This window comes from Haemaphysalis longicornis, unplaced genomic scaffold, assembly GCF_048455015.1.
Source record: "Haemaphysalis longicornis isolate Haplotype H1 unplaced genomic scaffold, Haemaphysalis longicornis Haplotype H1 scaffold_6, whole genome shotgun sequence".
In the NCBI taxonomy this organism is placed as follows: domain Eukaryota; kingdom Metazoa; phylum Arthropoda; class Arachnida; order Ixodida; family Ixodidae; genus Haemaphysalis; species Haemaphysalis longicornis.
The window spans coordinates 103713566-103784962 of NW_027526407.1; the positions used below are offsets into that span (position 1 = coordinate 103713566).

The following is a 71397-nucleotide window of genomic DNA, read 5'->3' on the forward strand; positions in this document are numbered from 1 at the left end:
TTGTTTAAAGGAGCCATGAAGAGAAAATACAACTTCGTTTAATTTGAAAGAACGAGGATTCAGTATCTCACTCAGCTCCATTAAAGCCACAAAAGATGTTTTAACGAAAAAAAAGCAAGAAGTGTTTTAAAAAATTCAAATTTTGCGCCACTGTGACGTGTATGAGCAAGAATGACGTCATAAGGGACAACGATAAAACATCATTTTCAGTGCGTTAACTGCACGTTAGCATTCAAGTGATGCGGTCAAATCGAACTAGAGGCCCCATTACAGACGTTCAGTCATGTGTCGTCGCGACAGGTCAGTTAGGCGGCCGCCAATCACACAAACAAGGTTCTGTTACGTCATAGAAAAGTTGCGGGAAATTGGCTAGGGGGTCGCGACTGCTTCACACGTTTTCTTTCATATCTCCGTTATTTGTTCGAAGATTGCGATGATATTAGTATCTTTGTTATCGGGACTAAGCAGTCTTTCTAATAAATCCAACTTGTATTTTGTCTTCATGGCTCCTTTAAAACCTTATCCCCGGCTCTTCAAGAGGGGATAAGGTTTTGAATACTTCTTTTCGTCTTACGTACAGTCAAAGGTATGCTGCCTCATGGCTTACTGTCACGGTTGCCAACATTCCTTTTCGCAGGCCACGTATGGCTGGTAGGTCTAAAAATTCTGATTTCAAAAGTTCTAGGGCGCTATCAGTCAGCGAAACGGTTTCTAGGTAAGGCGTTTTAAGTGATGCCCTTTCATCTGCGATAAAGAAAATATACTCGACAAATATGTCTGTCCCTTTAACCCTGGAGACCGCTTCGCATCCGTAATAAATCACCAGCATAAAATTTAAAAAAATTAAACGCGAATTTATCCTCACAGGCTTATAGATATGAGAATTTCGCATGCGAGTTTGTTTTCTTTCTTTTTTAGCCATTTTGGAATCTTTTCCAGGATTATTATGCCGAGACGGTGCTTGTGGCTTCCGCATGATGAATTAGTGGGTGGGGGCCCGAAACCGGTTTGAGACTTTTCTATCAATTTATAGATCAGTACACCGAAACGCCGTGTACAACGTATGCAGGCTGCCGCTTTTGAGCGCTACTTACGTTCCGATGATCACGGAAGCTGTTGTTGGAACACCGATAACGCCATCAACAGCCGACTTTCGTACAACTAGCGGTATATACTGCTGTCGGTAACCAGCAGTGAATAAAGGCTCGCACCGGTGGTTCAACATTATAACTGGTAGTATCAGTAGCAACTATATCTACTGCTTTTACGCTTTCTTCAAAGGTACCACAACGGTCTAAATTCAACCTTTTGTAACACTTGAACATTTTCAGACGTCTACTTAACCAGCGCCCATATATTGCGGTTAAGGGAGCAGTGCCTCTGTAGTGTAGCCGTTGATACTTGCTGTATTGTATTGCATTATATTGCACTGTATTGTGTTAGAACATATTGTAATGTATTGTTTTTGCATTTTTGTCTGCCGTATAGTGTATGATCGTTTTTTTTTCGGTGGTTTATTGTTTTATTGCACCCTGTTCTTGCTTCCAAAAAACCGGTAACTGCTCCCACCGTATTGTTGATTTTTAAAAAGCTTTTCGAATTCGTTGCTATGTGCCGCCATTCCCACTGTTCATTAGCCTCAAATGAAGTGTTTGCTGATGACAATTAAATCGCTTTTATGACAAATTCATGTGGCTGGTAGCATTCGCACACGATAGGTACCCCTTCATCCCCTCAGCTCCTGCGGGAGAAAAAAAGTGGGCTTTTACACTGCTAAAATTTAGCCCTAAAAATCCGAAGGTATAGATTATCAGCTTTTTTTATATCCTTTTCTACAAGGGCATTTGTATGATGTCTAATTTTCCAAGATACGAGTTGAAAACTTGACCGATCGATTTACAGGGCACCGGTTCGATGCCACTGTTATGCTATATTGTCGAAGGAACAAGTTGCTTTGAAATGTTGGCGCCCTACGTACATTAAACATGACAAAGGCTATAGAACCGGGCGAAGGCTTTTTACCGGATGTTCGAGGACATTTGTAAGTCGTTTCCGTTTGTCCTGAAAATTCGTGCTGCACGGCTTTTGTGCGACAGGCGAATACACGTTACGTGGGAACACAGGGTCCCTGTATATCTGCCATGAACGACCAAAGAGGAATTTTTAAGCAAAATGCCGGACACACGCGTTTCAACAGCCTTGAGTCCCTCCCCATTGCCACCCCGACAAGTTCTTAACTCCCGACACCCAGCCGTCACTTTAATCATTCGTACAATACGTCTAACTCGTACAAGGCTCCTGGTTTTAGCATTGGGGAGTGAATAAAACAATTTTGTTATTTATGAAACACTGCAGTACATAAAACGCGCGTGTACGTATATCTGCGCTATAGACCCCTCGCAGGCTTTTTCATCACGTATATGTATATTCATGCAGGCGGGACGCAGGTACGAGCTACTTCGCCTGGTGCTCCATAAGCGATAAATGACGCTCTAACACGTACCGAACCAGCTTTCAGTACTTGCGCTGATTCACGTGAATTAAAAAGAAAAAAAAAGGCTCCAATCAACGCTGTGAAGGTGGTTGGAAAGCAAATCTGTGATGGACCCCCACAACATTTCCACATGCGACGTGACTTGAATTCACCCACGTGGCTCTAGAAAGAGTGAAACCAGTGATTCTGCCAGCCGTTACTTGGGATTCGCGGAGGCGCCGTCCCGAACGCAGCAGCGTCGAGCACGGCCGGGTTCGAGCGGCGAACGCCGCTGCCGTAGCCCGGCCGTGCGTCGGAAGAAAGAAAACGGAGAGGAGCGTCTTTCGAAGGGTGAGACAGCGGAACCTAGCCATCCTGATGTGCTAGCTCCGGGCTGCACCACCGCGCGACACAAGCGCATACCCCGAAACAATCCGGCATGTGAGCTTAGTGATTCCTATTTATACAGTTTAAACGAGTTAGTTTAGTCAGTTTGAAAATTTCGAGAAAGCTGACCGAGCTTTAATAATCACTATTTATCAGAACGAGTTGCTCCATTCGTCTTTTGTAATATTTGTTAAAACATCCCGCCGGGGCCGGGTTACCCAGAAGATGCCGTCGAACGAGTCAATCAAGCCGCGCGAAGTAAGCGCGCAATGGACGCGAAGCTGCTACAAACCAGGTCCAACACCGTCGCTAAACCAGACGACAAAGCCGGCGAAAGGGTCCCGCCGACGCGCCCGCCGGGTTGAGCACGGGGAACGCTGGGTAATATTGTTGTTGTTGTTGTAGAACTTTTATTGTGAGAAGAAAGGGGAAGGGGGCAGGGGTTAAAAGTTGAAAGGGAGTTCATGGGTGGGACCCAACGTCCAGGGCTCCAGATGCAACGGCTCCCACCTTGGCTCTCTGGATCAGACGTAGCTGATCTTCGAGAGATGAGCTGGTAAGGGCTGCCTCCCATGTCTCGATAGGATTAATCTGTATACTATTGTTTTCCTGGGGCCAGATGCGCGGGCACACCCAAGTTGCGTAAAATAGCGTGGCTATCTCTCCGCATTTGGTGCACGTTTCTTGGAAGGAATTGGGGAACATTTTTGCCAGTCGTGATTTATGTGGGTACGTGTTTGTTTGTATTTGCCTCAGGATTTGAGCTTCTGTAGCATTTAATTCCTTGTGTGGAGTAGGAAAGGTACTTCTAAGCGAGAGTCTTTCTCCATATTTTTCGGGGAGGGGGGTGTGATAAGCGGGATCGTCAAGTTTGCGGTGTGTGAGTTCACGCACTGCCTTGTCCGCTGCTTCATTACCCCTTCGTCTCCGGGACACCATGTGATATTGTATTTTTTCTTCAGTTCAAGTGGAAGAAGGTTTTTGAGGCGTTTTGGTATTCTTCCTGCGGCAAGATTCAATACTGCTCTCGTGGAGTCTGTTATTATGTTCAGTCTTCTGCTCGTCTTTTCGCCGAGTCGATTTGCCATGAGGATGGCACCAGTCTCCGCTTCTTTTGTGTTTGACGGTCTAATTGTCATGCAGTCTTGCAGAGCTCCGTTGAAATCTGTGACCACTAATGTGGCGTTGGTTTTGTCACATGTTCCAGCATCCGTATAGACCGTGTTTTCATGATCCTTGAATTTTTTCCTGAGGTATTTGACTCTCGTTTGCCTTCTGTTTTTGTGTACAGTGGGGTCCATGTTTTTCGGTAGAGGAAGCGTTTTGATGTGACTCCGCTGTTCAGGTTTCAAGTCCGTCATGGCGTCCAGTCATGTTCTTTCTGGGGGGCTACCTATCTTCCAAAGGATGGATCTCCCAGTTTTAGTGGTGGCAAGCCTTTCCTTCTGGGCGATTAGTAATGCTTCCTCGATCTCTTCGAAGGTGTTGTACACTCCTAATTGAAAGAATTTTTCCGTGGACGTGCACAGTGGTAGGCCCAGTGCTGCTTTATATGCCGTCCTGATGATAATGTTTATTCGTTCTTCCTCTTGTTTGTTTACGTTGTGATACGGTAAGCTGTACGCCAGCCTACTCGTGACGAGGGCTTGCATGATTCTTAATGTTTCCTCTTCCCTCAATCCGGCTCTTCCTTTAGTGGTTCGCTTCACAATTCGGGCTAGCTCGGTTGAAGATTTACTGATTTTTTTCAATAGTGAGATCGGCTCTTCCGTTTCTTTGTATTGTCATTCCCAGGACGCGAATGTGGTCTCTTTCTGGGATTACGAATTGGCCAATATTCACAGCTATCTTATCTTCCTTGTTACTGCTTCGGTGTGCGTGGATTCTTACTATCTCTGATTTTTCCGGGGCGCACTGGGGTCCATTTTCGCCTGCCAGCTTTACATAGCGCCCTGTCGCCGCGCCATCTACACTGTGCTCCGCGAGTGAAAGGCACCCTCCGCCTCCCGAGCCGCGTTGGGAGTTTCTTGTCCCGCACGCTACGAGAGAACCGTTGGCTGGTAGAGGTAGAAAGGATTGCTTTAAAACAATTAAACCCGATTCCAGCCAGTATCAAATCTGCTGAAACAGCGATGTTGGTTGCATTTACGAAGATTTCGTTATTCTTCGGCATCTTTCTTGTGCGTGATGCTATAGTCGTCTTAACGGCTAATTCTCATATAATTTTTTTCGGATAGTTCCGGTAAAAGCAGCTAGCTGTTTTCTGTTACCATACTCCGTAGCAAATAGTCATTCTGTAACGTTTACAACTTGACTGTGAACTAATCGTGACAAGTTAATCAAAACTCTACATATTGGTAGAGTCATCTTAGCGGCTAATTTCCATATAATTTGTTTCAATATACTTTCAATAACATGATACTTAGCGTAGCTTTCTGTAATAACACTCCCTGCGCAGGTGGCCACGCTTCACTGCGCAACAGGCATTGTGGAAAAACCAGCTAAGACCAAGCTTAAAACCATCTTTTAACCGGTGGCCTCGGCACAAATGCATTGTGGGGAGGACGTGTTTTCTGGAAGCCGTCTTATATCAAAATAGGAACGGCCTAGGACCTTTTTTCATTTTTATGATTTTTAAAACTCTGAACCGACCTACGATACCAGGACAAACTATCGTCAAGCCGAGCCGCCGAACATAATTTAACAGAGAAGCTGCAGCTCCTCTGCTAAAAAAAAAGAGAAAAAGCAATGTTCGTGATCGAGTAAAAACGATACTGCACGTATCCATCGATTCACCCGCGTTCTTCGTTCTTCGTGTTTGTTCTTGTTTCCATTTTATGGTGGTAGCTGCACAAAATGAACTCTCTGTTAACCAAAGTAAGCCCCAAGAGACATCTGAGTGCGCAGTACCACAAAGAAGGAAAAAAACTCCCCCCACCTCCCCGAACGGGATCGTGCGGAAATGCGAATGCATTGGGTGCACCGATGAGTGCGCTGCGGCAAGCAGTCACGGAGAGAGGCGCGCGCTCCACTGCATTTATATATATTTTTCCGAGCGCAGCGAGCGGAGAGAGGGTACGCGGAGAGGAGAGAGAGACCCGCGCAACACGCCCGCCCCGCGCGCGAGCTCTCTCCGCCGAGCTCCGCGATGCGAGCGCCCTCACACGCCGAGCGCGCTCCTCCTCTCCCCTTGCCCTCCGCTACTCCCGCCCGAGCTACCACCTGCTCCGGTTGCTAGGCGCGCCACAGCTGTTGCTAGGCGCACGCCGGCCAACGCACGACAACCCCCGACTAAGAAATGCATTCGCATTAAAAAAAATTACACCATCTTCACGCAAGGGGAACCATGGGGTAGATGCGACGCATCGGGGGTTGCCGTTGCGTTTTAACCGAGCTAACGCACAGCTGGCACGGCGACGGGAGCGAGCCAGAGCGAGCGGAGCCGAGCGCAAGCTGCGCGCTGACCGCGCTGACGCACAGATGGCGCTGTGGTGAGAGCGGCGGAGCGCGCAGCTGCCGCGGCGAGGAGAATAAGATAAGATAAAACTTTATTTCCGACAAGCGGGGGGCTCGGAAAAAAGTGAAATTAATTCACTTGACAAAGTCCGAGCCCCGGTTACAGACAGCAACGGGCATCACAAAAGTACATCTTTCCAGAGAAAACCGTTTTTGCGGCATCATTATACGAAGTTTTTAGAAATTATTCCGCTGTAACGAAAAATGGGGGAGGGATGCGGACTACGCCGCGACAACGTGCCGCAAGGCGACTTAAAGAGATGCGTTGCATCTAAAAAGTTTTATTATATATGGCAGTGCCTTCACAACTTCCCGCCATCAGTGGTCAGGCTCAACGATTTTGATCAATGCGCGCGAGACAAGCGCTTGATTTTGATCAAGCAGCCTAGCTAGCTCTATTCGCCGTAAATTACAAACGCGATGTGTTTTGAGTAAAAAAACTCGCGTTTGTAATTTACGGCGAATAGAGCTAGGCCGCTTGATGGTGTGTATGGTTTGAACCACACATACAGCCACTGTACCACACACACACTCAGCAGAACAAACTGCAAGCAAACAGCCCCGGCCAAACGCAGAAAAAAGCTTCCTGCTTTCATCTTTAGTACTCGGGATCGCCATGTAGCAGCCGAAAAAAAATTGCGTTCTCAGATTAAATTTTTCATCCAGTGGCACATGAGTGTCAGTAGCGTCAGCAAATATACCTAATGGTTTGCGTACGAGCAGTACATAAACAGAGTTAGCACAAAACATCGCGATGACTGGCGATGGCTACCGAAATCATGCCGAAATCAAAACGTTCAAAGCGTGACACAAGCCAGAGCCAGCCGCAGCCGAAGTCAAGAGTGCGCAGTGATCATGTGCAGCGTGTGATCGGCTGCGGTGGAATTTTCATCGCCTTCGTGCATTTCTGATCAGCTACACTTTTATGGTTTGACGACAATAACCCTGTGATTTGCTAGGCATGACAAAACGAGGAGGAATCAAGTATGGTGCAACTGGAGGCCTGGCAAACACGGCGCCTCGGGAGTACTCCGTTGAGGAGTGGGTGAGCAAGCTGCGCTTTGGTCTTTCACTGCTGCCTTTTTGTCTGCTCGTGATGAATGTCTGTTTGCCGTCCGGTGCGCTTGAACGTTTGAAAGCACTCAGACTGTTTGCGAACGGTCTATTCCGCGCTGATGGTGCTGTGAAGTCTTCGCCTGGAAAAGTCGTGCGCGCGCGCGCGCGCGAAGTTTAAAACACGAGAACTTCGCAGTAGCGATTGCAAGGCTCATAATTTTCAGTTTATATCTATGTTGTCATAGCTGCTCTCGAAGCGAAAAGCAGACACGGAGTTTGCTATCGCGATATGTATAATAGGCTTGTTTTTTTTTTTGTTTTTTTTTTTTCCCCGTTCACCTCAACGCATCGTTACGAACCACATGGTGGCGGAGTTCCTTGTTCGCAACAACCCAAGAGAAATTATATTCGTTGAAGTGGAGTGCCAGGGTTCCCCCTCCTATTTTTTTTAACGTTGTAATTATCTCCCTTTTGTTTCTAAGTTTTACCAGGGCCCTTTTTACTCGGCGTAATTAGAAACAATTGTCCACGTCGTATGAAATTTTTCGAAGCGTCATGAACTGAAGGTGATATGCCTTTTTCACATAATGGGGGCAAGGAATGTCGGGTGTTGTAAGGATTCGGAGAATAGATAGAAGCATCGTGTGCGTGATCAAGGTGTGCCTGTTCTCGTTGAGTGAACTTGCACTGTGCATGCACTGTACAAATGCACTGTAGATGCACAAAAGCACTGTACAAATGCACTGAACATGCATTGTACAAATAAATCTGTGTTATTCGTCCTGGCCAATCATGGGGCAACCCATATCGCTGACGCCGCGTTTCGTTGCATTTACACGCTCTAGTATTGCATTTGGGTGCGCTGTGCGGGCAGTATTTGTGTCGCATCTTTGTCGATACTTAAAAGCAACGCTTTTGTGAAGAACGCCTCTGGAAGGCAGCCGAAACTTTCCCTTTCACTTTATGAAGTTGAGGTAGCGTAATTACTTACTGTTCACTCACCGGATGGTGCAATTAGTCAAATCATTAATAAATCGCAGATTAAATATAGCCATAGCATCTGCTTTAATGAATGACGAGTCGAATTCTGAATTCTTCAAAAAAATTTCCTTGTAGCATTTGCCTGTTGAGAGCTTTGTGGGACCGTGTGCAGTTAAACCTGGATGTAACAAACCTGTATGTAACGAATTTCTGGATTTAACGAAATTATTTGATTCGCCATTTCCACCTTCATTGAAGCGCATGTGTTTGCGGCCTCTTTGTAACGAAGGAGTTGCGATGGTTAAATCGGATGTAACGAATTCGCTATGCTGGTGAGTCAAGGTTTCTTGCCATTTTTCTGAAAAATCGGCCGGCGAAATGCACTAACTTCGCGAATTTCGCCCGCACAGCAATCTCATGCGTTTCTACGTGTGAGTGCGGTGTCGGTGAGGTGCCAGGCGTGCCTGTCAGCCTTATAGTCGCGTGTGTCCCCTGATATCTGTGGTACGGGTTCATGGATGACTTCTGCTGCCTGAGCACCAAAAGATTTGTCTTTTCAAGACAAGCTCGCAATTTTAAATGCCGTTTCCGTCGGCGAGAAAGAAGAAAGTCGCCGCCCGGTACAGTGTCCCAGCTAACATCCCTTCAACAATTTTTACGGCAGAAAAGAGGATGAAGTTCACGAAATGGTGCCCTTTCGGCATTGGTTTGGTTCTTGAAACGCGTTAAGGCACCGAAAACTATCAAGACACAAAAGCGATACTTACGTTTGTGAATTCGGCGGCCGTGTAGTGGCAGCAAGAGCAAGCAAATCACACAGTTTTTCAGTGCGAAATATATCCTTGAACAAGGGTGAGTTCAGCATCACTGATTCATAGCATATTGGTTTTGGTTTGGCTTCATGCGAGCTTAAACTCGAAACCTGGATGTAAGGAAAAAATGTGAATTTTTGTCAACTTTGTTATATCCGGGTTTAATTGTAATTCGTGGAGTCATTTCTCGAGTGCTAAGAGGTGCTTTTTGCACCTCAACAGAGGACGCTGCTGGAGCTTCTCACATCGCCGTCCCCGCCACAGCTAGTTTCTTCGGACTGCAAGGAAGGTGAGTTGAAATCACCCATTGCCCAGATGGTCATTCTCTATTGCGAAAAAGAATTGCTTGCACGAAAATCACTCTACTTGAGAGAGCGTGCTTTAGAAGTTAGTCCTTGAGTTTGTATACGCTTCTGATGTTCCACTCTTGCTGTGTTCTTTCGTCAAGTGTATAGTGAAAAAAAAAAAAGTTGTGTGTTTATTCAGCTGCGTCCCATGGTATCTTTGGAAAATCGGTCCATCACTCTTGGTGGTGCCTGCTTGTTCTTCGTGAGCAACCTTGTGATAATTGGTAGCGCTGTGTGTGTAGGGGGACAGGGTTCCTCATGGACGGCTGAAGTATTTTGAAATGGAGTGTCTAGAGCGCAATCTGCCAGTGGTCATGCTTTTATACCTTTCTTGCAATCCTTAGTGCGGTCGGAACGTTGGTGTAGGGGTAATTTCATCAGTCGGGGGACTCTTACTTGTGAGTACTGTCTATCTGGACTGATGCAAGGCAGCAATACGCACCTCTTCATGAGATTGATCCCAAGTGCACCTTCAGAATGCCACCTGGACTTAGCAAGCGCGAGGAAGCCATTCTGCATAGGCTGCGCTTGAATGTGGCCTACACGGGACATTACCTGTACAAAATCCAGCAGGCATCCTCACCTCTTTGCTCAAAATGTGACTCACGAGAAGACATCCATCATGTTATATGCGTGTGTCCAAAGTACACCGTGCACAGACAGAAACTCGTATTATCTTTGTGCAGGCAGCTTGGTGTGGGACTTGAGCTGAGGGCTGTTTTCGGTCCATGGTCGGGTCCCAGTCAGGCTGCGCGTGTGATCAAAGCACTTTTGGAGTTTCTTCGGAGCACAGAACTGGACAGAGTTTTGTGATTGAAAATTTTGGCTGCATCAAATGACATCTTTTCGTTTTCACATATTTTTTTTTTCTCTTTTTTTTTTCTTTTTGTTTTTCTTCTCTCATCTAGCGTAGCAAGCCAGCCCGACGGCTCGGCTAACATTGCTGGTTCTCATTAAAGTTATTCTCTCTCTCTCTCTCGTGCACTTCTTTTTGTTCTCTGCCATCTAAAAAAATATTTCTGATGCCTTTTTGATTGGTTTCGTTTGTTAAGTCAGTTCTTTGGTTGGTGCACACATCGGTAATTGTGTTCAAAGACGTACCTGACACCACAAGTGTGGCTGCTGTAGTAGAGAGCTGTTGACTGGCGCTGTGGACACACCTTCCGTTTCCGAAAATCAGAGCCCTTTTCTTGAGGGAAAGATAGGTTAAAATGCGAATCTTTCTCCCTCGCAACCTGAGTCACAAATCAAAGTGCAGAATCCAAACTGCAGTTTCCACCGTGTTGGAAGGGTGCGATCAAAAAGACGTTGCCTTTACAAACTTGACGTGTCTTCGATTATCATCATCATCATTGTTTTGTGGAACCCCCTGCGCAGCGTTGGCTTTCCTGCTGTTCGTTTTGGCGAAACATAAAACACCATTAGTAAGGCATACAAAGCTTCACTTTAAAAACGTATGTCTGACATTTTCACAATTGTTTTCGTTTGTTAAGTCAGTTCTTTAGTTGGGGTGCACATCGAAGGTTGGGTTTGATCTTAGCACAAGACACGCCTGACACGACCAGTGTGGCTGGATGGCTTCTTGAATGGAGTGTTGTCGACTGAAACTGTGGAAACGCACAGCCTTTCCAAGAAAATTAAAGCCATTCCACTCAGTGTGAAAGCTGTCGGAAGTGCAGAGAAAGTGATTCGCCATAATGGGCTGTAGCGCCGTCATCCGCTCACTGCTACCACCCAGTGCAATTCAAATTTCCCGCCTTTGCAGTGCTGCGCCAGCGGGAGTTCTGTTCTTTTCGTGCTTGCGTTTCCTCCCGCACGTGTGCACGTTACACTGCCACTTTTTCCCGCCTACTGTCGTAAAAACCAACCCAGCGAGCATTCCTACCTAAATGAACGCGGCTGGTGGTGGTTAATTACGTATATTTTCCCTCAAATGTACCTACAGTTTTCTCTGCGCTAAATAACAGGGAGATGTAGGACAAGCGCCAGCGGTTCATGAGTTTAGAACACTTTAGGCTAAATAAACTGCTTGGCTTTCGAAGCCTCTGGGTTACACCGCGACAGCAGCTACGATGGAACTCTGTGGGGCTCTACTTGGGTCCGGCGAGCAAGCTACGATGACAAGGCGAGCCCCTAAAGTGCTCAGCACTTAAAACTGCTCTCTTGCCCTGTGCAGGGTCGGAGGGTTGGCGTCCTGTGAATCGTCGTGGCTGCCTGCTTGCGCGGCTGGTTCAGCGCCTGTGCGCCCAGTACCGGTGGAAGGAGGCCGCCCAGGCCCTGGAGGTGCTGCTCATCGGCCGCTATCCGGCCGACCAGCTGCTCTACAAGGTACGGAAAGGGTGCGGAGGGACCTTTAAGCCAGGCTACCATAATAAATTTCGTCACATCGTTGTGCCCTCAAGGAGCTCTCTGCAGAGGTGTTTTCGTGGATAATTTCCCCCTTTCTTCATAAGTTTTCCGGGAAGTCATTTTGGTCTCTCTCTGTGAACTTTGACAATGGTTACTCTTCACAACACCTGACTCGTTTCTGACAAGTTCGATCTGTCACGAGTAAATGGCCATGTCACCATTTATGAAATTGCTCATAATTATGCAGTTCAATTAGCTTTTTTCTGAGGAGGTAAAGTCATCAAGCTTAGTCTTCCACCGTGGTGTGAGAGACGGGGTTAGGGGGGGAGACGCAACAGTTTTGAATATTTTTAATTCTTCCAACAACCTAAGTGGGTCTGTCCAGTCACTGTTTCTGTATAAGTAACGGTGAGTGTTGGCTGCCTCCTTTTTTAAAGACGATAGTCTTTCATGGGCCACTTAAACCCAGAAATTTCGGTCTGTCTGTCTGTAACTCGATTCAGCCACCCGGCCTAAGTAAAATTGATATTGCGCAATAGTCTTATATACTCACAGCCAAATGTAAACGTCTAAGCCCGGTTTATATGCTCATACTTGTCAACTTTGTTGAACAAGAACAAGACATTACGCAAATATAAGACAGGAAATTAGTACACGAGGGATATTTACAGTGTTCCTTTATTAAAAAATTCATGGATGCTTGGTTTTTGGATAGCAAATGATATTCTACATCTACTGCAGAAAACCTGCGCCTCCTGGCAGCATATAAAAAATCACGCGGCAACAGCAAAGAAAGGTTCCACTAGCTAGGTTCCACGTTCTGCTTGGAACGCACGTGGAGCATGGCAACGTGGTTCTATGATGTTGAAGTCAGCCACCTCAATTCATGCGCGTCTCCGCCAAACTACAGTGCTGGCATCGAAAACCCCGGCCTGTAGCAGTGGAACGCGGCAAATTCAAATCGCCTTGTGCAAACCATTAGTGTGTATACCTTGGAATGAGCGCGACGGTACAGGAACAGCATGAGAGGTGAGCGAGAAAGCAAAGGGGGGCATTTCCTGGGCAAATGTCTACAAAGACTACTGTCTTTTGATGACGTTTGCAATGACAGGAACAGATACGCGGCCAATTTTTTTATTGCGATTGCTGGCTCGAGAATTCTTTTCTCTTTCTTGAAGGAAGGTTGGAAAACGTAGTGACCCTGTGAAATGACTTTTAATTTGTTGTTCACCCTTCCATGCTGCTATGCTGTTGTCGTCTACCCGTGAGTTTTCTGTGTGCAGGCTGGGATGCTGCTCCACGAAAACCTGGCCACACCAGAACGTACCAACTTTTTTATCAGGTGGGCGCCAACAAGTCTTCCTTATCTCCCCCCCCCCCTTAGGGCTTCTGAGACTTATCATGATGATGATGCCAGCCTGGCTTAGTGACACACCTTTGGGCATGATAGTCTGTATCGTCAAGCATTTTTTATTTTGACCGCAGGCAAGACAGATTTGGGACACATGAAAGGCTCGTGTTTCAAAATGCAGAGTACTTACACGGGTTGGGTCCTTACTTGAGCGAAATATGAATAAGGGCAGGTGGCTAGGTTTGTCTTATTCTGTTTCTCTCTACATGTCTCAGCAGCCAACAGGAAGTCGGTCACCAATGTGTAAAATAATGAGTGAGACTGGATTTTTAAGGGGGGGCAAAACAATGGAAATGCTCATCCGTACAATATTTCGGCAATATTTTAAATGTCAAGGTAGCCTAAATCTGTAGCTTTTCGAGCACCTTCCAGCCGAGATGTAACATCGGGGTGTTACACGCTAATTTTCTTGCAATTTTCCGTTTACCATAAATAAATCGCGCTGCACTTAACGTCTGTCGGGAAGTCCATGCTTTTAGATACCTTGAGGTGTTTTGGAAGTCTGAATCGCTGCTATGGTGGCAGTATTTTTGATGAATGGGAAACACAGACAACTTGTATTTATTAACGCATAAAAAGGCCTAGTCGACTCGAATCAATTTGCTAAACCACAGCTTCTCCCATTGCCACCACCAATTCATTTCTTTTTGTTTTGCTGCGAGCATTTTTTGTGAGAGAAGCGCGTAGTGCGGTCCTGTTGTGTGACCCCGAATGATAAGTGTCCAAAGTGTCGCACTTTGGGGTCACACTTCGGACCTAGAAGTGTGACCCCAAATATATGATCAACTTTGCGGGTAACTTATTTATTCCAAATTAGTCCAACACTTTCGACGGTTCTGTCAAAACTATTCAACTATACTCGGTGACAACTTAAGAATGGCACCTGAAGTTGCCACTGTGCCTTATCACCATAGCCGGATGTTTCTCTGTGCGGTGCAAGTAGGGCGTTACTGGGAATATTTTGAACATGGCGTGAGCCGTTTCCATGATTTTTTGGACTTAATATGCTTATAAATGACTCCAGTGACGACAAACAAACTGCGTGAGACAAGGCAGACGATATCACGCATTCATAGCAAACCCCTTTCAAAACACGCGCGCACTGACGTCACGGGTCCGGCGCTTTGGCGGAGTGATACACTACATGAGGTGGTGCCGTTCTTGAGTTGTAACCGAGTATAGTTTTTCACCTAAAAGTTCTTTCTGGCTCATTGCACAACTCATCAAATAGTTCTCCATCAATGGCTGCCAGACTCCATACAACGGAGCGGTTAACCCGCCGCTTTCCCAGGCACACCATCAGGAATGCCATTGTGGGCATTCACTCATGTGCACGGACACTTCCACCGCAGTGAGAGAGACGCTCCCGGATTCATCTCTTACGGCGGGATGAAGTTCGAAGACGTACCCGTCACCCTAGAATACCTACCTCCCACTGTGGAGACCCTGGTGATCCGCATCGGAACTGCGGACATAGCAGTAAGTGGATCGTCGTCATCCCTGCAGAAATCGAGGGGGATGATCGTCAAAGTTTGCCTCCATTGTCCGGCATGGTTGGTTGGAAACAGTGCGTTAAAACGGGATCACGAAGAAAAGAACCAGACAGGAAGTTCCTGCCCGGTTCTTTCCTTCGTAATCCCGCTTTAACGTGCTGTTTCAAACCAACCATGTCGCTTTACCAACTCGCCCAACTCTCCATCCTACTGCAGTCTATTGTCCGGCGTTGAGGAGAATGTCTCTGAGCCTGTCTCTTCCCCGAGCTCTGAACCAACCAGCACTGAAACGGGAGAGATTGGCGATTTGTTGCATTCTTCAACCGCGGGGCTTCTAATTTTGTGCGCGAAGTCCACCGCCTGTGTCACCGGAAAGAGTTGTGAGCCGACGTGCGATACACGGACCACGCGTTCCATGAACTACCTGTGAGGAGGGATTTCGCTGCTGACTCGTTGCTCGCAAGCTTTGAAGGTGTTGCCCTGTTGGTGGAAAACTTCTGCATTGTGATCTCCATCCGAGCGGTCGGCTGTCAGCAAAGGCCCTACAAACCACGAGGTGCGGAGAGTCCAGCACGAGGGGCCACACAGCAGGAATGCCAGCAAGCTCTTCCTTCTCCAGTGGTTTCACCCACCACAGCCGTGACACCACCAAGCCAGCAAAACAGGACACACTGGGCGCTTGCGCCGGTCGCCCAGGTGACCGGCGTAGGCGCCCACAGAGACTGACTCTGCCTGGTTAAAGGTACAGCCTGCAGAACATGACCCTGGTCTCGCACCTTTCTCTCTCTCTGCCAAACATTGATAAACGCATGTGCTGCAAATTGCACAGTGCTTCATTAGAATCCCATGTATTGGCGCGTCATATACCGAAAGGACTGCGGCTAAGTATGACCCCGGCAATGATTGCACTTATTTAAAATTAAGTGGAAAAGGCGCAGTGCAGCTTCTTGGCAGCTTTCTGGCTACAATGGATGTCTCATCGCTGTACACTAACATCCCCCATTCAGAGGGCATCAAGTATACCGTGGAAACATGTCGGAACGCTGATATGCCACAAGAGATCAATGAATGCTTTTACTGTGCTACTCAACTTGGTTTTTTTTTTTTGTTGTTACAATTATTTCGAAATAGAAAACAAACATTTCGTTCAAATTAGCGGCACAGCTATGGGCATGAAAATGGCACCATTATATGCAAACTTGTTCATGGCGTCGATCGAGGGACCCTTCTAGGACGCGCAACCCACTTGCCCGCTTATGTATAAGAGTTATCTAGGTGACACTTTTTTTTTTTGGCCGGATGACAAAGCAAGTTTTCACAAGTTCATTTTGTACTTGAGTGCAGTGCATCTGTCCAGATCATTCATGCACAACGTTTCAAAGACATCGGCAAATTTCCTGGATGTCGCCATTGAATTTTCACGGTGCTCTTTACCTCCACAGCATTATATAGAAAACTAATTGATTGCCAGCAGTACCTGCACTTGGAAGAGTGACCATCCGAGACATTTTATGATTAGCATTGCGTATTTCCAGGCCCATAGATAGTGCAGAATTTGCTCTAATAACGCCTACTTTGATCGCAGCCCCAACATCTCAAAAATGGCCTCATTCGCCAGAAGTACCAAGCAGCAGTGGTTGAGAACTGTATCAACAGAACTCATAACCTAAATCGCAAAACTCTGAACCAAACGGAATGAAACCAAGGAATGAAGAGGACCGCACAAACCTGGAGCTCACCCACTTGTCTGCACTGCCTAAACTTAACAATATCATTTTGAGACATTTCAATACACTACAACAAAGCAGCCACCTATCTTCAATTTTCCCCCGAAGCCCCCGCGAGTGGTTTATCACTGTGGAAAAAAGTTGAAAGATATGCTAGTCAAAGCCAAGACGAGGACCATTGAAAGCACTCAGCAAGGATGCCAGCCATGCTAAAAATCACATTGTAAGGTCTGTCTGCATAAGACAACCACTACCACTGCTGAAGCCAGCTCCAAGGGATATGTACTGCAAATAAATGCACATCTAAACTGTGACAGCCTCAACCTCATCTAAATGGTTCATTGTGACATCTGTGGCATGCAGTACATCGTGCAAACAGAAACCGCCTTCTAAAAGTGCTTTAATAATCACCTATATCGCAATAAAACGCAACTGCGCTTGCCCGTATCAAGGCGTGTCAGCCACCCGGGTCATTCATTTGACCAAATAAAAGTTGCTCTGCTAGAGGCAGGTTCTTGCACAACGCACAATCATAAACTGAGAGAATCGTATCTTATTTATAAGTTCGAAACCATAACCCATGCCGTCGATGAGATTGCGGGCAGCATGTCATGCATCCAGGGGAATCGGACTTGGCAGCACTAGGGCTTCACCCCCCCACATTGTATAATGATTTTTTTTTTCTGGACCAAGCACTATTAATTGGCGAACGGTCGCATTTCCAAAAAAGCCCCCAAGGCCTCGCACCTTAGCCTGCAGCCAGTGGCTGTACATGCTGTGCGATAAGCGCTACCTGATGTCCATGTTGGGACAGTGAAGGGAGAAAGAGAGAGGTGAACGTGGTCTGGGAGTGCCGGCCTGGCCGTACCTTGCAGTACAAAATTCTGTTTTCAGGATCACCGCCTCCTGCCTTGTTTTGCACTGTTGCATTGTTTTAGGAGATAGCAGTGGCGCAATTGAGAGGTTTTTGGCTGGTGACCTTCCTTCTGATTTCACGCCTTTGGTGCTATATGTGTACCTTTACTTTGCTCTACGCCGCCGCTGACGAGAGAGGTGGGTCACTCGTCGTCTTCTGCGAACTCAGCGTGCTGGCTGTTTCTCTGACATGTTTTTTGGCTTTCCTGTGGGTCGTCCATTTTGTGGCTTACCACTCGCTGCTGTGTGTGCCTTGCTCTGCTGCCATGATGCGGATGTTCAAAAGACATTCAAAGTACAATTACCACTGGTTTTTTGGTAAAAGCAATGCCTCTCCATCTAGGAGGTTGTCATGTATTTGTCGTTTGTCTGCGCAGCAATTGTTCAGCCAAGACTGAACAATAACCTCCCCCCCCCCCCTTTTCCCCATCTGTGTTCATGCGTTGGCTGTATTTTTGTTTGCCGTCTTCCCCAACGTCGCAGCTAACCTATTAAAAACCTTGTGCCCGCTTCCCGCCGCCCACCCTCGCCCTTTCTCATTCTCCTTCTCCTCCTCCCCCCTTTCTTCATCTCCTTGGCTTCTTTCTTTCTCTTTTCTCTCTCTAGTTCATTTACCCTGTCCCTCTGAGCACCTCGTGTCGCAAGTGCCGTGTGGTTGCTGATTTTGTTACCTTTCTCTCTACCTCATTTTCCTCGAGGGTCCTCCTTGACGAGGGGGAGGAGAAAAGGAACCCCTCACATGCACGTGTGTAAAAGAGTGTGAAAAAGGCACTTGGAGGGACGAAGGACAAAGCAGGTAGACAGGACACTGTGCTTCTTGCTACTTGTTTCATCCTTCATTCCTCCCAGCACTTTTTTCACAAATGGAGGGCAAACTCGCCCAAGGAACCACACTCGTGTACATAAGAGTTTTGTGTTCATTGTAAGAGAATCCCCAACCAAGACAGTTCCTCCATCGAAACTGTTGGACTAATTCGGAATAAATAGTTAAGCGCAAGGTTGTTAATTTTTTTCAGCTAAAAATTCTTCCTGGCTCATTGCACCACTCTTTGAACTTATAGGGGCTTGTTGAAGGAATACAGAAAGAAAAGCCAGCAGTCTAGAATGTCAGTGAAAGCTAAGGGAATCAGTAAACTCTGTCTTTATTTTTTTTATTTATTATATTTAGCGCTCTTAACCTTTCCTTATTTTATATTGGGAAAGAAAGAGGAGAAAAACATGTGTCTCTTGTGCGGACCGAACCCATGCCTTCCGATTACTAGTTGCCTGATGCACTGTTTAGTTACATGGTGCTGATTAAGTTGCCTGTAACTTCGCTAAAACATGAAAGGGTTGTTAAATGACTATTTAAAGCTGTCTTATTAATGCAGTAGCATATCTTTTAAAAGGATATATTCGACAGATATTTTGAGATGCTTCATGTGTGACTACCTAACTAGAAAAAAAAGTTGCGCCTGTTTTTGTGTCTGTCGTCAGGAATGGCAACAAACCGTGTTGCAAGCCAGGCTGAGTAAGACAGGTACACTGCCACCTGTCATGGAGGCAGCCATGGGAGCACAGCACTTGTGCGGCTATTTCCCCTCTAGTATTTGTTAGTTTGAGGCTCTGTGGTCTCAACAGTGCAGGGGATGCCCTGCCAACTCTCCTCCTCTCTGTCTCTCCCTTGCGTTCCTGTCTGCATGCAGGCACTCGAGGTGCCTGCTGGTGGCCGACAAGAAGGAGATTGCCCTGGAGTACATCGTCTACTGCCTCAAGCACCAGCGCCACGCACACCTGCGCACCTTCTTCCAGGTTTGGACGGTCGTCGTTTGCACTCGAGCCGGTAGTAGCCAAGCAGCAAGACGGAAGGCAGTCCGGCTTCAGTATTTACTCGACTCCAAGCCAATGAAGTGGAATACAAAAGTCATGAGTCCTCAGCTGAAATTTTAGGATTTATATTAAAATGTGAAAAATACTTATTCAGATCTGAAAAGTGGCCCGCAGTTGGTGCGAAGTGGAGGCTCTGCTAATGAGAAACTATTGCACTCACTAGTACCGTGGCCACAGCCTAACAAAGCAGAAGAGACAGGCTGCCATTTTAATCATGCTCACTCGGTGTTTTGCACTGGCTTGGTGGTGGTGCTGGTTGGCCTGCTTGGGACAATGGCGTCATTAGTGGTGTCGTAATCATGCCATCTTTTAAAGAGTCTCACCTGTTAACATTCCTGGGGGACTTGCTTCTTTCTCCATGACCCACAGACTTAAAAATCATCGTGCACCAATACGAAAAGGTTTGCAAATACATATTAGGGTTCACAACGGCCTAGTTGGCTTATTTGAGACATATGGCGCTTCTGTACTGAAACAAAAACTAGGCAGCCAGCGCCGTCTAGTAAAAAGTGGATAGGCCAAAATGCGTTTCTTGTTTATTTTTTTATGTCAGTAAAGAAGTGATATACCGTATTTTCCGGTGTGTAAGTTGCATTCTTGTATAAGTCGCACCCCCCCTCAAAACGGCAGTTTTTCCGAAAAAAAGAAAGAAAAAAAAAACGTACATAAGTCGCACCGTTGTGTAAGGGTGTACAAAACGCACTTATTAATCAAGTAAACCTGTAGAGGATCAGTTCATTAGTAAGTTCAGCGAAAGTACATGTTTGCGGCAGTAGCCGCCTCTGAACACATCGCCCAGTAAGCAGGGCTAGACACGTGCGTATACCCACCAAAGTCTAGACAAAACTAACTTCTCAAAAATGGTTTATTGATACACACAGGTGGCATGTACGTACAGACGGCGTTTAGGCAAAACCATCGAAGCCTTCTTCCTCCAACTTGCTAACAGATAATTCATTCATTTAGACCACAGAGCTGTGTCTCTTAAAGGAACCATGAAGGCAAAATACAAGTTGGGTTTATTAGAAAGAATGCTTAGTCCCGATAACAATGATACCAATATCATTGCAATCTTCGAACGAATAACGGAGATATGAAAGAAAACGTGTGAAGCAGTCGCGACCCCCTAGCCAATTTCCCGCAACTTTTCTATGACGTCACGGAACCTTGTTTGTGCGATTGGCGGCCGCCTAACTGATCTGTCGCGACGAAACATGATTGGACGTCTGTAATGGGGCCTCTAGTTCCATTTCACCGCATCACTCGAATCTAACGTGCAGTTAACGCACTGAAAATTATGTTTTATTGTTGGCCCGTATGACGTCACTCTTGCTCATAACACGTCACTGTGGTGCAAAATTTGAAAGTTTTGAAATACTTCTTGCATTTTTTTTTTCGTTAAAAAACATCTTTTGTGGCTGTAATGGAGCTGAGTGAGATACTGAATCCTAGTTCTTTCAAATTAATCAAAGTTGTATTTTCTCTTCATGGCTCCTTTAACAAGCGCTGACATCATGCAGCGCACAGGCACCTTTCCGAGCACGGACCACGTGAAGCCGCTGCATACCAAATTAATTCCATACATAAGTCGCACCTGTAGATAAGACGGACCAACGAAAGTTTCAGAAAAAAACTGTGACTTACACACAGGAAAATACGGTACTTGTAAACGAACCAAAATAGGCCGTTGGGAGCATTTTTATGAATTTGTAGGACATTCCCTATCGGTACGCGATGCTTTTTGAGCCTGTGGATGATGAAGTAGCGAGGTCCGTAGGAAAGTGATCAGGGGAGTCAACCTTAAATGGAAAGTTGTGATGGCAGCCCAGAACTCGTCAAACCTACAGTTAAGGTGGCAACCCGGCATTGGTGAAAGGAGCATTCATGTCAGAGGTCATGTCGAACTTTGACCGGAGGCTCATTCAAAAAGTGCAGCATTGCAAGTGCACTTGACAACTAAATATTGCATGCACTGTACGAGGTGGACATCCGTGAGAACAATGAAGCCAGCAAGGACAGCAGCGTTGAGTGAACTCAGGGATGTTCATGGGTAATAAGCGCCACTCTAGTTATGTGGCCTTTGTCATCCTCGCCTACTACTTTGCCTGGCTAACATTCAAGAAGTTTTTATTTATTTCCTGGCCATCGAAATTTCAGCGGTCGGCTTGCAGTTGGGGCCAGCCTAGATTTGAGTAAATATGGCAGTTTATGAAGCCCTCACTTACGACGAACTCGTGTTGCATAGCCCACATAAATGCGTTTAGTGAATATGGTAAGGACGTTTTTTTTAGAAGAGCTACGAACACTTGCCGGCCTAGAGTGCAGTTGCAACAAATCAAAGCGCACATGATTGATTTTTATCATTCAGTTGTACCAGCGGGTGCAGGCAACACATGTAATATTTGCCACATGCAGAGTGCTTGGTCCTGGGAGTGCCGTTAAAGTGATAGGAGCACAAAGAAAGCTTAGAAATACAAGCACTTGCACAGCTGTGGCTAGCTTTTGATTGCATTTGAGGCCAGTGTGCCAGCCAAGCAAACTCAATTCATCGCACTCAGGCCTAGCCAGTGGTCAAAGATTACCAGTGTCAAGCATAAAGGTACAATTCGGTGCCTTCTGAAGGCGAGCTAAGGGCTAAGGGGACAGCAGCCATCTTGAGATGTGTCGCAGGAGACCTTGCAAAGGTGGGATGTAAGTAAGAGTAGGTATTGGGGCGAGAAGCAAAGGATGTGGAGTTGTTAGTGTTCTAAACTATTTGGTTCACGGTCGATGCGAGCTGAAATTTTGCTTTTGGTACACACCATTAACGGAACAAAAGTGGCGGTTTTTCTTCCCTCTATATGCTTACTATAGTAGAACGCTGTTGATACTTCCTCAGTTCATACGATTTCCCGGTTAGTATGCTCTCAATTGTGAGCACTAAAAATTCCTCGTAGCACGTTTCTTAACGGAGAGTACATTTTCCTGGATTGTACTTCCTCCCTCGCGATTTTTTTTTTTACGTATCAACGAGGCTCTACTGTACTGCAGAAAAATGTTGATATTGGCATTCAAAAGGTGTAATCTATGACTGTGGGTAATATGAGCGAAGAATCTCTTTTGATTGATTGATTGATTGTAGGGTTTAACGCGCCGACGCAACGCAGGCGATGAGGCGCGCCGTAGTGGAGGGCTCCGGATTAATTTTGACCACCTGGGGATCTTTAACGTGCGCCGAAATCTTGTACACACGGGCGTTTTTGCTTTTCGCCTCCATCAGAAAAGCGGCCGCCGCGGCCGGAAGAATCTCTTTTGAACCAGGTATAACAAACCTATAATTAGGTGTAATGAAGGAACTTGGACTCAAAGCTTTAAGGTTCTCTGCCATGACATGTTGCAACCTTCAAAGCACCTCTGGCCAGCTCAGCTCAGACAACTTTTGATTTGGTGCCTACGAAGTGTAATTTATGTGGTGTCACCAGCCAGAAAGGGTGGCAGGAGGCTGCTTGTCCATATTTGGTATGGTGTGTCAGAGGGGCCCCAATGAGTCTGATGGTCCAAACCCAATAAGGGAGTTTTGATTGCTCAGATGAGCAAAATATGGCCTCCACTTTGGGTTTTAAAGGGACCCTGCAACACTCTTCGTGCAGCGCAACGTTTATATTGCACTGCCAGTAATACCTGAGCCAAATATTACCGTATTTATTCGAATCTAGGCCGGCCCCGATTCTAAGCCGACAGCCGACCCCCGAAAGTTCGAAGGCGCGAAAAAAAAAAAAAAAAAAAAACTTACCTCGAATGTAGGCCGAACAAAAAGGCGAGGTCAGCGTTCACAAAAAGAAAACACGTTTATTGAACATGAAGATGCGGAGCTGGAACTCAATCAGTTTCTCTTCAAAATCACCGGGCAACTTCTGGGCGATTGAGGTTTGACGACGGAGGCTAAAGCCAAAGTGCTTCATGAATTTCTGTAGCTAGCCCCGACTGGCTTTGAGGTGTGCCCGCGATAAGCCTCGTTCCCTTAAAAGCTCCCTTGCTTTTGCCTGGAGCACTTCCGTCGTTACTGGAAGGGCAGCTGCTCGCTGCGTCTGAACGAAGTCAGCCAATGCCATCTTCATTTCATGGTGACGGCATTCTCGTGGTCCGGTGATTGCCAACCTCGTTGCAATGCACGCAATATCCTCTCCCGTTGCGTCCTCCAACGACGGACACTTTTTTCATCCACGCCGAAGTCCCGCCCGGCTTGAACGTTCGACGACAACTCCGCAGCTAAACAACTTTTCTTTTAAAACGCGCTGTCAAAACCAAACGCCACACAGCACGCAGGTCACTATCTGCACAATTCAAAATGGCGGCCTATGGCCCTCAATGGCTACTGGCTCGTCTAGTAATGGCTACAATAATTTCTTTTCTGGGTGGCGCTAGCTGTGCACCACTTCACTTGGAAATTGGCGCGTATTTCAAAATCCTCGAATCCAAGCCGACCCTGGAGTTTGATATATCAGTATTTCAAAAAAACTATCGGCTTAGATTCGAATAAATACGGTACACGTGCACGTGAAGCGGTGAGCGCACAAATCGCTGTGAAGGACGTGGAAAAACCAACCGCGCTCTCTTCAATTCTCCTCATTATGCACCCCTGGCATGGCCTAAATGATGTCATTTGGGCCATGGCTGTCCTATTGGCTGCCACTGGTCAACTTTGTGGCTTATTTCTCGCATTTTCTGTGACAATCTGCCTTCGGCGGCGCTGTGCACCGGCCACTTCTATGCCTGCACCTGTACGACAGTTTTGGCGTTTCTTTTGTGGTTTGAGTGCATGTGGAGCTTGAGTGATGGACTCAATACTCCCCTTTCAACGAGACCCCTCGACAACAAACGTTTATTGCTTCAAAAACACCCTACCAGCCTGAGAGCGCGCTTGCGAGCAGGCACCTATGCCTGCTTTTTTGAAATAGACTCCTCCATGTTGCGGAGAAAAGGAGAAAAGTCCCCGGCATGTGATATATCGAAGGCCACTGAAGAGAACGCCGCGAGCCACCCCCCCTCTCTGGGAGAGAGGCGCAGCTTTCGTTGCGTTGTCTGCAGTCGAGTTGAGGGGGAACAATTATGCGCGATTTCTCATCGCGCGTAGTTTCGGCGATAGTGAACGGATTTTCATAATTCTTGAGGGAGGAGATTGCTGGGCCAATAGACTTTATTCCAAAATACATTCCAACTAGTCGATGGTATGTGTTGCAGGGTTCCTTTGAACTATTGAGTGAATAAGCTTTTTGTAGAAATATTACCTAAGTGCCTACACTCACGTGGAACCAAGGGTGCATTGCTGAAGGCCTGCCTCAAAGTTGGAATTTTTGAAATAAAATCGGAAAAAGCGTAAAAGCAGAAACGGAAATTTAAATACTTATCCAGTTGCACACCGCTTTCTGGCATCGCTTTGCTTACCACTCAGATGTGGTGTAACTCTTTCACTAACATGCCTATTCGAAGTCAGCCACGTTTATTGACAATGTCAATGCCTGATTTCATTTCGCTGGACGCCCTTGAAGACAAGTAAAGCAACCTGAAGGTTAGGTAAGAAAAAGAAATTTCAGGGTAAATTTTGTTGTCATTTACGTAACAAAACTTGGTTTTTGATGTGAATTGGTATTGCCTGAGTGGGAAAATAAGTTGTACGTGTAATGTGTTGCTGCTTCTGAAAAAGAAAAATGAATAAATATTACTCTTATTTACAGCGCATTAGCACTTCAGGTTTTAATTCAGGACACCTACAGGGAATGGGAAAGTAGTTTTTGATCGTTGGGTTTACCCTCTGATAATGATACTCAATCAACTCGGCTGGAAATATTGACAGATGTCGATTGGCGTAGTTCATTTTTGATTACAAGCAGCTTTATTATAATGTGTTGTTAAAGTCCTATCAGGCTACTAAATGCCATTAGGACCACTTGCAAACCATTTACAACAGTTTCAGTCTCGTTTCTGAACTGCGAATTTCTTATTTCATGCAACTATGTAGTTGCCTAACTTTGAGCCAACCTGCCTAGGCACCTTCGTCACACACTACTTTTCTTCAAAAAAAAAAAAAGCATGCAACGCCTAGTTTGCCCACATTCACGCCTGATCTCAGTGATAAGAGCTCCAGCTGCAAGTCAAAAGATAACACCCAGTCGTTATCTTTTAACACAAGTTCAAATTGGTCCGAAATGCCGCTAGGGGTTAGCTGGCAGGTTTTTATTTTCGTATGTGGGTATTGCTGTTGTTTTAATGGTTGCTCTACATGAAAATCTCAACTCAGACAGATAAAGTCAAAAACAGTTTTGATAATCATTTTTTTTTAGAAAAAAAATTGGTAAGGCAATGTAATGCAGGAGGCTTTCGTCACTGAATGTGGAACTGGAAAAAAGGATGATCTGCTTCACCACAAGGCATGGACGTCATGGAGGCAAATGTTGATTTTTTTTGCTTTTGAAGAACTGTCCCATGCGAATTATTTGTTTTGTAGGGAATGTTTCTGAAACATTTCCCTACAAAATGTATATTCGGAATTGCTTTTAGTGTCCCCAGTTTTTTTTCTCTTTTGTAAACAACTAGTTTTTGAAGTGGGAAGAGAAATTTTTTATTTTGTGAATATTTTTCTCTAGTACTATAATTTATGAAAACTGTTCACAGAGCGGTGTCATTTGGAAAGGCAATCATCATCTAAATTTTCATCAACAAATAATGTTTTCTTGGACGTCTAAGAAGGTGCCAATTTTCCACAGAAGTAAAAGTGTTAGAGGCATGACAGTGGGCATGAAAACTTAGAGGGCACATGAAAAGTTGCTTAATTAAGCCAGCTATGAAAGCTAAAAGACATCAAAGCAAAAGCAAGAGCTTCAAGCAGTGACATACAAAGCAACGTTGAAGTTGGTCAATTTATTTTGACATAAGGCCACCAAATTTGCATAGCTGGCAAGCAATGGCTTTACAGTTCCCCTTTGCTTTCACGCCTATAACCACAATGAGCTTGTTGGTTGGGAAGGATTTACAATAAATATGTCTTCTGCTCATTGTTTTTTCACTTGTAACACCCCAAACAACTAATGCTGTTCAGTCATGCCTCATCACAGAGCAATTCCATCGACATCTAATTTCGTAGTGAATTTTCGCTGTCAGGTGGGAACTGTTTTCACCGCGGTAGTCTCTGTTCCACTGTTCCACTACATAGTAGTAAATCTAAGGTGACGTTCAACAGATCAGCACTGATTAGTGGCTGAGTGTTTGTTTCCTGTCAAGTATACCCTCGCTATGCCTTCTCAATAGGGTTGCCACCTGGCCAGTTTTTGACCGGCCCGACCGGTTTTTTAGACAGCGGGCCGGTTGCCGGTCCATACCTAAAACCGGCCGTCATTGGCTGGTTTTTTTACCATCGTGCCATGATTATGATCGTTTTGGCATTTTGTAAGCATTATTTCAGCAACTACAACAATAAATATGTGCTGACAAGCTGCGCAAAGACACGTGAGCAAAGAAAATACGTCACGTGTTTCCAGACAATGACGTTTAAGTTTCCTTTTCAGACACTCTTAAGCACTTTCTGTGCAAATTTTGTGTTGATTTCTCACCAGGAAAACGCTACAATAACCGGCATTGCATGGCAAAAAATACGTGGCGTCTGTTTTCCAACACAAATTCAACCTTCTATATACCCCCCCCCCCGCCTTGCCCCTCCCGGAGGGCCGGTTTTCTTTTGGGGGAAAGGTTGCAACCCTACTTCTTTAACTGAGTGAATCCCAGGTTTTAATCGTTGTGTTGAGCTGAGTAATATAAACCGGTTACGAAGGCAAAATACAGGTTTGGTTTGTTAAAAAGACTGCTTCCCCCAACAACAATGATACGAGTATTAATGCAAACCTTAAACAAATAATATAGATGTTAGGGAAAACAGACAGACCAGTGGCAACCCAACAAGCCCTTTCTTGCCAGGTGTTTATAATGTCGCATGGTCTTGTTCTTGTGTTTGCCAGCCACCGACCAAAGCCACTGCCGAGAACACGGTTGGGCAATTGAAGTGGTGCTTCTAGTTCTGTTTGATTGGCACACTGGAATGCTACCGGGGTGTTATTACATTGATTACTGTGTTTTTAGTGTTCTTTCTATTGCTTCACTGCCGATGCCGTCGACTGCGAAATTTGGAAGTTTTTCAATGTTTCTTGCATTTTATTTTCTTGTAGCAAGGTCCTTCAAGGCTAGAATAGAGGGAAGGAAACCAGGTAAACAAAAGGCAGGCATGTTAACCAAAGCTGATTGGGCTACCAAAGGCGAGATATTAAAAAAAACAAAAAATAGGTTGCATTTTCTATTTACAGCCCCTTTATTAGGCATCTTGAGCAATTTTCTGGGACAAAGGGCTTGTGGAAAAATAACTTTTCTCACAATGGATTTGCCATTTTCTTTCACTTCTAAAACGTGCAGGAGCACTTGAAGGTGGATCGCAAGGTGCTCAGGCCCAACGAGAAGCTGGACGCCTTTGTGAGGGGCTACCTGGGCCTCCTGGACTACCTCCAATGGCTACCCCACGCGGCACGCACCGGCCACAACGACTCCATCGGTCAGTGCCACTCGGGTGCAAGTCTGTGAATTCGCCCGTTTTGTCTACAGTCAAACCCGACTACAGTTAAACCTCGTTATAACGAAATTGAAGGGGCACCGCGATTTGCTCGTTATAGCCAATATTTCGTTATAGCCGTAACCGACATTTACTGCAAATATTATGCATTGTAGTTACCTAAAACAAAAAGCGGGCGAAATAGCATCTTGCTGCACGGCGATAGTCAGTAAAATAAACACATTCCGGAGGTAAAAAGGAAAAGTCACGAACCTACTTTATTGCAGTTCAACACTCGTATTTCAAACAGACTTGGCTACGAAGTCCGTAATTGGACATTGATGCACCTTCCTGATGCGAGCGATGGCTCCCTCAGCTGCGGCCGGTACATTCACGCCATCTTCGCCGCCCTCGTGCGCGCCGAAGTAGCGACGCAGCACGTCCACCGCATCTAGTCCCTCCGACGCCGTCCTTAGCGCTTCTTTTCAAGCCATGTGCAACAGCGCTGACGATGGAATCTCGGTTGCTCACGATGGTGGACAGCGTACTCGTCCACACGTCAAAGTCTCTTGCCACCTTACCACGGAGTGCACCTTACCTTTTTTTCGCGCCCGATGCGACGGCTTTTATCATAGCCGTCTTCTGTTCAAGCGTGATAGTCTTTTGGCTTCCTGCCTGTCGCACTCGCGCTGTTGGAATCACACCGGCAGTATGATAAGATAAGGCTGAAGACTGCCAAAACCCACGCACACACAACTACGCAGCGACGTCGGCGATACGAGGAGGGGTGGAGGAGGAAGGCGACGCAACCGCGCGCGCCGTGTGCATTGGGGTTCTTCTCGGGCTCACCGCAGATAGTCCGCGGATTCCCCGAAGCCATAGGGATACGTGGGAAAATCGAACGTCGGACTACAGTGAACTAGAATATTCTAGTTCACTCTAGTCGGACTGCTTCTCGGGGAGCCCGCGGTGAGGAGGGGAGGGGAGGGGGGCTTCGCGGGCGCAGCGTCCGCATGGTGCGCCAGCCAGCTTCGCGCGCGTGGCGGGAATTTTGAACTGCTAATACAGTTGCCGCGTCACGCACTGTCTCAAATCCGCGTTGCGCACTGTTGTAAAATTAGCTCAAAATTTGATTTCTCAATGAAATTTGTTCGTTATATCCCGTAACGGGGAAATTTTACCTCGTTAAAACGAGGTTTTAAATGCATTGGTTTCTATGGGGACTTTCAAGGGGAATTACGATTTGCTCGTTATATCCATTATTTCGTTATAGCCCGTCTCGTTATAACGAGGTTTAACTGTATATCGAACCCGTTTACATCGAATTATCCCCTATATCGAACTATTTCTGCGCACAGAATGTAGTCTATGAGAATGTATAGCAAAAATTGCGCTTACATCGAACAGAAATAGCAGCAACTACCGATATATCGAACGCCAGCGGCGCAAAAGTGCCCCCCCAAGTTGGCTTTCCCTCGCGGCAGAGGAGAAACCCACCGACACACCCTCGAAAATTGGTTTAGCCCGGCGGTTCCTGTGCAGCTCCTTCACCTTGCTCTTTCTCCCTCTCTCTCTCTCTCGGGCTGTTTCCGCGTCGGGAAGCCGCCGTCGACCCCCAACATAAAAATGATCCTGGCCCTCCCACCCCGTTTGCTCAGACAGCCAATCACAGGCTGTTGCCACTCCAGTTCTCTCGTCGCTGGAGAGGCGTGCGTTGTTCTTTTTGCTGTTTTTGCGTTCGGAGTGTTCGAATTGTCGGCGTGTGTTGGACTTGTACTGTGTAGCCGTGATGGCTAGCGCGAAGCGGCAGAACCTGCCTTTCTCCGTGAAGCTGGAAATTATAAACAGAGTGGAACGTGGTGAGAAGAAGTCTGTCGTCGCCGCGGCTTCGCGGCGACGACGCACTTTGCAGTCGACGACGCACTCCGACGACACGCTTCGCTGCCAGCTTCGCAGGCAGCGAAGCTGCTTAAACAGAAGAAAATTCAGGACTACTTCGTGCAGAAGTGAGTTTGTTTCATTAATAAAGTGCTTTCATAAGCGGTAGGTGCTTTTATGCTGTCCAATTCTTCAGCATGCATATATCGAATTATGCCATATATCGAACTCGCGTGCGTTTTTTTGCGAGTTCGATATAACCGGGTTTGACTGTATTTGCTTTGGTGGTGAAGTGGGAAACGGTGAAGATGCGGAGTTCCTGGTTGGATTTCTGGTGGAAATAACTGGATTTTGCCAAAAGGGGAGATGTGTAAATGGCCGTGCAAACGTCGTCTGCTGCAAGTTTGAAGCTCCGATTGGAGACTACGGAATGCCGCTGTGGCACGCCTCATGGTCCGAATATTAGGGCTGTGCGAATATTCGAAACGTTTGGAATATTGAACCGAATTCGGTTCAGCTCCAAATTGAGTGGCAATGCTTGAGAAGTCCATGAAAATCTGAAACAGAACTTGGATGCGTGAAATCATGCCTTGTTACACATGAGAAATGCTACACTGAAATGCAAGCAAAATATGTCCTTTGCAACAAGTTAGAACAAGTTAGTCAGTAGATGTTCGAGCACTTTACTTTGAGTGCCTACGGCTACCACCTAACGGCGCTCTCTGCTTTTGGCAATGGGCTTTCCTGCACCGCTCCGGTGATGCGCGGTGAAGCGGCTATGGGAAGATGCTGATTGCGAGGGCCTCTTACATGCTTGGCACTGGGCAAACCCAGCACTTGTGCTTCTTTTTTCGCACCCAGGTAACGTCTTTTCTTAAAAGTGGACCTCGGCAACATCTTCCGGACGATTATGCATAGCTTCCTTGGGCCTCAGTATCTAGTTTTCTTATTGAGCAATGTGCAACATTGTTTCTTTTGTTAGGCCTGTGGCGTACCGTTCTTTTACTGTAAGGACACCAAGAAGAGCAGCAAATGTATGCTATCTTCGTACTACTAGTCGTCAAAATAAAGCTTTCTTGACTAGAAGGGCAAGAAAGGTAGCCAGGAAGGTAGTTTGCTAGTTTCGTGACTCTGGGGAAACTAGATTACTAAATGCATGCATTCATTATCAGCCGCTTGTCCCAAATGCAGTCTTGGTGCATTTTATGCATTTATACTACTCATAAAACGCGTTTACCAAAGTCCATATTTAAAATTTTTTTTTTGCGTGTCACAGTGTGGTCTCTACCTCACACTATGCATAATCCATGCATTACAAAGCATACAATTAAACGTACGTAACACGTTACGAGGAACGAGTTACTTCTACCTGTTTACTATTTTCAGTAACAAGTAATGTGTTTAGTTACCTTTTAAAAAGGAATGGGTAATGTATTCAGTTCCTTTTGAGACCAAGTACTAACGAGTAATGGTATCTTGTTACTTCAGAGGAGTAACGTGTACAACCCTGCTTAACCGGCCTTGTTTTTTTTCTAACCTGTGCATACGTCTATAGGCACATTGCGCTGATGTTCGCCTCAAAAGTAGCAGCACTATTTCTGTACAATTCAGTGGTTTTGTGTGTCATTTCTATTGTGAATCATGCCATGCTCATCAAGGCCTCCTGTCGTAGCATTGAACTTGCACAAGTGTCAGTGCACTCACCGTGGATACCAACAGCCAGGATTATCATGACAGGTTCCCACACAGAGAAGGTGGGATGGTCTTGTTCCGGAGGCCTTGTGGCAGATGGGTACCCGCTGACCTCAGTGAAGGTGCAGTTCCCGAATATTCATCAGCTCTTCCTTAATTAAGCACAACACTGCCATTCCTTCGAGCGCCTCGGTAGAACGCCGGAGATGTATTTTTGAGGAAGCGGGGAAACGTAAGCGATGAAAACTTGAAGAGGCAGCTACTGCTTTAGTGCAACGACTACTAAAAAAGAAAACAATGAACCATGAAACAAACCAGTCGTGCGTTTGGTCGTCACAGTAGTGTGAAAGGTAACTTCATACTTTTTGGGTAACTCACGCGTTCATTTTGAGAATCGGTAACGAGTAACGTATTCAGTACTTTTTTTGGGTAACGTCTACATGTCTGCATACAATGTACACACACTGTCAGAAACCACTGTGGGTTTGGGCTATTTGAGTATGTTCATGAGACTGAAATGCCGCTGCGCCAACTGAACACCACCTCTATTGGGCAGGTGGAGTAGGGGCGACAAAGGAATATGCCCAGGGTACGGCAAAAAAGGCACGTCTTTTGCGCCAACCCCTTTGGTTACAGTTTGTACATCCCTGTAGGTGAAAAGGTGCAAAGGGTGGTCTGGTGCCACACGCAAGTGAGCGCGTCGCAGCTGTGCTGAACGAGTGGGCTCAGCTGTTGGGGCGAAATCGGTGGCACTGTGCACAGTTGTGGACGCACATCGTTGCATTAGGTAAATTCGCTTGCAGCAGCGAGAGAGACGCGGTCTGCTCGCTCACAGGTGTGATCGCCAAATGTTAGGTACGGCTTATATGTGAGCGTAGAGACTAAGGAGCAAGCTAAGGCATGGACTGGCAGCCAGAAGGGCTGGGCTGGTGGGCTTTTGCTGGCGCATGAAATGTGCGGCCGGACGGTAGAGAAAGCATTACATACCTTAGGCGTCCTGGAGAGCGTCCCCCCACTCCTTCCCTCGCGCTCCGGTGTGAGGTGGGTTCAGGTCCCTTTCAAAATGGGCCAATAAGGCGAGGTTAACCACAAACCAGGACAAAGTGGCCATCGCGCTGACCGTGTTTTGTCACGCAACGGCCGCTGGCACCTACACTTGTGAGGAATTTGAAAGCTCTCGCTCGGCCCTATGTAGAGGCTTCGGAGCGAGGGAGGGGAGGAATCGCTGCGCTAATGGCAACAAATCAAGTGATCGTGCAATGGCAGTGGACGCTAGGATTCCCATGACAGGAACCCACAAGCAGGAGATTACAAAGTTGGGGTGATACGTCCATGTCGTGAGGGAATGCCTGTGAGTGTTTATAAATCAGGCCGATTCTTCATGCCTTTTGTTGCCCTGTTTGTGGAGTTTTCTTCCTGTAAGTTACATGGGTGTACCGGACATTTCTGTTAAGGGAATTGTTAGAACAGTTACTCGGCCAAATGTCATTGCAGCAAAGCTTCAACTTAATTTTCTCCACTACAAAGGATTTCTGATCTACACTGGCCATAAAAGGTAACACGCAGAAATTTCCTTGTCAGCGAAAAAATTTGCTTAACCAGATTTCTGTGGAATTCAGCTAGCCAAAGGAGATTGAAGTAAAACTTATTCCCCTGTGTTTCGTGGCAACATTTTCATGGATTTGTGCAAGAGTAATAATTTCACTTGTGTAAGCACCGGGCTGTCAAGTAAAAAGTGAAAAAGAGAAGTTTGCTGAATGATTTTGAGAATGCCTGGTATGGAGCACAGTAAAGGGCGTGTTGTTGTGTGGCCAATCACTGACTGCCAATCATCAGATTGCCAAACAAGGGATTAAGCACTCTGTGTTTAGTGATTACTGTAACTGCTCAATCCTGATATGCATCTTTAAAGGGACGGATAACTAAATAGTATTATGGAGTGCATGCCTTTTAGCTCGTGTGCAAGCCAATGTTTTGCAGAATGGAGTCGGTACAACGAATGTCTGAATAAACTGGAGGGGAAATAATTTTAATTTTAACTAAACTTTTTGAAATCTAAAAGGTGGTGGTACCTCATTTCAAAAAGCACGAGTGCAACTACTGCGCCAATTGCGCCATTTCGATACAATTTCATATTTTTGAGCCAAGCTGCTCCAAAACCATGAAATTCGTTTGAATTGCGCCACGCTGCGCCAAAACGCCCTAGTAGGTGCAAAATTTCCCAGTTTCCCAAACTTAGTAGGGAAAAAAGGGTGTGTTGGCAACATACCTTAGGTTCATTTATCACCCAATCCAGTAGTGCAGACAGCGTTTTATACACGCAGTCCGTACTAGCCTATGCCACCTATGCCACCTCTGGTTCACTGGCAAAGAGACGGCGAAGGGACTTCAGTTCACTGTAGAACTGTACCTATGCCGAAAGTAAAGTCGCTCTACAGCATATGAAGGGACTTCAGTGCAGACAAGTGCTTGGCCTGCCACAGGTACAGCGTAGACCGCTTATAACGTATGTCGCAGGAGCCGCAAAAATCCGCACTATAAGCGGTACCGCACTATAACCAAAACACGCGCGAGTTCAACCACATCGCCACCTATCTCTCAAGTCAACCTATATTTATCATCACTCAAACGCACAGCACTTAAAAACGAAGGCACGGTCTATATTTCGTATTATTTTTAACATCAGCCGCTGCTTCAGGGCAAAAGTGCAGTCTCACAAACGGCGAGCGCGGCTTTAACTTCCGTTGTGTTTGTTTTGAAAGACCATGGCTGCGTTTTTAGCGTCTATGAACAGATGCCGCAAGACGCGATAAGAACGCCAGCGGTTTTTTTTTTTTTTACCCTACCTTGTGTTCACGATGCCGAAGGCGGCTGCTTATCAGCGCAACGTATGGTGGTGGAAATCTTTGGCTTCGCGCGGCTCGAATGTTCGGAAAGGGAAAGAGCGGTGGCTTATCTGCACAGCGTTCTAAAGCGTGAACCGCGTGGTAGATTTGGTATCGCGAAAACGTGCAGTGCACGCCAGCGCAGATACAACTGGCGTGGTGTGGGCGGCACGGTAAGAGGCGGCAACATGGCGTCGGCACTGCCCGTGAAGCGGTGCAGGCAGATCCAGTAAGTTCCAGCGACCGCTTCTAACCGCTCGCTGAAATGCCGAACAGGGCACAAGCGAAGATGCTCATGCAAGAAAAGAGCTAATAATGTGGGCGAAAAGTGGAATATAAACTGCCATCCACGCTGCTTGTGAAAGCGCCCATCAAGAAATACCGCGGTGGTAAGCCTAAACATCTCTGGCGCGGCTAGCCGGCTCGGAGCGCTTCGAATCTCCCGGCATTAGGTACGCGTCTCCCCATTGGTGCAAGTCGTCAGGCTCCTCCCACTGCCACGCGAAGAAGCCACCGCGAGCGCGGAATCGTCGATACGAGCACGAAAAAAAAAAAAAGAAAACTACGCGCAACGCCGATGTGCACGAGTCGTGCGCGAAAACGGGCCATGCGGTTCACGATTAATAAAATAAACTTGCCGCACGCGGATGGGGAGTCTGTCGCTATCTTCCGAGGTGCATCAAGCAAGGTCAGTTGTGGTTATCAGGTACGCACGAACTAAAGGGTGCCTATTTTTTTTTCTTTGGGTGTCTACGTTAGAGGAGGGCAAGGGGTGCACGCTGCGTCAGATGGCCGATTTCATCCTTTCTTTTTTCTTTTGCTACCCTAAAACGATGCCTCAGCTGCGCCGGTCGATCAGCAGACCCGCCGAAAAACCGCACTATAAACGGTATTGTGCTTCGGCCAACCGCATCTTAAGCGGTATGCTTATGCATTGAGTTCTATGGGAGGCAAACCGGTGGTCGCAAAAACCCGCGTTATATCCGGTCCCGCACTATAAGCGGTTACGTTATAAATGGTCTACACTGTATATCTGATGAAAACATTCGCCATTGGACGTCGTTATTGCGCTGTGTGGTGGAGCGCTGTTGCACAAAATGCCATTAATAAATACTCATTTTGAACATACTAACTGCTGAAATGCAGAGACTGGTCGACTAATTATTTTGAATTCGGCGCGGATGCCGTGACTTCCTCCTGTTAAATATGCAAAAAGGGCATAGGCGTGACAGCGGCCAACTACAAGCGCACTGACTGAGAATCCAGTCTTGATAAGCATCTTCAGCTATCTGCTCGGAAGTGTGCGTGGTATAATGCTGTTGGCGCCACTGTAAACTACTGCACGCGTTTAGCTAGCCACAACCCAATGGTGGTGTTCGCTGCTGCCTCCTTGGGCATGACTGCCAAAGTGCACTGCGGAGGCGCGGAGTGCGGGTCACTCGCAGTAATGAAAGCAGCTTGTCGTATCTGTGCACGCGGTTGCGAGCAGAGCGTTCGCAAATTCTTCCACGGCAAATGCGCTGCTCCCGGCACATACAGCAAGAACCCGGGCACTGATGCTGTGAGCTAGCAGGCGATGGGCTGCGCAAAATTAACTAATGGTCTGGAAGCCCTGAGCAGGCTCTTCAGTAGCTTACCAAACTAAAAAGATTTCGACGGCAAAGTATTGATGTAATGCCAATAACATCAACACAAGTCAGTTATCTTCTGCTACTTACCTTCTGGTGGTATTGAAGGACAGTTTGTTGCAATTGCTTTTAGTGCTGCTTAAAGCCGGGTGCTGCTTAAATGGCAAAGCTACTTCCTATGCACTTAGGTTAGGACTGGCCGTTAGTGACGGCACTTTGGAGTTCACATAAAAATATCATTTGCAGTTTTTATAACATTCTCTTTTGTGTGTATGTTTGTTTTTCTTTCTTTGCTTGATGCTTGACCTTGTAAGCGGTTTAAGTGTTTAGATGAACCTGCTTTTTAGGCTGGCACAAATACGCCTTGCCTTGCAGCTTTGTGCAGGGTTCGTTGGTCACTTTTGCAGGACCTTGTGCACTGAAGCTAAAGTGCCTCTCCACGGATGTCTAATTGGGTGCACTTCTTTTGTGATAAAGTGCTCCAAATTTGGGATTTGGAGCTCCAAAACCAACATTTTGCTGCTCCAGAAATTGCGCCATATCCTGTCTGGGCTGTTGCACCGCTGCTGTTGTTAAACCTCTCTTCATTTTCCTCTTTAATGGGGGACACTGGTCTTAAAACACCTTCTTTTAATTTTCAAGTAAACTCTGTGAAACTTGCCAGTCTTGCTGCTTTTTTCCCCACTGATTTCAAATATGCTATTATTTTTGAGTCAGTCAATTAGTTCCTAAGACAATTAGAGATAATTAGCCATTTTTGGTCAAAAAGTAGACAAAACAGTGGTAGTCACAGAATGGTAATCTATATATTTTCCAGTACTATGTATGAACCCTGGTTAATGCAATAATCGAAGCAGTTTTTGATGCATCGCTTGGAAGTAATTTTACAGCTTATTAAACCCTGGTGGCACCAGTGGCAGGGAACCATTTTGAATGCCCATTTCAAACAGTGAAGTTTAATGAGCTGTAAAATTAGTTCCAACCGATGCGTCAAAAAACGCATTCCCTTATTGCACTCACCAGGGTTCATAGTGTTGGAAAATATAAAGACAACAGTTTTATGACCAACACTGTTTTGTCTAATGTTCAACCAAAAATGGCTAATTATCTCTAATTATCTCGAAAACTAATTGACCAACTAAAAAAATAAGGTCATATTTGAAATCAGTGGGGAAAAAAGCAGCAAGACTGACAAGTTTCACGAGATTACTTGAAAATTAAAAGACCTTGTTTCAAGGCCAGTTTCCCCCCCCCTTAAAGAAGAACCTCTCTCTTTCTCTTTTTGTACCCAAGTATAGGTGGTAATCGTTGAAAAGTTTAGCTGTCAATTTCTTCGCTTGGCAACACTGGAAACGGCCACAGACACGGCCGCTGTGCCACGGACATGGCGCGGCTTGGGCCACTGCGCCCGCACACTGAATAAAAGAAACACCGGTGTGTGGCGTCTGCTCTGTTGCAACCCGATTCTCAACGGTGGCGTCAACAGAGATGTTATTAAACGCACTCACATTGGACTAGAGGCAATACTTTGCGTTCGTTGAGGTAGAGTTTGTTAACATGCGACACAGTCATGTGTGCAGCACAGACAAGTACCGCCATCCTGCGGAGCCTGACGTAACCAGGGACGGCGCGCTCACACAGTTGCCTGCATGCGCGCCTCGCCAGTGAATACAAGCAATAGGATGATGTGGATGGCAGCCGTGTTCAAGCCTCTTTCTGCTTCACCGTCCCAGACGCAGATGGCGAGACAGCGGGGGGTGAGTCGTACGAGGAGCTGACCAGCGTGGCCAGTGCGCTGGACAAGTGGCGGGCTCTTTTCCCCACGGACGAGGAATCGTCCGGCAGCGCCTGCCGGGAGACGGTGGACATCTTCCTCACCAAGATGCTACAGGTGGCGTGTCAGACATCTTCCCCGTTTGAGATTTGTCGAGGAGCCTGTTGGTTGGAGGGGCAGCTTTTCAATGTTAGGAGTTGTTGGTCGTGGCTAGAATGGGAGAAGGTGGCAATGCAAGTTTTAATGCGCAGAACAAAGGCGGGTTGAAGTGATTATAGTTTGTATTTCATGCTGACATTTACTGCGCCGCATCACTAGCCATGGCATTGCGCTACCAAGTGAAAGGGGATGGGTTGAATTCTAACAAAGTACAAGGTTGAACTAGTTAGATAGTATTTAAGGAGTGAACGGCACAACCAAAGACTATGGATGGGAAAAAGTACACGGAGAGAGTGGTGAGTCGGGTCTGTCTCCCTGATGTACTGGGCGGGTAGCCCACCTCTTGCGGTTTCAACATTTGCCAAGGGATCCGTTGGGTACAGTGGCTCTGTTGTTGTGCCTTAGCAGCTCTAAATTTTAGCTGGCCTGGAGGGAAGTGGGAAGGCGAGTTTTAGGGAGCGCAACAAAAGCAGCTTCAACAAACTTCATAAAATATTCATTTGTTTTCTTAAACTCTTTAAACCGGGGTAACAGAGTTGGCTACCGAGACGTGAGGGCTTAATTAAGAGAAAACGGGTCGCTCAATTGATGGATGACATTAGGAAATTTGGTATGAAAGAACGAACGAAGGCAACGCAAGACAGGAACAGTTGAAGAAACACGCAGGAGGCCTTTGTCCTCCAGTGGACACTGTGTGGGCCTCACCTCTGTAATGCAGTGCAGCCTGCCAAGGTGCCCACCATGGGTTCGAGCGAGCCAAGCCGTAAACGGCCGCGGCGGCCCTCGCCACACGTGCGCAGTCACCCCGTGAAGACGAAGTAGCTCCTCAGAACGTGGTTTTATTCCGGGTAATCCACGGTACAGCAACCAGCCCTGGTATTACACTCCTAGCCCTGGGGCAGAGAGGGGGGGGTACCCGTCGACCGTACGCTTCAAGCCACAGAGCCCGACACGCAGGGAGGGTAATCGGCAGCTGTTGGTCCAGTGGCGTAAGCCACCGAAGCGCTGTGGGTGATGGGCCCGGCTATGACCGGAACCGACCACCAGACTGACTGAGAAATCCAACTCCCGGTACGTTCGCTGACCTCACGGAAGTGAGAAAACGGCGGTCGCTCAGGCCGAAGCGAGCGAGCAGCGTGCAAGCACGAAGTACCTGTCGGAGTCGGCACCCAGCCAATCTCTCCCGGTCCGACCGAAGCGCGCTCCCGCCGCTGCGAGCCCTTCGGCGGGGCCACTACGTCACGCCCCACGTGGCCCACGGACCGGCGCGCATTGGTCAGCCCGTACCCCCTTGCAGGGAGAGGGCGCGGGGGGCTATCGTCGCCCCTCTGGGAGAGGGGATCGCGAGCTAGCGTGCTCGCGTAATTGGGAGTAGCCCCAATTAAGATCCCCACAACTGGAAGCTGATGGTGATGATGAAATTTGCTCAGGGCTCTATACAATTCCATGTAGCAGCGTTTGTTGAAGTGCCTCTTCTCGAACCTCTCGGCACAAAGCCAGGAGTTTTAACCAATGAAATAAACACTGGTGGTATCGTCTTTCCAAGTAATATCTTCAAGTGAAAACTACTTTCTTCTGCACTGCAGTTCCATCTCTCCTGAAAAAAGAAAAATGAAACATAAATAGAGGAACACAGCTCTGGCACTTAAATTCAATGAATGAGGATGCACTTCAAAGTGTTATACTGGATTTGGATTCCCAGAGAGAGCAGCCACGATGAGCCAGAGAGAGCAGTTTTGATGAGCACCACAAAAACGGGTCCAACGCACTTCATAAAATGGCCATTTATTCTCTTAAAAAACGGCCTGACACACGGGTACTGGGAATGCCCGCTACAACCTCCAAGACTGAACGACGATTGAGGGCTTAACCATGAGCGGATAAAGACCAATTCACCCCAAGGAGCACTCTCGCCGTAGCAGCTGACATTGTTTTTCTTCTATTGATCTTTACCCCCGTTCTTAATCACCCGTTCCCCATAGTTGGGCTACGGGTCCTCGTGTTCTGTATTAAAGGAGCCATGAAGAGAAAATACAACCTCGTGTAATTTGAAAGAACTAGGATTCAGTATCTCACTCAGCTCCATTACAGCCACAAAAGATGTTTTTTTAAAGGAAAAAAAGCAAGAAATATTTAAAAACTTTCAAATTTTGCGCCACAGTGACGTGTTATGAGCAACAATGACGTCATACGGGCCAACAATAAAACATACTTTTCAGTGCGTTAACTGCACGTTAGCATTCAAGTGATGCGGTGAAATGGAACTAAAGGCCCCATTACAGGCGTCCAGTCATGTGTCATTGCGACAGGTCAGTTAGGCGGCCGCCAATCGCACAAACAAGGTTCCGTGACGTCATAGAAAAGTTGCGGGAAAGTGGCTAGGGGGTCGCAACGGCTTCACACGTTTTCTTTAATATCTCCTCCGTTATTTGTTCGAAGATTGCGATGATATTGGTATCATTGTTATCGCGACTAAGCAGTCTTTCTAATAAACCCAACTTGTATTTTGTCTTCATGGCTCCTTTAAAAGTTCTACTACAGTGTAGACCATTTATAACGTAACCGCTTATAGTGCGGGACCGGATATAACGCGGGTTTTTGTGATCACCGGTTTGCCTCCCATAGAACTCAATGCATAAGCATACCGCTTAAGATGCGGTCGGCCGAAGCACAATACCGTTTATAGTGCGGTTTTTCGGCGGGTCTGCTAATCCACCGGTGCAGCTGGGGCATCGTTTTAGGGTAGCAAAAGAAAAAAATAAATGATGAAATCGGCCATCTGACGCAGCGCGCACCCCTTGCTCTTCTCTAACTTCGACCCAGAAGCAAAAAATAGGCACCCTTTAGTTCGCGCGTACGTGATAACCACAGCTGTCCTTGCTTGATGCACCTCGGAAGATAGCGACCGGCTCCCAGTCCGCGCGTGGAAAGTTGTTTCTATTAATCGTGAACCGCATGGGCCGTTTTCGCACACGAATTGTGCACATCGGCGTTGCGCGTGCGTTTTGTTCATGCTCGCGTCTACGATTCCGCGCTCGCGGTGGCTTCTTCGCGTGGCAGTGGGAGGAGCCTGACGACTTGCACCAATGGAAACGCACCTAATGGCGGGAGATTCAAAGCGCTCCGAGCCGGCTAGTCGCGCCAGAGGTGTTTAGGCTTAAGTCCCTCGATCAGACGAAGGGACTTTAGTTTAGGCTTACCGCCGCGGTATTTTTTGATGGGCGCTTTCACAAGCAGCGTGGATGGCAGTTTATATTCCACTTTGCGGTCACATTATCAGCTCTTTTCTTGCATGAGCATCTTCGCTTGCGCCTCGTGCGGCATTTCAGCGAGCGGTTAGAAGTGGTCGCTGGAGCTGCCTGCACCGCTTCACTGGCTTCACGGCCAGTGCCGACGCCATGTTGTCGCCTCTTACCGCGCCGCACACATTACGTAAGTTGTATCCGCGCCGGCGTCGCCGCGCCTGCAGCGTGCGCTGCACGTTTTCGCGAGAAATCGCTCCATGCGGTTCACGCTTTAGAACGTTGTGCAGATAAGCCACTGCTCTTCCCGATCAAGCGAGCCGCGCGAAGATTTCCACCACCAGTACGTTGCGCTGATAAGCAGCCGCCTTCGGCATCGTGAACGCAAGGTGGGGTAAAAAAAAAAATCCCGCTGGCCTTTCTTATCATGTCCTGCGACGCAAAATACGCAGCCATGGTCTTTCAAAACACAAACACAACGGAAGTTAAAGCCGCACTCGCCGTTTGTAAGACCGCGCTTTTGCAATGTGTGAGACCCGGCAGCAGCGGCTGATGTTAAAAATAATACGCAATGAAGACCCTTCCTTCATTTTCAGGCGCTGTGCGTTTGGGTGATAAAAAATTTAGGATGACTTGAAAGGTAGGTGGTGATATGGTTGAATTCGCACACGTTTTGGTTATAGTGCGGTACCGCTTATAGTGCGGATTTTTGCGGCTCCCGCGACATACGTTATAAGCGGTCTACGCTGTACTATTCAACTGCTTAGTAGTTTTTATTTCGTGCAAACTTCAACGGCAGTGGACTAGTGACCAAGGCATTGCACTAGAAAGTGGGAGGTGGTAGGTTGGATTCCCAGTCATGGCAGCTGTCTTTACAGTGCAGCAGCAGAAAGACAAAAAACACCTGCGCATTTCACATTTTGGTGCACATTTTAAAAAGCGTTATTTATTGTAATCTAACCAGTAGCCTTCTGCCATTGCATTTTTTCTTGTCCAGGTGTAGGCTGATGTTTTTGCAACTTCAAATTCGTAATTAGGATTGGGACATGGGTGATTTTCTGTTGTGTTTGGTCTTGCTAACTGATGAAAAATAGTTTTTGGGTTTTCCTTTGGTGTGGTGTTCCATACTGCCATAGAATTCAAAATTTTTACTACCAAATCAGTGGTCTTTCAGAAATAAGACTTTGCGCAGCGAAAGACACGGATGTTGAAAAGAATGGGACTGAAGCTATCCCGTCTTTTTCGCCATCCGTGTCTTTCGCTGTGCAAAACCTCATTTCTGTAATACGAACCAACTTGCCCAACAACACGTCTTGCAGTGGATTTTGTTCACCGCATTTGACCAAGAAAAGCATCAGCGGGCAATCCATGTGGCGGTTAAAACTGGTTGAAATGGAATTGTAGTTTTCATTACTCTTCAGAATGAACAAATGAATGAAAAGTCTTTATTGTAGTATGGCTGTTTGGCCTAATAGGGAAGAGGTGGGGTGGAGGAGGGGAAAAAAAGCAATAAAGATTGGCTGGCGATTATGATATTCCCTAATGCGATATTTGGGCGCAGCGGCAGTGTGTCAGCTGAGGCAGCACTCACTCGTGGGTTCTCTCGATGGCAGCTATGGTGAGCCTCTGCGTCGGCGGTGCGAGGCGTGTCTCAGGAAGGGACTGCGAACTGAGTCTCAAGCGAACGCACATGAAAGTCACACGCACACCACCCTCACCGTTTCGCCAAGTGTCGCGCCGTCGAGGCCCCCTCCCCTCTCCCACCGCACACTTTCGGAGAGCGCTGGCTCACGGCACCACGGCGAACCGCCCTCCCCTCCCAATTTCGCGACACTTTCCTCCTCTGCTTTCTTTCACTCGTAGGTTTTCCCATCGTTCGCTTTTTCCTTCACTCGTTGGTCTTCCCATCGTTCGCTTGGTCGCGACGACGGCGACGCGACTCAGCCCAGAGGCGGCCACCAAAGGGCTGAGTCCTAAAAGAAATTCAGGAACTTTTGATGAATTCCGACTCCAATGAAAGTCACAATGATGAAGCAGCTCAGCTAAATGGCTTGCCGTGCGAATACAGCAAGGAAGAGCCCCTGCATCCTTTGAATTCAGAAAGCAGAGGACACGCGACGAACGGAATTTCTTGTGGAAGAAAAATTCAAGCCTGAATAGCATGCCTTCGACCCACCTTCTTCAGGAATCTTCAGGAATAAAAATGTTTCCATGTCGTGCAGCGCATTGTAGGGATTCACTAGCGCAAAATTTCCTTGGAAGCAATGCTAAAAAAAAATGGCAGGGGATCTGAAGCAGTCAGAACAAAAACTCTGCTGTGAAAGGGTTAAAGGAACCGTGCAACACTTTCTGAGCAGTACGAATAAACCTGCACTACTTTAGATTACACTGCCAGGAATACCTGAGCCAAATATTGCACATGCACATGAAGCAGTGAGCACACAAATTGCTGGGAATGGCACAAAAAAACCAACCGCGCTCTCTCTTCGATTTCCCTCATTGTGCACGACTGGCACCACCGTGATGGTCCTACTGGCTTTTACTGGTCAACTTCACTGCTTATTTCTCACATTTCCTGTGACGATCCGTCACCGGCGTTGTGTACAAACCTCTTCTATGCCTGAACCTGTACGCTCAGTTTTGGTGTTTCTGTTGTGGTTTGAGTGCATGCGGAGTTTGAGTGACGAACTCAATACTCCCCTTTCATCGAGACCACTCAACAACAAACATTTATTGCTTCGGAAAGGTCCTACCAGCCTGAGCGTGCGCTTGCGAGCAGGCAGCCGTGCCTGCTTTTTTGCTGCACCAGACCGGAAATAGGCCCCTCCGTGTTGCGGAGAAAAGGAGAAAACTTACCAGCCTGTGCTGTATCAAAGGCTGCCATAGAGAATGCCACAAGCCGCCCCCTTCTTCATTAGAGAGCATGCAGCTTTCATCGCGCAGTCTGTGGTCGAGTTGAGAGAGAACGATTATGCGCGATTTCTCATCACGCAAGCTTCAGTGATAGTGGGTGGATTTTTATAATTCTTGTGGGAAGAAATTGCTGGGACAGCAGACTTTACCCCCACATACATTCCGAGTAGTCGATGGTAAGTGCTGCAGGGTCCCTTTAATATCTCAGTATTTGTTTGAAGTTTGCGATGAAATTGACCTTACTGTTATTGCGACAGAGCAGTCTTTCTAATGAACAAAACCTGTATTTTGTCTTCAAGACAATCATTGCGGTCATGAAAAAGGTCTGTGCTCTCTTCTTTTGTCCGCAGCTTCTGCTGAGGTACGAACGTGCCGACGAGGCGGAGGAAATTGCGGACGTCTACGTAGACAGTCATGGTGATGACTGCCTGCACGCCCTCCACTACGCCCGTGCTCTCTCCCAGGAGCTGGAGAGGAGGCACGTGACTCAAGGGGAAGAATCGCCGGACACGACGTCTTCACATCAGGTGGAACTGCTGCAGGTGAGTCGCTGAACAGTTGGTCGCGCGTATCTGCCCAGTTCACTGCAGATGCCGTCGGAAGGTGACAGCCTTCTGCCATCCCTGCTATGTAACTGCCTCTCTTCACTTCCCTGCCCTCCTCTTAAGCTGTTCCGCTCCTGTCTTGTCCCTGTCGTGATGAATGCAGTGGAAGTTTTCTCGATTCAATTTTGTAGTGGGCACGTGGCTCACACGCCATCTGTTGTTGCGGCATACGTCTTTTTCTTCATCTTGTAGTTCTTGTTCTGCTTGAAACAGCACAAGCCCGCATCTGTTTTGTGTTTTGTTTTGTCCCACTTCTCTTCGTCACTGTCTTTGTGTGGTTTTTTTTTTTTTTTTCATTTGCTGTAGCAAAAATTGAGCCAATATGTGCATACCCTGCCTAGAGCAGGGTTTGTCTCAACAGTAGTTGTCTAGTTGTCTCAACTGCTGTTATGAAGAAATGACGGGAAGGATTGCATGGAGAGTCATGAGCCTCAAGACATGGTTACAGAACACACGCTCAAGCTATGTTCGGAAAACCAAACGTAGCTTTGTGACTGAAAGATTACCGTACTTACCCGATTCTAACACGCACTTTTTTTCCGGAAAAAACTCCCACCTCCCTTCGCGGGAACCCCTGTGTAGATGCGACGCATAGGGGGTTCACGTTGCAGCGTTGGACATTGGAGGAACGGTGCTGGAACGATGGAGCGGAGCGGCGCAGGCACCGCGTTTTATAGCGCGCATAACGGTAAGGGGACGCGCCGGCGCCAGTGCGTCTGCCGCGGCTATGACGCAACACAATCCAACACAATCCACTTTAATCCAAGCCAATCCAATCGAATTCAATCCAATGCCCCTCGCGAGAGAGTGTTCGCTATCGGAGAAGAGAGTGGGTGAGCGGCGGAGAGCGTGGCTGGCGCGGCGAGGAGAATGGGGGAGGGGCGGACGCCGACGCCGCCGGATGCAGGGACAAGGCGAGTGAATGAGATGCAGTCGCATCTAAAATAGGGCGAGAAATCGCATGCGCTTTAGAATCGGATACGAAACCAAAACTGCCGAAACAGCAGAAATTTCGTCCCACCCATCTCTATCGCCATCTAAAGATGCCGCCAAAGCTTTTATCAATGATTTTTCAGATGAAGGAAGCCTAGGCGCATAGGCTTTTCCATCGGCGTTCACACAAATCATCAAATCGTTCCACTTGCGCGCTTGATAACAGCAATGGCAGCAGCGGCAACGAAGGTGCGCTGCTTCCAGGAGTGGCTTACGAGTGGCACTTACGCGTTCAAAACACGCAGTCGGCTGAAGCGTACGCTTCTAGAGAAGGTCGAGAGATGGGCATGTGAGGCGTGGTCCACGATCCCATCGACCACGGTTGAACATTCGTTCAGAAGTGTGGCATCGTGAACGTGCTTGATGGCAATGATGACAAGATGCTGAGGTCAGAGGAAGGCGACAGGGAGCTCTCGGAAAGCGACGAGAAGTGAGATGAGTGAGATTACTTCGGGACATAAATTGGCCGTTTCTTTCGCATTCGTTTTTCTGGGTAACAAAGTTCTGTGCGCATTCGGAGGTGCAAGTTTTCTTGGTGTTTTTGCCAGGAAAATCGGGTGTGCGTTAGAATCGGGTAAGTACGTTAAAAATTATAATGAAAAGGACTGAGCTTGATTTTTTTTTTCCCCCCAGGCTGTCAATACTGATAGTATTAAAGCAGCCATGAACACAAAATACAGCCTTTTTTGCTTTGAAAGAACTGATTGATTGATTGATTGATTGATTGTCGGGTTTAACGCACCGACACAATGCAGGTGATGAGGCGTGCCGTAGTGGAGGGCTCCGGATTAATTTTGACCAACTGGGGATCCTTAACGTGCGCAGAAAGCTCGTACACACGGGCGTTTTTGCTTTTCGCCTCCATCAGAAAAGCGGCCGCCGCGGCCGAGAATCGAACCCGCGACCTCGTGCTCAGCAGCGCAACGCCTTAGCCACTGAGCCACCGTGGCGGGTCATCAGAAGAGGAGTGACACAGGGCGGCAAAGAGCGCGATAAGTAGTCGTGGATAACGGTGCCACAGCCCATTATGGCGAATCACTGCTCTGCACTTCTGACAGCTTTCACATTGAGGGGAACGGCTTTAATTTTTTTAGGCCATCTGCACGCATATATGCATATGCATTGCTGGTGAATTGGGTCACAGTTTTTCTTATGCCTTCTTATTTTAAGGCGGAGGCTTTAGGTGCCCCATTCGGTGAAAAACAGTTCTTGTTTTTGCTGTTGTTGCAAGGTAAAGAGAATTGGTGGCTGCCACAATTAGCGAATGAAGAAAGCATGGGATTCTCTGTGGGATTTGACGGAGCCCAGTGGGCTACCACTGAGCTATCTTTGCATGTTGCCAGTAGCAGAACAAGTTTTTGTTGCTGTTTTCTTTTTTGTGGCACACACACTTGAAGGGATTGACCGAAGGGATTGGCCTTTGGGTATAATGTGGCTGCTTCACAAAATTCACAAAACTGGGAATAGGAAATGTAAAAGTTCCAGGATACTGCATGTCGCGTGGCACCTGAATGTGATGGTATGTGAATATTCTCAGGTGTGCACCAGCCACACTGAATCCTGATTCTAGGTAAGCTGTGGTGGGTGCCATTATGCTTGCTGAGGTAATGCATGCCATTAGACTCAGAAAAAAAGAGTGAAGAAACGTGCGAACACGTTGCAGCAGAGAAAAGGCTGGTCGAAGCAGTTTTCAGCAAAAGGCAAAGAAATGGAAACGAAAAAAGCGAGACAAATACAATGTTGCAGAAAAGGTGCTGTTGGATAGGTATTGCCACTCTTTTGCCTTCAAATCATGTAAGCAGATTTGTGTGCCCAAAGGAATTTCTTTTTTGCCTTTCATCAGCACGTATGTTGTCACTTCTTTGTTCGTAGTCTTTACACTATTTTCGGGACGGTACAATGATAGCGTATGCCACAGGCCTGAGCCACTGATGTGCCTCGTCGAACATACAGTAAGAGTCCTGTCTTTGTTACTCAGGGCTGACTGTATGCTATTTTTCTGTACACCAAAGTCTGTGGGATGCGCTGAAAGGATTGCCCCGTTTTTAAACTTCAAGTGAATCCCATAACTCCTATCTGCTTTCTCCCAGAGGATCTGTGAAGCGGACCCCACGGATCCCCAAGTGCTGGATTACGTGCGTCACATTGAGCGGTCCGGTAAGTACCGGTCTTACATCTCCCCATTTTCCATGTGCAGTTGCCTTCCATCTGTTCTGGTTGCGTGTGGGTGTGCATGTGTGTTTGTTTGTAGCAGGTGCAATGTAAGAAGCTTAAAAGGCAGCACTTTGGACTAAATTGAAAGCTAAACCAAACTTAAAAGACTTTCCCTCCTTCAAGAGGCCCTGTGACAAAAAATGCAACTTCGTTCCATTTGCCAGAACTAGCCTGTAGCAACTCACTCAGCTTCTTTCCAGCCATGAAAGACGTGTTTTAATTGAGAAACCACAATAAATATTGAAAGGCGTTCAAATATCGCAGTACAGTAATGTACAGTCTTTGTCAAAATTTTGTGGGCCACGGCGACCGTGGCCGGAGCAGGCGGGCAGCCGAGCAGGGGCGCTGCGCTTGCTGCTGTCGGCTGGTTGCGCGGCTAAAGAGAGTGAGGGGAACTTTCGCGCTTCCTTTCGTACTATCGCTGGCGTGATAAGTGCATCGGGGCTGGTTTCTCAGAGTAGGCGCACTCCGCTTCAGCGCAGGCACTTTGCGCAGCACTTGTCCCGCCTGGACGCACTACAAAAGCAAGAGCAAAAGTTCCCCTCGCTCTCTTTAGCCGCGCAACCAGCCGACAGCGGCAAGCGCAGGGCCCCTGCTTGGTCGCGCGGTTGCTCCGGCCACGGTCGCCGTGGCCCACAAAATTTTGACGAAGACTGTACCTACTGTATTTACTCGCGTAATGAACGCACTTTTTTTCCCGTAAAACGGAAGCAAAGTTGGGGGTGCGTTTATGATGCGGGGTAATTTTCCGGAAACTTTTTGGGAGTGATGAAAGAAGGGCACAACGAAACAAAGTAATCCACGATATAAGCTACCTCTCGCAGTAAATACATGCGTACACAATTGGCAAACATGCAGCGTTTTTGTTGAACTACACTAGTCGTCGTTTTTCAAGATTTCACTTCGTACTCCATAACCTTTAACCTGAAACTGGCCGTGTAACTGACATTTCGACCCATCGCCGACTGAAAAGGGGAAGACGAGCATAAGAGCAAGCAAGTAATAAAGCTATCCCGAAAGAAAGTAGGGCTGAGACGCTCAGCTGACTGCACCGACTGAGCGTCGTTGTGATAGCTGTCCAACGACGCCGCGCCGTAGTGTTTGTTCGTTTTTACTCCGAGAGATGACTCTGGGTTTCATGCGCGATCATCATCAGAGGGAGCGAGTACAGTTGGAAAGCTCCAGTACGGCCTTTCGTGGGACCTCTGGGGGGTTGGAATGTTGGTTGTTGCGTTTATTACACGGGGGAAAACAGAAACCTAATTTTGACATATAAAGTTGGGGGTGCGTTCATTATGCGAGTGCGTCCATTACGCGAGAAAATACGGTAATAAGGGCCAGCAGCGAAGACGTAGTTATGTAGTTACCGCCATGTTAACTCTACATTAGCATTCGAGTGAGAAGATCAAGCATATCTAGAGGTCCCGCTACAATTGCCCAGTCATTCTTTTTGTGCGGGGGGGGGGGGGGGGGGGGGGGGGGGGGGGGGGGGGGCTTGGCTCGGCGGCCACTTCGTCTCGCACACAAGGCTTTGTGATGTCGTAGATACTTCGATGGGAAGTGGCGGGGGAGTCGCCACTGCTTCTAATGTTTTTTCTTAAAACCTGGTATCTTTGCTTGAGGGTCACAATGAAATTTTTATCATTGCTGTGGGCGACAGAGCAGTGTTTTTAATGATCCAGATTTGTGTTTCCTCTTCACGGCCCCTTTCAGTTCTGAACGCTTGCCAAGCTGAGCGTACGCTTTTAGTAATCATTGCTTGGATTTGGTCGTCGCTTTGAACCGATAAAGAATGCCTCCTTAGCCTTCCCCTTGTTTAGTGAATTGAGTAGCAGACACATTTCACCCCTTATTTAAAGTCTTGAGTGTTCACAACCTCTAATTGCCGCCTAATGATACAGGTAGTGTTTGGCCGACTCGTTATGTAGGTACGTACTGAGCCTTTTTTAGATTTGTAGTGCTTCATCGTTGTTTAAAGTCTCCCATGTTATTATCTGACCTGAACTTAGCGCGAATTTTGAAAAGAAAGGAGGGGGGGGGCATTGATGTAGCGAAATGCAATTGCAAATATAAAGTGCCTCCAACAGTAGATGAGTTAGCTTTCAAAATGGAGCAATCGACCGCAAAGGATGATCTGTGTTTGTGGTGTTTGCTAAAGTGCAAATTTTCAAGTTGGCATATTTTCAACTGGGGTATCCATGCAGGTTTGCATGTTTCGAGTACGAAGCATGAGACCCACAGTTTTATCTGCGGTTCCGTTTTGCCACAGTCAGTGGACTGCTCCATTTTCGCAGCTGTGATGATGATGATGATGATGGTGGTGGTGGGTTAGCCCTAATGAGCTGCCAACTTGCTGGACTCGGCAACAAAGTTGAGAACTTGATCGTGGACTGTTTGTGAATATCGAGTGTTGAATACTTTCCGGTAGCTCTATTTCAGTCAGGAAAACTGGGTGATTCTCAATTACCTCAGTTTATGTGTAACTTGCCCCCCCCCCCCTCGCACTATCAAATTTCCTGGGGCCACTTTGAGACCCATCCAATCGACAAAACAGAAGTCCCAAGCAGAGATGTGCTTTCGCTTATCCGGTTGCACAATGTTCATCACTAGAACACAAAGTTATAAACCAGAATAAGGGCACAATAGTAGTTGTATATTTGGAAAGCCATATTTTTCTACTCTATTATTGTGACTAAGACACGCGTCATTTCGACTTCCATGGAAAGAAATCGCGCTATTTGTGTATTCCGGTTCGCATTTCATTTGAATGTACAGCACTTTGTTATGGCAACTAGTCTTGCTTTGTGTGTCGCTTTGGCTGACATAATATGCAGAGTAATTGGCTTTTGACATTTACTACATGCCGCTTATAGGCTTGTCTTGGCTGTAGAATGAGAACTGGCTTTCGTTGGCTGGTTAGCTTGGTACCACCCCTGTGTTGTATTGGCCCCTCTGCAATAAACTGTGAACTCAAAAACAAGTTTCGAGCCATTTTCACACTATCCCAGAGAGAAACAATAGGGTTACAGGTGGTGAGTGGCCCATTGTCTGTTTAAGTGAAGGACTTCAGTTGCATCATCCAAAGACATATCTAAGGGGATGGGGCCAATTTCAGTTTTGGGTTTTATGTGCTGAGAAAAGGAACAGTCGCGGAACTGGGTGGTTGATGAGGACAGAAGCCCTTCTGTCCAAGAGAACACCTGAAAGCAGCCGGGGTGAACATATCACATGCAGAGGGTTGTAGGGTTTTCAACTTTTTGATTTCCATGATTTTTTTTTTATCTTTTCCAAGGTAACGCAACAAAGCAAAAGCAACATAGGCTGGCTTTTTGTAGTGTCTCAACCTTTTTTCTGACTGACTCTTCTGAATGGCTGCGTAACCTCCGTAACCTCTGCAACAAAATACGCCTGGTTAAAATGAGTATTCTGGCCTTTAAGCAAAATACCAGGCAAAGCACTATTAAGAAGTAGACAAGGTAAATCTTTTTTTTTGTATGGTGATTTATGACTTGAATGTGTGTGGTTCACCACTTCCCACAAACGGCTTAAACATTCAGAAGTGGGTGCTGGTGTAAGCTTAGCAATTTCAAACGAATAGGGAAAGAAGTGGCCAGGTGACGTCAACGGCTGCTGCCATCTAAAATTTCAGGTGGAACAATGAGAATCTGGTTCATTGTGCTTGATGTAAGTTTCCCCTTCGGTCTGTTTTCACGGTTACCCAAATTTCCAGACTTCCTCCGGAGGGCAGTGCTGCTGCTTTCACAAAGGGAGCAAATGAAGGCGTTTATTATTGTTCACTACAGCAGGCCATTGGCTACTCCAGGGGTTCTCAAGCATTTTGGTCCCAGGGAACCCTGCTAAGTTCCGTTAAGTGCCAAGGAACCCCCCCCCCCCCTCCCGCCATTTTTCATTCCGTTCATGCTACATTAACGTGCAATAAATTCAAAAGCAAGCAAGGGTATCGTTTTTTTTTTTCTAATCGACTTTACGCGAATGCGTATGCTAGCGGCACCTATCTCCAAACAGGAGAAATGCGCATGGGGGTAATATAAGGCCGAGATTCAAGTGCAATAAGTTTAACCACGCGGCCCGTTTCCGGAGTCTGGCTGGCTACAAGCTGCTGGCGAGATTTATTGCGCAGCTCGCGCGTTTCTGTTATGCGTCGAGATGTGCTTACTGACACTCGGGCGTGAGTAATGGAGGTTCCTTAGATCGATCGCACCTCAAGTTCACCATACAAGACTTTGCGACTGCGGAACCAGGGAAAATTTATCAGTAATTTATCAGTGGCTCGCGGAACCCTGAGGAGGGGCCTGCGGAACCCCTAGGTTCCGCGGAACCCACTTTGAGAAACCATGGGCTACTCCATTCTGTCATAACATCTTTGAAATGTACGCAGATAGCAACCACGGTGTTTTATTTTGTCCCAGAGCAAAGTGGAAAGGAAACGGTGACCCTCTAGTGTGGCAGGGCCCTGTTTACCCCAGCTGTTTCATTCGGTGCAATGAATGGGAAATCTGGGATGCAATGGGGTTTTGCTGCTAGAAGTGTCTGTTCTGTAAAGCCTTCGTTGCCCTATACCAGAGTGTTCTGCTCCCTTCAACTAATGTGCCTTAGCTGTGGCTGTAGAAATGAAACAAGACTTGAAGAAGGTTGGTGTCGTGCCACATTATCCACTCATTAAATGTCTCTTCTCACCAAACTCCTTTGTAAGTGATCTGAACCACACCAAGTGGGTTAAAACAGTTCTGAAGCATTGCAGCTCTCGCTTTAAGACTCTGCCTTGTAGTTTAGTTGAAGCACTGCCTGTCCTTCTTATTTCTGCCTGCAGAGCCAGGGGTGGAAGGTGTGGCGGAATGCCTGAGGCTTCTGGCCGACTTTGTGGACTGTCCCGACAACCAGGACAGCGCAGAGGCCTGGAGGATGCTTTGCCGCATCGCAGCATGCAGCTCCAAGAGGTGGGGAGATGCGTTCAGTTACCCGCACTAGCTTTGCATGGCTTTAATTAAAGGGGCCGCCGGGAAGATGAAGTACAGGTTTGTTAAATTTTGACAAAACTAGCCTTTGGCCACTCCCTCAGCTCTGCTGCAGTCACAAATGATGTCTTTTTTAACCTTTTCAAGGTCACGGACGTACATATACGTCCTCTGCAAACACCTTCAAAATGGTCAATAACGTATATGTACGTCATCACTTGTATGGTTAAAAAGCGCGCTTTTTCGCCAACCTTCTCTTGCTTGGCATGTGCTGCCACACTGCGGAAATACGTCAAATTATTTTCTTGCGCCGATGGCTCTTTTTTTATTTTTTTATGATTTACTTCAGCGGTGCGCCGTCTATCGCTCACGCATCTGGCCGCGCGTCCGTGCGGGTGCAGCATCTGGTTTCGGTATCATCCTCCGGGCGCTTCCCGCTTTTTGCGCCCGCGAAACTGGTGTCTATCTGATTTCGATCTACTCAAAAGGTGCCGGCTTGTTACTCTCTCATTTTTATTTCGAAATTTTCTTGTGTTCGTCATGAATAAACCACGTGTATGTAACAACACAAACGATTTTTTTGTCACTTTATGGTCACCCTAAAAAAGTTACGACAATTTTTTCTCGAAGTAGATTCATCCAAAGAATTTTAATCAGCAATAACAAAAATCGAACCTGGGGGTCGTATTTGGTAAAAAAAATTCGACCGTCAAAGGGTTAACTTGAAAAAAATGCAAGAAATGGGGAGAATTTTTGAATTTCGGCCTACAGTGAGGTAATACGGGCAGGAGTGGTGCAGTAAAGGCCAGCAATGAAAAGATGGTTATCAATGTGTTAATGGCAGATTAGCGTTCGAGTGGTACGTTCAGGCAAATCTACAGGGCCCACTACTTTGGCCCAGTCATGTTTCTTCGTCGTGGTTGTGGTCGATGGCCGCCAGTTGCGCAAACAGGATTCTGTGACGTCATGGATGGAATCGAACGAATGTGGCTGGGGAGGCTCCACTGCCTAATCAGTTTTCTTTTAATACAGTGCAACCCCAATCATACCACATTCAAGGCACCGTGAGAAAGCATCGTATAACCGGGTTGTCATTCGACCAGGGTATGGGTAAATCCTTGTGCACAGTTTCATGCAACAGGTGCGCTTAGAACTCATTTCAAGAGGCCATGAAGAGAAAACACAAGTTTGGTTCATTCAAAAGATTGCCTCGTTAGAATTATACTGGCACCACTTTTCACGTAAACTTCACTCAAATAAGCTGTATAATTAGGAAAAAAGGGAATGGCCATGCGACCCACTAGCTCATTTCTCGCAGCAGAACCTATGATGTCATACCAGCCAGTTCTGCGATTGGCGAAGGCCGGCAAAAGCAAATGCAAATTAGGCGGGGCTTATAAGCTTGCCGAACGAGCTGTTTGCGCTTAAATTTAGGGCACATTCTTTTTAAAGCCGCAAGAATGGTGGGACAAACAGTGGGAGTTATGAAAGCACACGTAAGCATAAAAGTACCGATGCTTACTGCTGTTGGTACTGCGTGCACTATGCTTGGTTTAGCTGCACAGGACTGCGGGGCTTTGGGGTAGTCTCAGACGACACTGGCTGACTGACGCAAGTGACGGTGTCTTACGTGACCATATTTGTTGAGCGAGCACCATGTTTAATGAAATGATTAATTTTTCCATGAACGAAAACAAGCCAGGTTTCAATACGGTCACAAACAAAGCAAAGGCAGAAAACGGCCCGCTGTGGTGTGGTGGCGCCATCTAGGTCGACTAACGGTAAGCAAGTCTCCGCTCCACACCAAGTTTAGACGAAAGACCTGTTCTTATGATGTCATTGCAAGCGTCATGAAAACACACGTTCTGGCATTAGAATCAAAATTTTAGCTTAAATTGATTAATTTCGCAGTGAATAAAGCGTCGTTTGCTCCCGGACAAGCGCTGGGAGCACTGTAGAACACGAAATCTTTCGAATAAAACAAACTTGTATTTTGTCTTCATGGCCCTTTCAACTACTATATTTAGTGCGTTCTCGCGGGATTTGCAAACATTTAGCTAAACTCCCAAGTTAAAAAACGAGAAAAAAGAAACACCTATGTTGTGCCCCCTTCCCCTCCATGGCGACCGAGCTAGCCTGCCAGCCGTGCGCTAAGCGCGAGATAAGGCTGACGTGGTCGAACAAATTTAGAGGGGAAAGGGCAAGTGTAAAACTGTCCAGGCCAAGGAAAAAGAATGATAGCACATAGCGGAGATGGAAAAAAATGGCATTCCTGTACAAGGAGGAGGCACCCTTTGAATGGTTCTGTGCTGTCGCTATTGTGTCAAAGTGCTGAACGCATAGTTGTTTTTGTTTGTTTCCCACAAGACCAAGCAATGTTCATGAAATAGATAAGATGATTCAAACTTCGGGAGTAAACCGCGTTGTGGCGAAAATTATAGCGCGGTCTTGCTACAGTGACTTGCTGTGGTGGCCAGCAAGTGACCCAAAATGGCAATGCCAACGTATACGTGTCTCCACCCTTAGCGGTGGACGCGTTTGAATCTGGGCACCCTAGCAAAGAAAGGAGTGGAGTGACAATGCGGATTTGAAAAACACTGATAAGCAGAGAGCAGAGATATAGGGGGAGAGAGGGCGTCGTGAAAAGATGAAACTTGGATCGAGCGGGGGGTGAAAGCTGCTGTTTGGTCATCGCCGTGCGGTTGCGTCGTATGTGTTCTCGCGTTTGTCGGCGGCGCGATGGGAGCTTCAAATTCACGGTCCGCCTGCCACCTGAACTTCAACTTCTAGTGGTTGGCGCGTTGGCGTGCTGCTGCAACGTGGGGCCGTCGAAGGTTAACTTTCACTCGCGAGTACCTGCCTGCTTGCCTGCGTCGGCTCAGCAAGTGGTCCGACCCACCAGCGGACCTTCACACATCAAGCAGCATCAAGCAGGATTTGAAAATAAAAAAAACCCGCCCGCATCTTCCCACGGGGGGAACTCGAGTAAATGCGTCGCAGAGTGGTGGGGGTATCGCGTGAATGTTGCGTAATTGGGTATGGTTTGGGAATGCTTAATTGTTATTTCGTCTTTATTATTCCTATTTATTGAATGAAGGAGAAGCGAAGGCAAGGAATGTAAAGTTAAAGTCTGTCTTTATTGCTTGGTGCCGTCAAGCAAAGCGTCAAGTCAAGCGAAAGCCAAGCAAAGACGCCCTTGACTGAATTCCGAACGCGCGCTCCGCCGCTTATATACACACTGCCCGCGTTCGAGGGAGAGGAGTACGGGGGAGAGACGCGCATGTGCACACTTCCATACACAAGCGCGCGAACTTTCCATGCACCCACCACGGCGTTATCACGTGTACACGCCCTGCCGCTGTTACTGTTGAGCGCGACGCAGCGCACGGGTAGCTACGACACATGCGCGCACAGATGCACTCCCCCCGCACCGCTGCAGCTGTTGTTGAGAGCGACGGAGCGCACGGGGTACACGCGCTCCTCCCGCACCGCCGCACCTGTTGTTGAGAGCGAGGAGGGTACGGGGGAGAGACGCGCACCTGCGCCTCGACGCGACGCGCATGCGCAGTGAGCGTGTGGACAGCGCCGACAACATCAGCGAGTGACATCGTGCGACTAAGAAATGCTCCGCATTTAAAAAGGGCGGGACGAGATGGTGAAGCGGTGTAAAAGATGGGAAAAACGACGGTTTTTCGCACCGGGTCCATCATATGAAGCAGGCCGCATGCACCCGAGCATCATATCATTTCGGTTTTGAATGCATTGCTTCTAATGGCAGTTTGCTGGGACTGTGGTGATCCGTCGTAAGAAGCGGGTCGTTGTAAGTCCAGGGAACGTATCAGCGGGGTTGCACTGTACTTCATTTGAACGGCCAATGCATCGGTCTGTGTGTGCGTTCGTATGTGCATGCTTTTGCCGTCAAGCTTCCAAATTACAACACGAGAGCTTTGGCGGGGAACCTAAAGCTTGGTGAACTTTCCCGTGTGCGCAGTGACGATGCAGCGGTGGCCACTTGTGGCAGCCGTCTGTGGCAAGAGCGCTTTGGCTACTGGCTGCCCTACCACTTCTCGCCACGGCTCCTGAGGGGCTCTGGGGACGTGTGGCTGCTCAAGGCCGCCTTCTTGCAGGCAATTGGCGAGACCACTGGCAACGCAGGTAAGCTTTCGGTTCAGTGAGTAGCTTTTGGCAGCATGGCGTGTTAAGGGGGGACGCTGGTCTTAAAGTAATTTCTTTTAATTTTCAAGTAAACTCTGTGAAACTTATCAGACTTTGTTTTTATTCCCACTGATTTCAAATATGCCATTATTTTTTGAGCCAGTCAATTAGTTCCACAGATAATAAGAGATAATTAACCATTTTTAAACTAACAATAGACAGTACAGTGTTAATCATGAAACTGTACTCTTTGTATTTCTCAATACTATGAACCATGGTGAATGCAATACGAGAATCACTTTATTGATGCACCACTTAGGACTAATTTTACAGCTCAACAAACTTAGGTGGCACCAGTGGCAAGGAATCATTTCGAATGCCCATTTCAAACACTAAAGTTTAATGAGCTGTAAAATTAGTTCCAAGCAGTGCATCAATAAACTTATTCTCTTATTGCATTCAGCAGGGTTCATAGTATTGAGAAATACAAAGAGTACAGTTTCATGATTAACACTGTACTGTCTATTGTTCGTTTAAAAATGGCTAATAGCCTCTAATTATCTTGGGAACTAATTGACTGACTCATAACGGCATATTTGAAATCAATGCAAAAAATAGCACCAAGGCTGACAAGTTTCGCGGAGTTTGCTTGAAAATTAAAAGAAATTGCTTTAAGAGCCATGTTCCCCTTAACGGGGGATGTGACAAGTAAAACTATTTTTGTTATTTATAGGCCAAAATTAGTCAAATTAGGAGAAATTCTGTAGTTAACTAACCTAATAACAAAACTTAAATCAGTTTAAATTATCTACTATACCTTTTGAGTTACCAGATAATGCAATAATCTCATAGCTTCCTTGCAAAGAATAAACATTTCTTATCACACTGACATAAAGGTCTTGTTGACTTCTTGCCTAATTAGTTCATTAGCTGAATGCAAGTTTCAGGCAATTAGTCTTGAACCTAAAAAGTATAGAAGGCATCCTTAAACCAAATTCAGTTGTGTTGTTAGAATGGTTAGCTACATAAGTGCTCCTAATTTGATTCAATTTGGTTCCTAAACGAAAAAAAGTCGTTTTACTTGCCACGTCCCCCTTTTAAGGGGGGCTTAAAAGGCAAAATACAAGCTTGGTTCATTACAAAGACTGTTCTGTTCCGATAACGATGAGAGCAGTCTTATCACAAACTTCAAGAATATAATGGAGGTATTGGGAAACAGTTGAAGCTTTGGCGATGCTCGCAAAAAAATAGCGGGCAGTTTGCCTGTAACAGCTCTGTTATAAAAATGTGATGTCCCAAAATTCTTAACTTCACACAGATAGCCTAGCCTGTGTTGTGCTGATGAGTGCACTCATTTAAGTTTGCACATGATGCGGTGAAACCAGTGCCATCACTTAGTGGCACCTCATGTAAGCTAGATGATTATGGTTACGATGCAGAAATAACGAAAGCAAAACACCTGGCCCACTTTTTGGCTGAAACTTTGGTGTAGACCAGAAAACTGCGGTAGAAATCTACACCCTTAGTGCGTACAGTGATGTTCGTGCCACGTTTGTTTGTTATAACCAAGTATTTGTAATAACTGTTATAAGTGGGCTCAACGGCAGTACAAGGCAGAAATTTGGGGTACTTTTTGGAAAAAAATGTTCGCTTTATATGCAGGTTTTTACGCTATTAGGTGATCGGAAGCAATGCATTTCTTGACGAAATATAATTATTCGTTTGGTGAACCGTTTGAATATGGCCTAGTCAACCCTTTGTTGTGAACATGCTACTCATACACAGTAAACCCTTATTGCAACTGAATAACTTTATTTGAAGTGCTTCGTAGTCCTCTCTGCAGTTCGTTATTAGCAAATTACTTCTGCTTTTAACAAAGCATCACTTATAACAAAGCCACCTGTCTTTCACAAGAATTTCCTTATAATGAGTGTTTGCTTGGTATACAGTCTGTGAAAATTTTCTGTGAAAGAATTCAAGGCCAGTGCTTAGCATTTAACAGACTATAATGTTCCAGAATATTTGATGAAACTAAGAAAGACGGGCATTTTCTCCAGCTCCTGGCATAAGACGTTTCAGCCTCACTCGAGAAGTAAGGCTGTGCTCATAATTTTTTGTGGCCTATGCCTTTTGCCATGGCCTAGAAAATTTTGGCACAGACTGTGCATTTTCTGGGGCGTACATAGCTTAGTCACAAATCAACTCTAGGTGCACAACTAGCACACATTACGAATGCACCTAGTCTTGTAAGAGGCGTAAACTCCGAGCTTATTCTATGAATTTATGTAATCATGTCCTGTGAACCTTAGTAGTCAAAGCGCCTTTCTGTGCGGCTTTCTCTACAGGGGCCTACATCTCAGCTGTAGAGGAGAAGATTCTGGAGCATGATGTGGCACTGCTGGAGAGATACCGTGAAGTCCAGGATAGAATGCTTTGCACTCCAGGGCATGAAGACAGCGGTCTTGACGATCTCCTCGTGGAAGCGCGACGGTTGAAAAACTGATTGTACTTATGTAAACTTGTGTAAATAACAATTTTTGCCTTATCCTATACAAAAGTCCTAGTTTCAATTTAGTTCCATCTTTGCTGAATGCACAGAACACAATGCTTACAGACGCAGGCTTCTCCCAGATGTGATATTTCGTTCTCAAATACGTACAATGCAAGGAAGTGCAGTGTGATGCCGAAAGTTAATTAAGTGCTTTGATATGCCGCACTGCATGCCTAAAGCGACCTAAAAAAATATCAAACCACCCTCTTTTTGAAAGGATTGCATAGAACTCAGCGAAGGGAACGTTTTACCATGAAATAAAAGGAACGGGTCTTAGCGAAAATATCTGGAATGCTGGGGCTTGAAGCCACGTCTTCAGTGCCAAAACCCGTATTTCTACTCCTAGGTTACTGATGCCGAAGATCAGGACTCTTTTAGGAGTTGCTGAAAACAATACAAGGATTTCTCGAAGTGAGCCAGTAGGTAGATGGCACTGTGTGCGTACAGGAAGTGGTAGACTTGTACCCACAGGGAAACAAAAACTCACTTTACAGAGCTCTGCACACTCCACATAAGCAGCACAGGTGCAGCATCTCAATCCCCGGACACAACCCTCTCCAAGCCGAGGAAGCGGCGATAGCACTTGCGCTTAGCCAATGGGACGGCAAAGTTATAATCTCAGACTCCCAGCAGGCGTGCCGCAACTTCGCCAACGGTCGCTTGCACGTCACAACACTTCGACTAATCAATCAGAGACCACCAACGAGACCAGTCAGGATTGTATGGGCACCAGCTCACAGCGGAATCCCCGGCAACAAGATCGCCAACCTCATGGCTCAAGATTTGACCCGCCGAGCCAGCGCTGGTGAATCTGAAGCCGAGCCCGAGCGCATGCAAACTCTTGTCATCAACCACGAAATCATGCAGCACTTTAGGCTGTTCCCGTAAAACATACTCTTCACCCCAAAAATCGCTACTGAGGGATCAGGAAAGATTATTGCATGCCCTGCAGGTCAGCTCCTTCTTACATCCCACCAGACTTCACCTCTTTGACCGGACACACTTTTCTCCACTTTGCTGCTTCTGTGGAGAGCCTGGGACTCTCAGACACAAAGTGGGTGGCTGTGCTAAGTCTACCCTAGACCTCCCTAACATCCACCTTTCCACGGAGCTTTGGGAAAGAGCCAAGGCCAGCTCCGGCCTCGAAGATCGGCTGCCCCTTATCGAAAGGGCTGTCGACGTGGCCCGAGCTCAAGGCATCCTGGAATGAGGACGCCTCTCTCAAGCATTTTCTGGATTTAATTTAAGTTTACTCTCTCTCTCTCTCTCTCGACATACCAATACACCCAGCAGACTTTCTTGCAGACAAAGCTATGTTTGCGTGTAATCAAGTTTTAGAATACTTGTTTAATGTCGGATTTTTACAAACCATTTTGTATAGCGCATATTCATTCCTTCGAATCGCTCCAGTGAGAGTGCTCCAGTTCAGAGTACTCTGAACTCCCTCCACTTCAGAACTCCCACTGAACTCCCTCCCTCTGAACTCCCTTTGAACTCTCTCCTGTTCAGAGTGCTTTCATCACCGCGTGGGTGATGAAAGTACTCTGAACTGCATTCACATTAATCCTCTCTAGTTTTTAGCATGTTCGTCTTTTACTCCAATCCTTTGCGTTTAGTAAAACAGCCCCCTAAATTATTTTTTGACAATTGAACATTGAAGAAGTATGAACTTGTACTCAATACCCAGAAGAGTATAAGACCCCGGCATGTAGTACTGTTTCGCCAAGTTGCCCTTGCGCCAATAAACAATACGCACAACAGGTTTGTTGCTTTGTTCATGCAATGCATGGTTGCTGCTTTGGAGTCAACTCTGAATGTGAAATAAGAGAAGTTGGAGGTGGAAAAATTAAATGGGGGGTTATTTGAGGTTGGAATTATTGTTTTGTACAATAATAATGTGCAGCAGCGTAAAGTGCATGATTTGACGAGAGAGAGACAGAGTGGATTGTCATAAACAAGGCTACAGGTTTTATCATATAAAAGAGAAGGAGTTCTCTCTGTTTTCGTGCTCGTCTTTTGCTCAGGCTTATTTCTTTGTGGGTCGTGAACCACCTAGTCAGCAACAAAGTCCTATTTTGAGTTTACCCTGGGCAGAAACTTGGATAACGAACTTTTTAAACTAGAATTTCACGTGGTAACCTAATGGTCACAAGTCACATTAGAGTGAATAGTGGAACAGCTCATACAGGTACTCGAAAGAATGAGAAACCCTTAAATTTGAAAAGCTTGTTTTCAAGATTGCTGAAATTTCTTGGAATTTTCACAGACCCTTGAAAATCCTTGAATTTCTTGAATTTTTATCTTTAATAGACGTACAAGCAACATGAGTCTGTGTAAGGACCCATTGATTGTGTTGTTTTGTTGATCTTACCCTAATAGAAGTTTGCATTTTGTAGCATACTGAAAGGTCTTACCCATGTAACGCTAACGAACAATTAGACAAATTAGCAAAGAAGAAAGTACAGTGGTATCTCGATGATATGAATTTCTGAGAAGTCCTGGCGAAATTGCATTGTTTTCTCTGGGAAAAATTTGGGCTGTCGTATTAAAAGGCCACCAGAATTTAAACACTGCAGTAAAACCTTGGCACAAGAGGCACTCTGTCACTAATGGCAACTTTTTTTGAGTCTCCATTAGAAGAAAGGGATTTTGTATGGAAGGTCCCTGTGGCAAACTGTCTTGAAGAACAAGCTTAAGCCTGCACATTCAAAAGCAGAAGTTGCAGAATCTGTTGTGTTTGTGCCTGCAGATGTGTACCTTGTGCTATTTGAAGAAGAGCTCACAGGTCATGTGATCCTCACGCAAGTAAACGCTGTCCTAGAGGATGAACCAGAGGAGGAGAATGATGGCATTGCAGGGCACAAAGTGTTGGCAGCTAAGGCTTACCAACATCTGGGAGCACTTTAAGATTATTGTAGCTTGCAATGCGAAGTTCGTTAGCTCTAAAAAGAAAGCTAGTACAATCTGCAGTCACTGAAGCTACTGCAAATAACCTGAGATATTTCCTGTGGACGTGTTAAAACACACCTTCATGTTGGGAGCACTTTAAGATTATTGTAGCTTGCAATGCGAAGTTCGTTAGCTCTAAAAAGAAAGCTAGTACAATCTGCAGTCACTGAAGCTACTGCAAATAACCTGAGATATTTCCTGTGGACGTGTTAAAACACACCTTCATGTTGACGTATAAAAAGGGAGTTACTTCAACTGTATAGCTCTCTTGGTATTTTTTTTTAATCACAAGAGACGTGTTTCTTGGGTCCCTCGAGTGTCATTGTAATGAGGGTTTTCAGTATCTGTACGACTGTCGGCAGCAAGTGTGCACCCCTGGAGAGGAATTTCATGAATATCACCACTTCAAATAAACTGCAACTGACTGCGTCGTTCAGGAGTCCAAACATACAGTCATTACGGACTCGCACGTAGCATGCCGCAACTGCCATGCTCGGCCGCATATCACCCTTCTCCCTCAAGATCCTTAATACCATCCTGCAGCTTCCCCACATCCATATCGTTTGGGCTTGTGGACACGAGTCTAGCTCTCGACGGAAATGAGGTGGCACTCGCCGCTGCCCAAGTACACACCCTCCGGGCCATTTCCGAAGAGAGCCAAGACACGGAGAAGGACCCCCACACACTGAATGGCTACGCGGACATTCTCGCTCACTTCAGACACGAGCGTCAACACTTCCCTCCACCCAAGTCCCCCCTTTCTAGAGCCGAAGCGACCACACTCCGCCGGCTACAGACCAACTCCTACCCGCAGCTGTACCCTTATCCACCATATCTACCCCAACCAATATTATAGCACCTGCCAAGTATGCCCCCCGCCAGGCACCCTGTACCATCTAGTATGGGAATGACGCCGTCCCACGTATGAGCAGTGGGTGGGCCGGCTGTTTAGTACGGACCTCTCGACCTAGCGCATGCTGATAAAGAGGGCACGAGGCATCCAACAAGGACCCGGGCATCCCACAGACGCCCTGCGCCGGTGCTCTCACTATCGTGCACAGTTAAGTCTGAAATTAACAATGTTTATTCTCTCTCTCTCTCTCTCTCTCTCTACCTGGTGTAGGCTTTCTTGCACAGCCTTCACGTCGTGCGAAAAAGCCAGCCAGAAGGGGCATGTCGCGTGGCAGGGCCAACTTTTATGGCTCTGTCATGCGTAAACTTTGAACGCTAAAACAGCGCCATGAATGGAATCAAATAGCAAACACTATGCGTGAAGTATTACCAGTTTCAGATATTCGAACCCCTCTGCTGCAAATCTAAGCTCCAATCATTTTCAAGCGGGAAAGGAAAGATAAAAAGCTAGGATAGCTCTCTCCAGTCGGACACTTTTGTCCATGTTTCATGTATTCGCCAATTTTAGGGCGAAATTTTCCGCCCTCGTGAATACTAACACAAACGAAAATCATGGGTATATAAAAACGGACACGAACGAGACTACACAATTTGTCATCACAGTACGCTTTCAATTTTCCAACAACATTTTTTAAAAACTAAGTTTTCATCATTATGTGCGATTGGAACTCATGCGTCACATTTAAAGGGACGCCGTAGGGAATCGGTCGAACGCTCGTTTGCGGTGGCACTCCGCAGATTAACACACATTGCCGTTCATGTCACTATTGAGCAAAATCCTTGCGCCCCAATTGGTTAATACACGAACTAGCCTCTCAGCTTTTTCCACGAAGGACATTTGTAGCCTTATTCAAACGTACATAAAGACATGCCAAAATATTGCCTAAAGAGCAACTACCCCCTCCTATTGCTTTGATGTGTAAAATGAGATAAGACAAAAATTCACGCGAGCGCATAATAAATGTGCGCGGTCGGCAAAAACTTAAGCTCCCGCAGTGTTGCAGTGTCAATGCCTTCTTTACAGGAAAGATTATCCTAGGTGGCTATATATAGGAGTACGAAATCATAAAAGTTTATGGTTGTTCCTATATGTCTTACTCCGAAAAAATAACATTATAGGCTTTTAAAAAGAAATGTCACGTTTGCGCATCACTTGATGTGACAAGCGGGTAGCGATAGGGTGGCCACCTTTCCCCAAAAAGAAAAACGGCCCTACCGAGGCGGGGGGGGGGGGGGGGGGGGAGAGGAGGGGGCATATAGAAGGTTGGATTTGGGTTGGAAAACAGACGTCACGTGTTTCTTATCGTTTTTTTTTGTTTTTTACCACGCAATGCCGGTTATTGTAGCGCTTTCCTAGCGAGAAATCAGCATAAAATTTGCGCAGAAAGTGACTAAGGGTATAATGTGGACGTGATTGTCTGGAAACACGTGACGTATTTTCTTTGCTCACGTGACCTTGCGCAGCTTGTCGGCACATATTTATCGTCGTAGTTGCTGAATTGACGTTTATGGAATGCCAAAACTATCCTAATCGTGGCCCGATGGCCAAAAAAACAGCAGATGACGGCCGGTTTTCGGTATGGACCGGCAACCGTTTCGCTGTCTAAAAAACCAGTCGGGCCGGTCAAAAACCGACCGGGTGGCAACCCTACGTAGCGATGTTTTCTTATCTAGGGAATGTTGAACTAGGTTATTGAGCACTAAGATGTTATCAGGACGCGGAACAGGAAGCAGGAGGGCAGAGCTGGTTCTAGGCCAAGGAGATGCGAGACAGCCCTCTTGAGCACTGTTCCCCCCAGTTAGTTTACCCGCACGTCACCGGTGCTTTGCGGGAAAGCCCGTCGCCCGTAGCGGCGAAAGACGACGAATATCTGCGACGGTCGATCGCAAGTGCTGGAACTGCGCTCGCCGTTCTTCGAAAGGAAGTTTTTGAACAGTGCCAGTATATTCGTTTAAGAGCCGACTCAAATATCGCGTTATTCTCTTCGGTATTTTTGAGGTTTCGAATATCCAGTATGTGTTCCTTCCGCCTTCGAATGTGGCCCTTGAAAATTTCGTACCGAATTTGGCAAATTGTCAATACATCTCGTAAAACATCGCAAACTTACCCAAACGTAGGAAAAAGAAGTGTTCACTATTAACTCAGTCCGTGTGAGCTGGCGTTATTTTACCAGATGTCCGCAAGCAATACAGTAACACTCACTACTAACGTTCAGCTATTTGGCATTTTCTTCAAAAGCTGCGTGCAGGCTTTAGCTTCCCTCAAAGGAATGCTGAGCGTTTGCGAAACCAGAGAAGTTCCGTGGAAGGATGACTATATTGCAGTGGATGCAGTGACCAAGTACGTAATGACAGCAGCGTGAAATGGTGGAAGAAAATTTATTCATGAAAAAGCAGAAGACAAGGTGTGGAAGAAAAAAACGCAGAACAAAGCTTTGAATTAAAGGTACGGAAGTAAAAAAAAGTAGGAAAAAAGGCGGGGAAGAAACAAAGGCAGAAAAAAACTTTGAAAGGGAGGGAAGTGAAAAAAAAAGTTCAAAGTATAAAAAAGGGTCAAAAATAGAAAGGACCCCCAAGCAGGTCTAAAAAGAAATGGAATGCGGGCAGCTTCAGGCGTTGACATCCTCCTCTGGCACGTCCTCAAACTCCCCCTCTTCATCGGCAGTCGCCTCCTGGTACTGCTGGTACTCGGAGACCAGGTCGTTCATGTTAGACTCTGCCTCGGTGAACTCCATCTCGTCCATGCCCTCTCCGGTGTACCAGTGGAGGAAGGCCTTGCGCCGGAACATGGCTGCGCAGAGAACACGAAAAAGAGGTGAGATGGCTCACAAGATAACTGAGCAGTGGAGGGGTGCACTGATTTCTGAATAGAGCCATGAATGCAATCGATGCCTCTCTGGGTAAAAAATTGAAACTAGCGGTGTCGCTGGAGGGCATACCAAATAAGTAGAATAGCACAAGCAAGTCGGTTGGTGACAGCCGTCGTCCTGATATTAAGAGAGGACTTTTAATCGTCATCGTAGTTTACTGCAATGGGGACTAACATTGGAATGGCCCGGTAAAAATGAATCCGGCCCCTTCCACTACGGCGTGCCTGCTAGCACAAGCGTAGTTGTGGAGCACGCCTCGAGAATCACGTCCCGATAAGAAGCATTTACCGAACTAACAGGAGACATATCTTTTGCACTAGGGTTTGCTGTGAGAACATCCGCACGTTTTGTACAGACCAGTTATGCCACAGAATGGTGTACAAGCCTGGTGAGAAACTACCATTATTATGTACCACGGAGGTGGTTTCAGTAACGAACGAGCAAAAATATTCCAGGAAGTACCGGTGAACTGCTCCGAGATGCGCTTGAACAGCTCTTGAATGGCGGTGCTGTTGCCGATGAAGGTGGCAGACATCTTCAGACCACGAGGCGGAATGTCGCAGACAGCTGTCTTGACGTTGTTGGGGATCCACTCCACGAAGTACGAGGAGTTTCTGTTCTGGACATTGAGCATTTGTTCGTCCACCTCCCGCATGGACATGCGGCCACGGAAGATGGCCGCCACAGTGAGGTAACGGCCATGTCGAGGGTCGCACGCCGCCATCATGTTCTTGGCGTCGAACATCTGTTGGGTGAGCTCGGGAACAGAGAGCGCCCGGTACTGCTGCGTGCCCCTGGCAGTCAGCGGAGCAAAACCTGGCATGAAGAAGTGCAGCCGCGGGAAGGGAACCATGTTCACGGCCAGCTTGCGCAGGTCGGCGTTGAGTTGTCCAGGGAACCTGCGTGCGTAAAAAAGGGAAGCAGTCAGCGTTAGATAAAAAGATTGATTTCAAAAGGAAGGAACTAAGAAGTATCTACAGGGGGACCCACCGAAGGCACGTAGTGACACCCGACATGGTGGCAGAGACAAGATGGTTCAGGTCCCCGTAAGTGGGTGTGGTCAGCTTCAGCGTGCGGAAGCAGATGTCGTAGAGGGCCTCGTTGTCGATGCAGAAGGTCTCATCGGTGTTCTCGACCAGCTGGTGCACCGACAGGGTGGCGTTGTAAGGCTCCACGACTGTGTCCGAGACCTTGGGAGAGGGGACAACGCTGAAGCTATTCATGATGCGGTCCGGGTACTCTTCCCGGATCTTCGAGATGAGCAGGGTGCCCATGCCCGAACCGGTACCTCCACCGAGGGAGTGGGTGAGCTGGAAGCCCTGCAGGCAGTCGCATGCCTCTGCCTCTCTCCGCACGCGGTCGAGGACACAGTCAACCAGCTCTGCGCCCTCAGTGTAGTGGCCCTTGGCCCAGTTGTTGCCGGCACCGCTCTGGCCTGCAAGGCAGAAACATACTACAATAAGTAGGCTTTTCAAATTGGAGGCAAAAATACTAAGTCTCTGCGGCTAGCATAGATCTAAGGAAAGGAAAGCTTTTGGGAACCATGGAAAAGCCGAACAAATAGCGACTGCGTGCGTGGAAAAGAAGTGTTCGCGAAATAAGCAACTGAGAGGGAGATCTGAAACGGGACAACTAGGACGGTCGAGGGAAGAGATGAACCACAGGCGTGTAATCATTGGCTTTATTTAGAAAATACTAGACCAGGACCATCTGTCAGTGAAGGCAAGGATAACAAGGATTGGGGGTACCCACCGAAGACAAAGTTGTCAGGTCTGTAGAGCTGGCCATAAGGTCCAGACCGCACAGAGTCCATGGTGCCGGGCTCCAAATCCACCAAGATAGCCCGCGGGACGTATTTGCCTCCTGCAAAAAGGCAATAGGGGCACGCTCAGCTGATACAGGCACTCGCCACAAGTTATGCCAAGACAAAAAGTGTCTGAATAAAATGATCTGGGCCAAAGGTATGCAAATGATGGATGTGCAGCAGAGATAATCACGAAATAGGCTAAGCCCTTTAGAGTAAAAGTAATACCGCTGACGTGATTGCGCAAATCTTATTTGTCGATGTTAATAAAATTCCCCTAATTGAAGGAGGTGTCCCACTGGTCACAAAAAAAGTGCAGAAAGCACGAGCCTTACCGGAGGCCTCATTGTAGTAGACGTTAATGCGCTCCAGCTGAAGGTCAGAGTCCCCGTGGTAGCTGCCAGTGGGGTCGATGCCGTGCTCGTCGGAAATAACCTCCCAGAACTGCACACAGTGAGATGGACGGGTGAAGAGACCTGACTTTGTGCAGATACGTGAAGGCGGCTGCACTTATTCAACAAATTCTAAGGTCGGCAGATTTCAGGAGTAAAAACAAATCTGTAGGCAAAGTGTTATCCGACACATATTTGTACCACTTGCATATAATGAATCCAGTGCGCAAGCCGTCAGATGGTGAAAGGAGCAGCTCGATCCACCCACTTGCGATGCAAATTTCGTCAAACGATATGCTAAAGTTCAGCTATCTGCCATCGGATAAACGAGGCGAATTAACATGGATGAACCTGGAACATAATTGACTCATTTCGCAGTGCCCTGTAGGTGGCCTTCCCATCAGATACGATGGACTTAAGAGAGAAAATTTTCGCCGAAAGGCATGCGCGTTACAACAATGACTTCGTCAGCAGCGTCAGTTACGTGACAACCACTTTGAAACTAGATTTTGACAGTGTGTGGATGTCAGGCGGCTCAGACACTAAAAGGGGACCATTCTGAAAAAAAAAATTGACCACATCTTTCCGCCGGGGGAAACCATGGGGTGATGCGACGCATCTGGGCGGTGCTTGTTACGGTTGCGCCGACCATCGCGGTAGCAGACCTGTTAGTCTCCATTCAAATCATCGGTGGTCATCGGATGTCATCGGAGCGGCGGCGGTGGAGCGACTGAGCGGAGCGGCGCAGTTATCGCGTTTATATGTACCTCGCGTTAACGGTGAGGGGAATGGGAGAGAGTAGCGCATGCGCATGTGTTAACCGAGAGCTAACGCGCGCTGACGCATAGCTGGCATGGCGAGGGGAGCGAGCGCTAACGCAAGATGGCGCTGATGTGAGAGCGGCGTTACTGCGCAGCTGGCGTGGCGAGGAGAATGGAGGAGAGGCGTGCGGATGGACGTCGGATGCATGCATGGAGGGACAAGGCGAGTTAAAGAGATGCGTCGCATCTAAAATGAAGAACAAGCCCATAAGCGTGGCGTACAGTCAAGATCAATTAGAAGGTTGTCGCGGAAGCACCGACCAGGAAAGACGACAGCGCCGTTCCGTGGCACTTTTTTTCATTCGTGTAGATGAGATTATGCTACCCTCTCTCACTCCGTGGCTGTTGCATACAATTCGCTCACCCTCTTCTGCAAAGGCCGACTGCCACACTTTTCTTTATTCCTTTTTGGATGACGTATCCGCGTTTCGTTCCTCGGCAATTTGATAACACCGAAGATTCCGCAACGTTGCGGCATTGCGGAAGCAAATTACAATTTTGTTTGGGCTACAATGCCCCTGCATGCCGACATAGTTGCCCTGAGAAGGCTTGCGTATCAGTGTGAGGTATATCGCTGATGGGAGAAAAGAATAAAGGAAAAAAGAAACGAACGTGGCCGTTATCGTTTCTGACGGCAGTGCGCTCACTGCATGGAACAGCCAAGGGAGAAGCAAACCTAGCATAATCTCGCTGTGGCCGATGCTAAGAAGTGTCACGCAAAGGCGCTGTCGTCGCGGTCGGTCGGCGCTCCCGCGATAACTTTCAAATTGATCCCGACTGTACACTCAGGAACCGCCGTGAGCAGAAGGCGGGAAAGCAATTTCAAAGCGCAAAATAAGCCGGGGCACGCCAGCGGGTGGCAAAATGCATCGCCGCGACATGACGTTGCACTTCTCGTGTCGAGACATCCATGTGCGCGTGCGCGTCCAATCTCTTTCACTTAAAGCAGCCAAGCTGATCACATTCAGCGTTTGCCCTTTAGGGTCACTTTCTGTGCCAACATGCCTCGCTTGCACACGCTTCGGCGGCGAACCGCGAGGGTGAAGTGTGCGTTGCTCGCTCTTCCCTGATCTAACAGATAGCATATGTCTTGCCGGTGTCGGTGGCGATCTTGTGCCACATATACCCCATCGCGTCTTTGTATTTTTTGCCCAAAACATGGAGTTGGTTGTTAATCAAGGATGAGCACAACAAAACGTAATGGAATTGAGGCGAGAAATTGAATATTTGAATAAAGTGTCATAGGTCACATTCCACAAATACTAAAAGGGTATCCACGAGGAAAAACGCGAGCAGAGATCGGCGTGGTCGTGCGTTTGAAAAAAGAACAGGAATAGTAAGAAGTTGTGATACGCGTTTAATTAATTGACACAGACGCCGATACCCGCTGCGGTGGCTCAGTAGCTAAGGCGTTCTACTGCTGAGCACGAGGTGGCGGGTTCGATTCCCGGCCGCGCAGGCCGCTTTTCTGATGGAGGCGAAAAGCAAAACGCCCGTGAGTACGAGATTTCGGCGCACGTTTAAGGTGCCCAAGTGGTCAAAATTAATCCAAAGCCTTCTACGTATACGGCGCGCGCCTCATCGCCGGCGTTGGCGTTGCGTCGGCGCGTTAAACCAACAATCCACCGACACAGACAGACAAAAGTTTCGCGTTTATACAGCGAAACAAATGCTATCGCCATTAAAACTAAGATGTCGAAATCTCGTTGCAATGCGTCCTTAATCAGAGGCAGGCAGATAAAGCAAAGCAGGTTCACCCTCGCCGTTCGCCGCCGAAGCTTGTCCAAGCGAGCGTGTGTAGCGCAAGAAGTTACCCCTAGCGCAAAGCGCTCATTACTATCAGCTTGGCCGCTTGAAGCGAAAGAAAAACAGGGCAGTACACAGTGGGTTGGACGCGCACGCGCACAACGGTGTCTCGACTGTCGACACCAGAAGTGCAACGTCACATGGCGCGGCAATACATTTTGTCATGAGCTCCGTGCCCCGGTTTATTTTGCCGACGTGTAACCAGGTGAACCTCAACACCTATTGGTCAACGACAAGTCCACTAGAGAAAAATGGCCGCTTTTCACCGGTAAG

General features: G+C 47.0%; 2 protein-coding genes across 2 annotated transcripts in view; one reads left to right on the forward strand and one right to left on the reverse strand.

Moving 5' to 3' along the window:
- The first annotated feature begins 7206 nt into the window (after positions 1-7206).
- Positions 7207-59581, forward strand: LOC144141842 (uncharacterized). Its single transcript, XM_077673329.1, has 12 exons — positions 7207-7421; positions 9448-9514; positions 11749-11900; positions 13205-13263; positions 19153-19258; positions 27773-27908; positions 37722-37879; positions 44427-44618; positions 47765-47831; positions 52720-52846; positions 56856-57019; positions 59365-59581. Exons 1-12 carry the CDS (start codon positions 7338-7340, stop codon positions 59520-59522), a joined length of 1470 nt encoding a protein of 489 aa, XP_077529455.1. The 5' UTR covers positions 7207-7337; the 3' UTR covers positions 59523-59581.
- Positions 59582-65793: 6212 nt separating this feature from the next.
- The window catches only part of LOC144141103 (tubulin beta-4B chain-like), a 6497-nt gene continuing 893 nt past the window's right edge, over positions 65794-71397 (reverse strand). Inside the window, exons 2-6 of the mRNA XM_077672630.1 lie at positions 68441-68549; positions 68054-68164; positions 67292-67736; positions 66764-67200; positions 65794-66222 (exon numbers count right to left, since the gene is read on the reverse strand). Coding sequence (XP_077528756.1) covers positions 66041-66222; positions 66764-67200; positions 67292-67736; positions 68054-68164; positions 68441-68549 — 1284 coding nt within the window. The 3' untranslated portion in view covers positions 65794-66040. The remainder of the gene's footprint in view (positions 66223-66763; positions 67201-67291; positions 67737-68053; positions 68165-68440; positions 68550-71397) is intronic.

Coding starts and splice junctions, on each gene's coding strand:
- LOC144141842 (XM_077673329.1), top strand. CDS start 7,338: ATGACAAAACGAGGAGGAATCAAGTATGGTGCAACTGGAGGCCTGGCA. Junction 13,264..19,152: donor CGTACCAACTTTTTTATCAG/GTGGGCGCCAAC, acceptor GTCTGCATGCAG/GCACTCGAGGTGCCTGCTGG. Junction 19,259..27,772: donor ACCTGCGCACCTTCTTCCAG/GTTTGGACGGTC, acceptor TAAAACGTGCAG/GAGCACTTGAAGGTGGATCG.